The sequence below is a fragment of the Salmo salar genome, chromosome ssa07, assembly GCF_905237065.1.
Source record: "Salmo salar chromosome ssa07, Ssal_v3.1, whole genome shotgun sequence".
Taxonomy (NCBI): Eukaryota; Metazoa; Chordata; class Actinopteri; order Salmoniformes; family Salmonidae; genus Salmo; species Salmo salar.
Window position 1 is genome coordinate 15,443,833 of NC_059448.1, and position 72,089 is coordinate 15,515,921.

The 72,089-nt window shown below is 42.7% G+C and overlaps 2 protein-coding genes and 1 long non-coding RNA gene across 7 annotated transcripts; 2 read left to right on the top strand and 1 right to left on the bottom strand.

The window, feature by feature from the left end:
- Positions 1-451: 451 nt before the first annotated feature.
- On the top strand, positions 452-20,418 carry LOC106608666 (phospholipid scramblase 2). 2 transcript variants are annotated; one of them, XM_014206757.2, is made up of 8 exons: positions 452-608; positions 10,955-11,034; positions 14,984-15,342; positions 15,506-15,548; positions 15,675-15,895; positions 16,742-16,903; positions 17,130-17,291; positions 17,448-20,418. In XM_014206757.2, the coding sequence occupies exons 2-8, from the start codon at positions 11,022-11,024 to the stop codon at positions 17,505-17,507; spliced, it is 1,020 nt and encodes a 339-aa protein (XP_014062232.1). In that variant the 5' UTR covers positions 452-608; positions 10,955-11,021; the 3' UTR covers positions 17,508-20,418. The 2 variants fall into 2 exon arrangements, with proteins under 2 accessions (XP_014062232.1, XP_014062233.1); XM_014206758.2 differs by lacking the exon at positions 10,955-11,034 and having other exon boundaries at positions 469-608.
- A 1,560-nt stretch (positions 20,419-21,978) lies between these two features.
- Positions 21,979-38,063, bottom strand: LOC106608664 (activated CDC42 kinase 1-like). Its single transcript, XM_014206755.2, is given in 16 exon segments — positions 21,979-24,682; positions 24,882-24,977; positions 25,072-25,407; positions 25,410-25,576; positions 25,770-25,843; positions 27,116-27,337; positions 27,734-27,828; positions 28,045-28,191; positions 28,421-28,547; positions 28,725-28,871; positions 29,612-29,742; positions 30,030-30,182; positions 30,470-30,655; positions 30,784-30,854; positions 31,247-31,431; positions 37,779-38,063. Coding segments are annotated over 16 exon segments (2,349 nt in total). The 5' UTR covers positions 37,787-38,063; the 3' UTR covers positions 21,979-24,478.
- A 4,018-nt stretch (positions 38,064-42,081) lies between these two features.
- On the top strand, positions 42,082-58,778 carry LOC106608663 (uncharacterized). Of its 4 annotated transcripts, none has more exons than XR_001329560.2 (6): positions 42,082-42,465; positions 42,590-42,709; positions 47,018-47,089; positions 53,819-54,131; positions 54,412-56,879; positions 57,920-58,778. It is a non-coding gene; the product is annotated as an uncharacterized lncRNA (long non-coding RNA). The 4 variants fall into 4 exon arrangements; XR_001329559.2 differs by having other exon boundaries at positions 56,768-56,978; positions 57,920-58,750; XR_001329557.2 differs by having other exon boundaries at positions 56,768-56,879; positions 57,920-58,743.
- The last annotated feature ends 13,311 nt before the right edge of the window (positions 58,779-72,089 follow it).

Sequence of the window (72,089 nt, forward strand, 5' to 3'; positions counted from 1 at the left end):
CCAGTTGAGGGACATTGAAGTGGATTTTCCCAGTCGTACGTGGTAAATAGCTTAACACCTTCCCACTTGGCTATGAACGCAGCATTAGCCTATGTTTTCCTCCCCTTTTCCCGCAAACCAGGGCTATGTTAAATTATACTTAAATAATTACTTTACCACATTGAATACTATGCTCTGTAAGAATAAGAAGGTATTGAAATCAATTGATACTCTTAAGCTTTTCAAATTTCTTTGAACGTAAAAATCCTGTGTGTGTTTATCTGTTTATGTTTTGTTAAAAAAAAAATTAAGAAGGATGTATGGATTTTTATAAAACATTAGAATCACGTCATATGGAATTGCAATAATAGTAATAATACAAATGTTTAGTACGAAAATGTTCTCGAACGTTGCAGAAAGAAATACCACAAAACGTTGCCTCCTTTACACAATTAGGTCAATTATGGGTCTTGTGACAGCCCCTAAAGGGGCGGGGTATGGAAAAGAAGACGAACGTAGCCGATAGCAAACAAGACTGGCAAGCAAGTAGGAATTTTCTTACTATTCTAATTGTCCTCAGTTTTTCGGGTGAAGAACCACCAAACAGCGCCTTTTTGGTCATCTGAAAGGTAAGACATTCCTGCCATCTCCCTCCCTTTCACTAATGTAAAGACAACGGACCACAAAGGTTAGAAAAGTTGTTTGGGTGTTCAACATGATTGAAAACATTAGGTTACAACCTTTTCTTCATCGTGTTTCTGGAGGTATTGAACAATGGAAAATATAGCCATTTATATGTACAGTGTTTATATAAACAACACTAACGATCAACATTTGCAGCAACAATAGCACAAAGTTACAGAACGTAGTGCTGAGCGATTAATCAAAATGTCGGTTATAATTCGGTTTTAAAAACAACTTATTGACCAACGTCTGTTCAACTACTTGAATCCCATTTCATACTTTTTTTCTTTGAGGTCAATACGCACATTACGCAGTTTCTCTAGCGAAAAATCAGGGGTGCATTCAGTACAATTTTACATTGTGGAACGTTCAAGGAAACGGTGCTGTACTGAACAACAGGGAGAGATTGGGGGAACGCTTTTAAAAAACATTTTAAGTCATTTTTTTAAATAAACACATCTAAAAACAGGAATAGTCACATGCAAACAAGCATACAAACACACTATTTACATTGCCAGGAATCCTAAACAAACAAATCATATTAATAATACACGTTTTAATTGCGTTTTTGTTTTTTATTTTAGTTAGTGGTGCCATATTGTTTAAACTCATTTATAAAGTGAAAAGTTAGGTTTTGAATTAGACCATTTGTGAATATGAAATTTACCTAGTATTATTAGCAGTTGAATTAAATATACTACATCTTAAATGTCAATTTCTGAAATAAATCATATCAAAACTATTAAAGTACAACCGGTCCTATTTTTTTGTAATAGAGTTCTGTAGGTCAATCCAAAACATTCTACTATAAATACAGGCAAAAAACAAATGCAAAATGGTCTCCTCCATTCCACAGAAATCAGTTATATTCAGCTTGAATCTTTCCAAAACATGCTTCACAGGATAAATTCTATGTAACGTTTTAAATGAAACTTTGTTACTGATACAATATTTGTTAGCAATTTTCCATGCTTTCCCCCATTGTATATCACCATAGATATTTGACCAAAGTAATCTTGCTGAGGGAATTGTAGTATCACAAACAATATTCCTAATCTGTTTATTACTACATTTATCTTTGACGTTAATATTGCCAATGAATATATTTTCATGTAAATCTGTTACTTACATCAACCACAGAGGAATTTAAGAGGCCACTCCGCTTTTATACACGTCACACATTGCTTCAATCCACACCTTGCCACTCCCACCGAACGGGAGCAAATGTACCTCCAAAGTCTGTTCAAGAACCGTTTTGGGGAAACGTGTCGGTCAGTACAAACTTTTCCGCAACGTAGCAAACGTTCTAGTGAACTGAACACACCTCAGATCAAGCCGGAACTGTGCAATCTAGTAGCGAGTTGTAGTTTCCAACAGGCCAATATTCGTATCTATATAGTTAAGCACAGCAAACGTGGTAATTAAAACCTCTTAAATGTCAAGTCCCCATATTTATTTTATTTGTGTTCATTCAATTCAGTCTGGGCTGAGAACGGTAGCCTCCATCTGCAAAAGCAGGGTTGGCTATTGATTTGTGCCTTCAAGTCTTTGGTATGACTTACTACCATATATGGGCATACAACTTTATAAGGCCAAGCCGATGACCTAATTTCAAGATTACTGCTACCTACATTCTGGTTACCGTTGTGACGCACAAACGAAATAAACACGGAATATGTTGATATACACTGAAAGCCAGGACTCCACAGATCATGAGGATATCTTATTTGTCTGCCTGTGACCTACCATTATTGATCATCAGCCCCGGGAGTCAAAATGTTTATTTTACACAACGTTTTCAACAAACAGCAAACATCTTACAAGGTAAGCTTAGATTTGGTCTGTCTTTGAGCTATAGCTACATTGGGGGGGGGGGCTACATATGAACAAATCTAGCCTATTGCCAATTATATCTGATGTATGACTTAATGGCAACATAGATTGTCTTTGCGCATCAAAAATATGATGTTGCCTGCTTACGCTTTAGATCCCCTGTATGCCCATCTGGACAAGAGGAATAGCTATGTAATAGAGGTCGACCGTCTAATTGGAATGGCCGACTAATTAGGGACGATTTCAAGTTTTCATAACGATCGGTAATCAGCATTTTTGGAAACCGATTATGGCCGATTACATTGCACTCCACGAGGAGACTGCGTGGCAGGCTGACTACCTGTTATGCGAGTGCAGCAAGGAGCCAAGTTAAGGTGCTAGCTAGCATTAAACGTATCTTATAAAAACAATCAATCTTAACATAATCACTAGTTAACTACATGGTTGATGATATTACTAGTTTATCTAGCTTGTCCTGCGTTGCATATCATTGATGCGGTGCCTGTTAATTTATCATTGAATCACAGCCTACTTCGCCAAACGGGTGATTTAACAAGAGTAGTTCGCGAAAAAAGCACTGTCGTTGCACGAATGTACCTAACATAAACATCAATGCCTTTCTTAAAATCACTACACAAGTATATATTTTTAAACCTGCATATTTAGTTAATATTGCCTGCTAACATGAATTTCTTTTAACTAGGGAAATTGTGTCACTTCTCTTGCGTTCAGTGTAAGCAGAGTCAGGGTATATGCAGCAGTTTGGGCCGCCTGGCTCGTTGCGAACTGTGAAGACTATTTCTTCCTAACAAAGACAGCCAACTTCGCCAAACGGGGGATGATTTAACAAAGTGCCTTTGCGAAAAAGCACAATTGTTGCACGAATGTACCTAACCATAAACATCAATGCCTTTCTTAAAATCAATACACAGAAGTATATTTTTTTTAAACCTGCATATTTAGTTAAAATAAATTCATGTTAGCAGGCAATATTAACTAGGTAAATTGTGTCACTTCTCTTGCGTTCTGTGCAACAGAGTCAGGGTATATGCAACAGTTTGGGCCGCCTGGCTCGTTGCAAACTAATTTGCCAGAATTATGACAACATTGAAGGTTGTGCAATGTAACAGGAATATTTAGACTTATGGATGCTACCCGTTAGATAAAATATGGAACGGTTCCGTATTTCACTGAAAGAATAAACGTTCTGTTTTCGAAATGATAGTTTCCGGATTTGACCATATTAATGACCTAAGGCTCGTATTTATGTGTGTTATTATAATTAAGTCTGATTTGATAGAGTAGTCTGACTGAGCGGTGGTAGGCAGCAGCAGACTCGTAAGCATTCATTCAAGCAGCACTTTCCTGCATTTGCCAGCAGCTCTTCGCTGTGCGTCAAGCATTGCACTGTTTATGACTTCAAGCCTATCAACTCCCGAGATTAGGCTGGCAATACTAAAGTACCTATTAGAACATCCAATAGTCAAGGTATATGAAATACAAATGGTATAGAGAGAAATAGTCCTATAATAACTACAACCTAAAACTTCTTACCTGGGAATATTGAAGACTCATGTTAAAAGGAACCACCAGCTTTCATATGTTCTGAGCAAGGAACTTAAACGTTAGCTTTTTTACATGGCACATATTGCAATTTTACTTTCTTCTCCAACACTTTGTTTTTGCATTATTTAAACGAAATTGAACATGTTTCATTATTTATTTGAGGCTAAATTGATTTTATTGATGTATTATACTGTTAAAATAAGTGTTCATTCAGTATTGTTGTAATTGTCATATATATCGTCCGATTAATCAGTATCGGCTTTTTTTGGTCCTCCAATAATCGGCATCAGCTTTGAAAAATCATAATCGGTCGACCTCTACTATGTCAGAATGCTGTTCATTGACTACAGCTCAGCGTTCAATGCCATAGTACCCTCCAAGCTCATCATTAAGCTTAAGGCCCTGGCTTTCAACCCTGCCCTGTGCAATTGGGTCCTGGACTTTCTGACGGGCCGCCCCCAGGTGGTGAAGGTAGGAAACAAATCTCCACTTCGCTGATCCTCAACACTGGGGCCCCACAAAGGTGCATGCTCAACAACCTCCTGTACTCCCTGTTCACCCATGACTGCGTGGCCATGCACGCCTCTAACTCAATCATCAAGTTTGCAGACGACACAACAGTAGTGGGCTTGATTACCAACAACTACAAGAGCCTACAGGGAGGAGGTGAGGTCACTCGGAGCGTGGTGTCAGGAAAACAACCTCTCACTCAATGTCAACAAAACAAAGGAGATGATCGTGGACTTCAGGAAACAGCAGAGGGAGCACCCCGCTATCCACATCGACGGGACAGAAGTGGGGAAGGTGGAAAGTTTAAAACATTTTATTTTTTATTCCTCTGCGTACACACCACAAACAAACTGATATGGTCCACCCACACAGACTGCGTGGTGAAGAAGCGCAACAGCGCCTCTTCAACCTCAGGAGGCTGAAGAAATTAGGCTTGTCACCTGTACAGATGCACAATCGAGAGCATCCTGTTGGGCTGTATCACCGCCTGGTATGGCAACTGCACCGCCCTCAACCCCAAGGCTCTTCAGATGGTAGTGTGGTCTGCACAACGCATCACCGGGGGCAAACTACCTGCCCTCCAGGACACCTACAGCACCGGATGTCACAGGAGCCACTGCCTGTTTACCCCGCTATCATCCAGAAGGCAAGGTCACTACAGGTACATCAAAGCTGGGACCGAGAGACTGAAAAACAGCTTCTATCTCAAGGCCATCAGACTGTTAAACAGCCATCACTAACATAGAGACTGCTGCCAACATACAGACCCAAATCACTGGCCACTTTAATAAATGGATTTAATAAAGGTATCACTCACTTTAAATAATGCAACTTTAACAATGTTTACATATCCTACATTACCCATTTCATATGTACACTGGGGGGGGAAAAAGAATTTGATCCCCTGCTGATTTTGTACGTTTGCCCACTTACAAAGAAATGATCAGTCTCTAATTTTAATAGTAGGTTTATTTGAACAGTGAGAGACAGAATAACAACAAAAAAATCCTGAAAAACGCATGTAAAAAAATGTCCTAAAATGATTTGCATTTTAATGAGGGAAATAAGTATTTGACCCCTCTGCAAAACATGACTTAGTACTTGGTGGCAAAACCCTTGTTGGCAATCAGAGGTCAGACATTTCTTGTAGTTGGCCACCAGGTTTGCACACATCTCAGGAGGGATTTTGTCCCACTCCTCTTTGCAGATCTTCTCCAAGTCATTAAGGTTTCGAGGCTGACGTTTGGCAACTCAAACCTTCAGCTCCCTCCACAGATTTTCTATGAGATTAAGGTCTGGAGACTGGCTAGGCCACTCCAGGACCTTAATGTGCTTCTTCTTGAGCCACTCCTTTGTTGCCTTGGCCGTGTGTTTTGGGTCATTGTCATGCTGGAATACCCATCCACGACCCATTTTCAATGCCCTGGCTGAGGGAAGGAGGTTCTCACCCAAGACTTGACGATACATGGCCCAGTCCATCGTCCCTTTGATGCGGTGAAGTTGTCCTGTCCCCTTAGCAGAAAAACACCCCCAAAGCCTAATGTTTCCACCTCCATGTTTGACGGTGGAGATGGTGTTCTTGGGGTCATAGGTAGCATTCCTCCTCCTCCAAATAAGGCGAGTTGAGTTGCTGTCAAAGCGCTCCATTTTGGTCTCATCTGACCACAACACTTTCACCAGCTGTCCTCTGAGTCATTCAGATGTTCATTGGCAGACTTCAGACGGGCATGTATATGTATTCTTGAGCAGGGGGAACTTGCGGGCGCTGCAGGATTTCAGTCCTTCACGGCGTAGTGTGTTACCAACTGTTTTCTTGGTGACTATGGTCCCAGCTGCCTTGAGATCATTGACAAGATCCTCCCGTGTAGTTCTGGGCTGACTCCTCACCGTTCTCATGATCATTGCAACTCCACGAGGTGAGATCTTGCATGGAGCCCCAGGCCGAGGGATATTGACAGTTCTTTTGTTTCTTCCATTTGCGAATAATCGCACCAAATGTTGTCACCTCACCAAGCTGCTTGGCGATGGTCTTGTAACCCATTCCAGCCTTGTGTAGGTTTACAATCTTGTCCCTGACATCCTTGGAGAGCTCTTTGGTCTTGGCCATGGTGGAGAGTTTGGAATCTGATTGATTGCTTCTGTGGATAGGTGTCTTTTATACAGGTAACAGACTGAGATTAGGAGCACTCCCTTTAACCTGTCTGGGAACGTGCCACCCTAGTCAACAGCCAGTGGAATCCGTCGCACGAAATACAAAACCTCATAAATGCTATAACTTCAATTTCTCAAACATATGACTATTTTACACCATTTTATAGATGCACCTCTCCTGAATCGAACCACGTTGTCTGATTTTTCAAAAAGGCTTTACAGCAAAAGCAAAACATTAGATTATGTTAGGAGAGTACCCTGCCAAAAAAAATCACACTGCCATTTTCAAAGCAACTAGATGCATCACAAATACCCAAAACACAGCTAAATGCAACACTAACCTTTGACAATCTTCATCAGATGACACTCCTAGGACATCATGTTACACAATACATGCATTTTTTTTGTTCGATAAAGTTCATATTTATATATAAAAACAGCATTTTACATCGGCGCGTGACGTTCAGGAAATATTTTCCCTCAAATGCTTCCAGTGAATCAGCGCTACAATTTACAAAATTACTATTCGAAAACATTGTTAAAATGTAATATTGTCAGTCAAAGAATTATAGATTAACATCTCGTGAATGCAACCGCATTGCCAGATTAAAAATAACTTTACTGGGAAATCACACTTTGCAATAAACGACGTGGTATGCCCAGAAAAATAGACTAGGCGATACATGTTAGCGCCATCTTGGAACCATCTAAAATCAAATATACTATTGTAAATATTCCCTTACCTTTGATTATCTTCATCAGAAGGCACTTCCAGGAATCCCAGGTCCACAACAAATGTAGTTTTGTTCTAAAAAGTTAATAATTTATGTCCCAATAGCTCCTTCTTGTTAGTGCGTTCCGAAGGCTACTCATAATGTACTGAAGCGCGCGGGACTCTTCGTCACGAATATGCCCAAAAAATATATTTACGTTCGTTCAAACATGTCAAACGTTGTATAACATACATCTTTAGGGCCTTTTTCAACCAGAGCTTCAATAATATTCAAGGCGGACGATTGCATTGTCTTACTAAACTTTTCGGAACAAAAGGGTTCCCATGGCCGCCCACGTCATAGTAGAAATGGCCCTCCCCCTGTGACCAACTTCCCAAGCCTCTCTTTGGGTCAGTTTCTACCATAGAAGACTCAAACCACTTTGTAAAGACTGTTGACATCTAGTGGAAGCCTTAGGAAGTGCTAAATGATTAATAAGTCCCTGTGTGTTTCAATGGCAAAGGCTTGAAGTGATTCCACACATCAGATTTCCACTTCCTGTTAGGATTTGTCTCAGGGTTTTGACTGCCATTTGAGTTCTGTTATACTCACAGACACCATTCAAACAGTTTTAGAAACTTTGGAGTGTTTTCTATCCAAATCTACTAATTATATGCATATTCTATCCGGCCGTGCAAATACTGCCCCCTATCCCCAACAGGTTAAGAGTGTGCTCCTAATCTCAGCTCGTTACCTGTATAAAAGACACCTGGGAGCCAGAAATCTTTCTGATTTGAAAGGGGGTCAAATACTTATTTCCCTCATTAAAATGCAAATCAATTTATAACATTTCTGACATGCGTTTTTCTGGATATTTTTGTTGTTATTCTGTCTCTTCCCTTCCATTAAAATTATAGGCTGATCCTTTCTTTGTCAGTGGGCAAACGTACAAAATCAGCAGGGGATCAAATACTTTTTCCCCCCACTGTATATACTGTATTTCATACCAACTATTGCGTCATGCCTATGCCGCACAGCCATCGCTCGTCCATATATTTATATGTACATATTCTTTTTCCATCCATTTACACGTGTAAGGTAGTGGTGAATTTGTTAGATATTGCTGCACTGTTGGAACTAGAAGCACAAGCATTTCGCTACCCTCACATTAACATCTGCTAACCGTGTGTATGTGACAAATACAATTTGATTTGAACAATGTTTGAGAATTGTTTTAGTTTTTATAGTAAACAATTCACTTTTAGGCACACCCAGTGTGCAAAAACATTGCAATTACCACATTTGGACACTTTGGAGAGGTTAAAAGGACACTTGAATGTACCCTGTATACCCCATAACACCATCACAATGTTTGAGTGAGGTTGATATGATAGAAATGTTGTTTTAATACCATTTGGGGATTGCAAATATGTAATAGCACTGGGATTGTCTAATTTACAGACATATGCCACTTTGGAGAGGTTTTGGGACACTTGGTAACGTCCCGTGACCTCACCTGACACCACTTACTAAAACATCTGCCCATTTCTAGTTGTTAGGTCTATCAATCCCTTTTTTTCTGATATCGTTCACATGTTGTGGAATCCATCTGATGTGTTTCCAGCTCTGGGAATCAATAAATCACTTATAGCTTGTCAATGAAAGATGACTTTCAAAATAAAAAATACATGTTATTGTGTGTTTGGTCTTGTGTATTCTGAATTGTATATCCTATCTTCTGATGACTTCAATGACCATAATCCATTGCCCGCCTGCCATGTTAGATTAGAGTGAGGGCAGAGAAATAAAGAGACAGAATAATACGCGATCGAGTATAGATTGCAGTTGTTTCAAGAGGTACAATATCTCTACCTGAAAGTGCATTAACTAAGTTATTGGTAGTTCAGCAGTCATACAAGTATGCCTTATTTACTTTGACAAACTACTAAAATAGTGATTTTTGTCAGACGGCATAGACAGCAGCTCTATAGAGATGAGAGGAGGACTTCGAATGAAATAATAGTAATAAAACAAATGTAATACAGTGCATTCAGAAAGTATCCAGACCCCTTTGCTTTTTCCACATTTTATGTTAAAGCCTTACTCTAAAATTGAGGGGGAAAATGTAATTTAATCAATCTACAAACAATACCCCATAATGAGAAAGTGAAAACAGTATTCAGACCCTTTGCTATGAGACTCAATTGAGTTCCAGTGTGTCCTGTTTCCATTGATCATCCTTGATTTGGAAAGGTACACACCTGTCTATATAAGGTCCCACAGTTGACAGTGCATGTCAGAGCAAAAACCAAGCCATGAGGTCGACGGAATTGTCCGTAGAGCTCTGAGACAGGATTGTGTCGAGGCACAGGGGAAGGGTACCCAAGAACACGGTGGCCTCCATAATTCTTAAATGGAAGAAGTTTGGAACCACCAAGACTCTTCCTAGAGCTGGCCACCCGGCCAAACTGAGCAATCGGGGGAGAAGGGCCTTTGTCAGGGAGGTGACCAAGAACCTGATGGGCACTCTGCCAGAGCTCTAGAGTTTCTCTGGGGAGATGTGAGAACCTTCCAGAAGGACAACCATCTCTGCAGCACTCCACCAATCAGGCCTTTATGGTAGTGGCCCACGGGAGCCACTCCTCAGTAAAATATACATGACAGCCTGCTTGGAGTTTGTCAAATAGCACCTAAAGGACTCTGACCTGAGAAACAAGATTCTTTGGTCTGATGAAACCAAGATTGAACTCTGGCCTGAATGCCAAGCGTCACATCTGGAGGAAACAACCTGTCACCATCCCTACGGTGAAACATGGTGGTAGCAGCATCATGCTGTGGGGATGTTTTTTCAGCGGCAGGGACTGGGAGACTAGTCAGGATCGAGGGGCAAGATGAATGGAGCGAAGTACAGAGGGATCCTTAATGAAAACCTGCTCCAGGACAACGACCTTAAGCACACAGCCAAGAGAACGCAGGAGTGGCTTTGGGACAAAGCTCTGACTTGAACCCGATCGAAAATGCACAGTAGAAAATGGTTGACCTCTGACTCATCACACCAATCCTCCAGTGGAGGTGGGTGGGAGGAGCAATAGGAGGACAGGCTCATTCCAATGGCTGGAATGGAATAAATGGAACATAGTCAAACGTGTTTTCCATGTTTGATACCATTCCAGCCATTACAATGAGTCCGTCCTCCTATTGCTCCTCCCACCAGCCTCTGCTGATATCCCCCATACACCTTGAAGCCTCAGAAAGACTTAGTGTGTGTGTACTGTGTATCATCAACCATGTTGCCTATCCACATGCTTTTAGAACATTGAGTGGCAAATTCACTTATGCATGTTTAGGATTTTATGTTTGAGAATATTAGAGGAGAAAGTTCCCTTTTTTTAATAGCGGCCTTGTTGTGAATAGATTGTCTAGACTGGTGGACATGTTTAGTGTCATTAACCCCCCCCCCCCCCCTGCTTTTCCTAGCACACGCCCACCGACCCTCTCATTTTCTCTTTGTCTCATAGCTATCCCGGTAGTGAACAACAGAGGAAGTCTGCCTGTTTCCCCTTTGCGTCCAGTAACTAAGTCATCATGTCAGCCCCAGGTAATGTTTTCTTCTCTACGTCTCTGTTGCTTTAGATATTATACTGGGTTGTTGCGATGTCCTCAAATTGCGTCTTTACATGTGTTCATATTGTTAATGTGATTCTGTTTGCCACCACTAACTCGTGAGTGTGAATTTTGTTTGGTTGAGTCTCCTGAATAAATGGATAACTTCACCTACTCCACATTCCTTCGAGGCCGGCCACTGAAACCTTACCCTCCCCAAAAGTGTTCAAATAGAGAGGATGTTTGAAATGGGTCACACTTTCGAAGAATCCCCCCCACACATGTCTTTAATAAATTCAAATGTTGATACATTTTAAATACGTAATGACAAATGTTCTTTGCGTGCCCAATTTTTGTTGTTGTATTTTTCCATTCAGTTGTTTACAAAAGGAAAACGTGCTAACGTCTATGCTATGGACCTTTCCATTCTTGTAGGTGTGTCTGTAATCTGGGGGAAATTTCTCAGTAAAAAGCTAGTTAACTTGGTCTGTTTTCCTTCCTTGGAGGTAGTGATGGGTCTACTATTCAGTGGGTTGCTCTGCGCACATCTTTTAATTTTTCAGATGCTGGTTAAAAAAAAAACAATCCAATGTAAAATGACACCTGCACTGTGATTCATACAACCCCAAAATGATGTCTTCCTACAAAGGGAGATATTTGTCACTGGCACTAGTTTTTAAGAGGGCTTCTCCTACCAGGTTGCAGTCAGGAAACAACGCTCCATTACTGTCTGACTGGATGCGTTCTTCCATTTACAAGTCAAATGACTAGCAAAATACATTAGGGACTTATGTTAGGAGCCTTTGTTTGTCTCTACCCTGACCGTCCCTCAATAAGTTGTTTAACCACTGTTGGGTCAGGGTACTGTCCTGGGAACTGAGGTTAACTTAAGTGTTGTGAGTTTGATCGTAAATGAGGAAATGCGCTTGTCTGTAATAGTCGGCTTTTAACATGCCCAGTCAGATTTCAATATTTGGTACACTAATGCTCTAATTGACAGTATAGTGTATATGAACCTTGAGGTAATACAAAAGTCGTTTTGAGTGTTGAGAGAGGAATATAAAAACAAGTACACATATTTCCACTGTGTGTCTGGGTGGGTGTGGGCAGCAGTTCACACCAACCCATAGACACATGGATGTTGGTTCACTGAGGTGTCAACACAGACGTGGTGTGTATTTATGAAACCACTGATGGGCAGGAAGTGTTCTAGTAACTGTCAAACGTCTTCTAGATATTATAAACAAACTACTTTAGTACACTAGTTATACTAGTGGAGACTCATATCTCCCTCACTAGCTTTAAGCACCAGCTGTCAGAGCAGCTCACAGATCACTGCACCTGTACATAGCCCATCTGTAAACAGCCCATCTATCTACCTACCTCCTCCCCATACTTTTATTTATTTATTTATCTTGCTCCTTTGCACCCCAGTATCCCTACTTGCACATTCATCTTCTGCACATCTACCATTCCAGTGTTTAATTGCTATATTGTAATTACTTCACCACCATGGCATATTTATTGCCTTAACTCCCTTATCTTACCTCATTTGCACTCTCTGTATATACACTTTTTGTTTTCTTTTGTTCTACTGTATTATTGACTGTTTTGTTTATTCCATGTGTAACTCTTGTGTTGTTGTATGTGTCGAATTGCTATGCTTTATCTTGGCCTGGTCACAGTTGCAAATGAGAACTTGTTCTCAACTAGCCTACCTGGTTAAATAAAGCTGAAATAAAAAATAAAATACACCTTAACTTCTTTGGGATCTGGGGGCAGTATTGAGTAGCTTGGATGAATAAGGTGCCCAGAGTAAACTGCCTGCTACTCTGGCCCAGAAGCTAGGATATGCATAGTATTAGTATATTTGGATAGAAAACACTCTGAAGTTTCTAAAAATGTTTGAATGATGTCTGTGAGTATAACAGAACTCATATAGCAGGCAAAAACCTGAGAAAAATCCAACCAGGAAGTGGGAAATCTGAGGTTTGTAATTTTTCAAGTGATTGCCTATCCAATGTACAGTATCTGTGGGGTCATTTTGCACTTCCTAAGGCTTCCACTAGATGTCAACAGTCTTTAGAACGTTGTTTCAGGCTTCTACTGTGAATGGGGAGAGAATAAGAGCTATTGGAATCGGGTGTCTGGAAAATTGGCATGAGCTCAGTCATGTGCGCAGCCGTGAGCGAGCTGAGTTCCTTTTCATTTCTGAAGACAAAGAAATTGTCCGGTTGGAATATTATTGAAGATTTATGATAAAAACATCCTAAAGATTGATTCTATACATCATTTGACATGTTTCTACAAACTGTAATGCAACTTTTTTGATTTTTCATCTGGACTTCGTCTGGCATGCGCCTTCCGCATTTGGAATAGTGAACTGAACGCGCGAACAAAAAGGAGGTATTTGGACATAAATATGGACTATCGAAACAAAACAAACATTTATTGTGGAACTGGAATTCCTGGGAGTGCATTCCGATGAAGATCATCAAAGGTAAGTGAATATTTTATAATGCTATTTATGACTTTTGTTGACTCCAACATGGCGGGTATCTGTATGGCTTGTTTTGGTGTCTGAGCACTGTACTCAGATTATTGCATTGTGTGCTTTTGCCGTAAAGCTTTTTTGAAATCTGACACAGCAGTTGCATTAAGGAGAAGTGTATCTTTATTTCTATGTAAAACACTTGTATCTTATATCAATTTTTATGATGAGTATTTCTGTAAATTGATGTGGCTCCCTGCAAAATCACTGGATGTTTTAGAGGCAAAAATTACTGAACAACGCGCCAATGTAAACTGAGATTTTTGATATAAATATGAACTTTATCGAACAAAACATGCATGTATTGTGTAACATGAAGTCCTATGAGTGCCATCTGATGAAGATCATCAAAGGTTAGTGATTAATTTGATCTCTTTCTGCTTTTTGTGACTCCTCTCTTTGGCTGGAAAATTGCAGTTTTTTTGTGACTAGGCGCTGACCTAACAATCATATGGTATGCTTTCGCCGTAGTCTTTTTGAAATCAGACACTGTGGCTGAATTAACAAGAAGTTAAGTTTTAAAATGGTGTATAATACTTGTATGTTTGAGGAATTTGAATTGAGTTTTGTTGTTTTGAATTTGGCGCCCTGCAATTTCACTGGCTGTTGAGGCGTCCTACATATCCCAGAGAGGTTAACAAGCAACTGTTTTTCTTAACTTTACAAACAAGAAACCGGTTTTATCTGACTGAAATGGTGGCTTAAAGCTTGCTCCAAGAGGACTGTTTTTGTTTTGAGTATGCTGTATGCTGTGTTTTGAACACTATCTTTTTGCATGGGTTATATTTATGATTAGAGTTTACTTCCCACCATTGCAGTCAGACAGATTTGAATGCGTTATTTTCCTGTAGCCATACTGAATGTCTGTCTATAGCAGTCCATCCACTGCCTGATGAGAATAGTAAGCAGTGGTAGAGATGCTTTTACTGGAATTAGATTCTGAGCAGGAGGAGAGCAGGCCTACAGCTGATTCTTGGCAACAAATCCCACCATAGTGCAATGCCCCCTGGGTACACCCCCCCCCCCCCCAGGATTTGTATAATGTTATTTCGATAAGAATTTGAAACCAGAGCTTGGCGTATAAAAGGCTGACTATGTTGATGTGAACTGTGTGTGATGATTATTGGGATAATCACGTAGCGACTGAGTTTGCTGGATACAATACTTTTGTTCCTTGCAGTTTCCTTTGAAACGGGTGTGGTGTTGGGAATCCATTTTATGTCTAACAATACGGCCCATTTTTGTTAAGCAAAAGAGTAATTTATTTTATGTAGAATCTCCAATACACTTCATGAGCCACCAGTTCACACCCCCCACATACTTGCATCTATAACTCCACATTAATGTTTAGCTTTCTATTTATATGAATATATTTATGTATTTCCTCCTATAGGTTACCCATCCCCTCACCAAGGTCCTGGAAGTTACTCCATGGCCCCATACCCTGTTCCTCAGGGGGGGTATGGTGACCCTAACCAAGCTCCACCACCGGTTGGCTTCCATATGGGTTACAACCACCAACAACCCCAGCCAGGCCACCCAGTTATGTACCAACCTGGACCAGTAGGCCAGGGCCCAGGTCCTATGCCCATGCCTGAATATGGTGCACCTCAGATGGGTCCTAGCCCAGGCTATGGTGGTCCCGGGCCCGAATATGGTGCGCCTAACTCAGGGCCTCATGCAGCCATCTCCCCAGCCCCTGCAGGAGTTGTGCCAGTTGGAGTTCCACCTGGTCTGGAGTACCTAACACAGGTAGGTTAGGCTGGGGAGGAGTGACATAACAGGTTGTCAAATCCACTGATTTCACCAACATCATCTGTTGTCACAGTGTAAATGCTGGGGTTTGTTTTCTTCCATTCTCTCTATCCATATCTATCGCGCTCTCTCTCTCTCTCCTGTGTTTTCCATGTTTCAGATTGACCAGATCCTTATACACCAAAAAGTGGAGTTGCTGGAAGGTGAGCTTGCTCGTCTTCTCTTAGTATAGAGATCAGGACGAAAGCTGGTAAAATGACCACCGTTTTTTAACTCGCCTCTCACCATCCCCTCCCCTCTTTCTTCTCCCTCTGTTTTCCTCTCCTCAGCGTTCATCGGCTTTGAGACCAACAACCAGTACGAGATCAAGAACAGCCTTGGTCAGAAGATCTACAAGGCCAAAGAGAAGAACGACTGCTGCACGCGCAACTGCTGCGGCGCCCTGCGCAGCTTCGACATGAAGATCAAGGACAACATGGACCGTGAGGTCATCCGCCTCATACGACCCTTCCGCTGTGCCTCTTGCTGGTGCCCCTGCTGCCTGCAGGAGGTATGATGGCATGCTGAACGCTGACAAATATTTCATTACTTTGACTATATAAACAGGACCCCAACCATGAGGGGGGAAAAAAATATATAAGAACGATGATATATACTAACATATTAAGACTCAACATGATGGCTTTTTTGTGTTATATATATTACACGCGCACACAAAATCATCATGTTGAGTCTTAACGTTAGTAGTAAAGGGACAGGGTACCTAAAATGCAATTGGTTTATTTACCCTCAGGTTAGCATTGTACATACAATTTTGCTAAAAAGTGGTAATAAAAGCATGCAAACTATTGGACTGGAAGCCATTTTGGATTGTCCTAACGTCTCCCCAGTCCCTCTGCTTTGTAAAGACTCATGAATGACACTGAATGGTCCTTTGTCAGTTCAAACCCTCTCTGACTGTCCTGATCTGGTGCCATCACTTCACCTTTTAAGCTCTCTATTGAATCACATTGCTGGCAGGCTAACTACAGTACATTCCCATGAGATGTCAACGTCCCTTCTGACTGCACTTTCACACATTTAATTCAGCATCTATGGAGACATAGCCCCACTGTTACCATGTGAAGCATGGTACCTTTTGTCTTTGCAATGGTTGCTAAGCCAATAGAATACACCAATGCACTTCTCAAATCAGTGCCATATTTCATGTCGATGCGAGTTTTGCAGTAACCAAAGCACCTGCTATTTCAAGCCACAATGTAAGGACCGAAGCCTGATTTAAAAAATAAAAATAAATAAAATGAGACATTTTAAATCTAGATTTTTTTGTTTTTTATTAATTTATTTTTAAGCGCGGTCAAATACCTTTCTAATTTGCGATGCGTGTGTCCCCCAGCTTGAGGTCCAAGCCCCGCCTGGCACCACCATAGGCTATGTGTCCCAGGACTGGAACCCCTGTGTGCCCAAGTTCTCCATCAAGGGGGCCAACAAGGAGACCGTGATGAAGCTGGAGGGACCCTGCTTCGCATGCAACTGCTGCGGGGACGTCAACTTTGAGGTGAGGGGTCATAAACCCGGGGGTGAAACCACTTCATGTCATCCAATGGAGGCACTTGGGAGTTCAGCTTCCATCGAGTTGACTATTTTTCTCTACCAAATATAAATCCACCTTGACCTCTACCAAATATAAATCCACCTTGTAGACCAGAAAAGATTGTTGCTTATCAGGCAAGGTGGAAAAATTAGCATTGTAGTAAAGTCTACACACCCATCCAATCCTTTAGCTGACGGGGAAAGATGGAGGCAAGCCCATCGGCCGCATCAGTAAGCAGTGGAGTGGCCTGCTAAAGGAGGTCTTCACCGACACAGATAACTTTGGCATCCAGTTCCCCCTGGACATGGACGTCAAGATGAAGGCCGTGCTCATGGGCGCCTGCTTCCTCATTGTGAGTCCGTCTGTTTAAATAAAGATATATTCAATTCAAATGTAGATTTTTGTAATCACAGAACTTGATGGGTAAGGCCTATCACTGAGCTAATAAGATGTGCATTTGTTGGAGGAAATTTCGTTGACATTTTCTTTCCTCTATTTCGCTTCATAGGATTTCATGTTCTTCGAGAAGGTCGGCGACATGAACCAGCGCAACACAGTCTTCTCGTAACAAAGGAAAAAGGAGGGAAAGACCGAGCGCTTGATTCAATGCACTCTGTTTTTCGGTTCCTGTTCGGAACCCGCTTTTTTTTCAGATTCCGGATGAAACTCCTTCCTTATTCCAAAGCTTAGAGGAAGCTGCCATTCCATGCCAGTCCCAGAACTCTTTTTGTGAAACACCGCATGAGACCTTATCTGACGATGAGCTTTCCTTTGCGCCAAAATTGCCTTTCTGGACTGTTTCTGTCTATCCGTCACAATGTAAGAATCAGCAAGGTTTTCTTTTCTTTTTTTTTTCTTCTTCATATGTTTTCTTTTAAAATTGATTTATTTTATCTGTAGTGTGGGTTTCAGTACAGTATAGATGGAAAAGTACCAGTTTTATATCAACCTAAATTTACATTCTTAAATCTACATTCCAGATTTTTTGGGTGGCAACCACTTGAATAACATGCAGTTTAAGAAGAAATATTAGGCACTACATTTTGTGATTTCTGTTTTGCATTGATATTTAGCATCATGTCATTCATAAGCCAAATGTATATGTTAATACATGTCCATCTTTCTAAACCTGAACCAGCCAGTATTACTGTAGTGATCTTGGTAATTTCATGATTTAGTCTAGTACTTATAAAGAGATTGTAGAATTTGCATGTACAATACTATAGTAACTATACCAGCTAACTATACCACCGTATCATATTTTGTAAGACGATCATGCCCATAACCATACTTATGAGCTATGGTGAAAACTAGTCGTTTGAAAGACTGTGACACTACCAGTAATGGGAGAAGGCTCATTCTGACTAGGAATGCTTGTGCTAAATGTGTAGGAAAATCGGATAGTTGTAGATATGTTTATGTATTCTAAAGTGCTCTTTCTCTAGCCTTGTCTCATACAGTATGTGTAACTATGTTGTCATGCCACACAGAAGAGTTGGCTACAGCACATGCAGTAGAGGTCAACGAGGCTGCTCTTTCCCTGCCTCTTTTCTCTTGGCTTGTCTCCCTGACTTTGTGCATTGTTTGCGGTGTGCATGGTCTGTTCGGTTGCTATGGAGACTGTCACTCCTTTTTCTTCTCTAGAGATGAAATCTGCCAGTAGAAACCGAAAGGAAGAGGGGGAAACCGGAAAAAGAGATGTGGGTAGATAGAGGGAAATAGTGGGTGGGAGAGAACATTACTGAACATTGAGGTCAGGCGGTTAGCCTCTAACCGCCTGGAAAATAAGAGTCAGGAAAACACTTTACTTTCCTGTGTAACCATGCTATTATATTAGTGAAAGGATGCCTTACCAATTGTGTTGGGAAGTATACTGTACTTACCCGGCATAAATCCTTAATGGCTGTTTAAACAGATTTGAATGTCTGTTTCAATGTCCACTTGCATACTACTTAGAATGTATGGCCAATACATTAATACATTCTAAGTAGTATGCTAGTATGGACATTGGAATGTTACCATGTGATTGGGAGGAGTAAATTAACAGTTCAGTGGAACTGTGGCGCAAATGTTGCGAAGAGTAGTCGTCCTTGGAACAAAGCGTTAAGTCTTTAACCTTTATGTCACTTATTGGTGTGTCTCAAGTTACCATAGAGATGGATAGAGGACTCTTGTGCCCAAAAGCCTGTTTTAGCATGGGCAGTGCCATTGAGGACTTTCACCAGTTGAAGTAGTTAACTGGGTGGGACTTCCTATGGGTTAAAGAAGGATCACATAATTCCATCTGGGTCATCAGGAGGGATCAGCCAGTTAATTATACTCGTAAGCAATCATTCCACAGCTGCAGGTGACAGTAAATTGCAAATATTGGCTTTATACCTGTTTAAACACATTCCAGGTTGCAGTACCCTTTCAATTTGTTTACTCATAGAAGGAGTAGACAAAGAAAATGGACTGCTTTAAAGAGTGACTGTCTTTAAAAAGCAAGGAAGAGCTTTGAAAACAGCTTCCATATGAGTAAGTTATTCTAGTGTCAAACTTGACTACATAGTGTATATAGGATCATTTTGGTCATAAAGTCAGTCTCGTCTAAAACTGAGTTTGGAACAACGGGTAAATTAATGTTGGGATTTGATGATGTCCATTTGCCCACTAACATGGGGTGAACAGCTTCATTGATTGCTCTCTATCCAATAGCATAGACAGTGAGACAGACCTGTCCAGCAGCTCCGACTTTAAGACGACACGTCGCATATTTAACTTGCGAAATACTGCACCAAACACCTTTAGTTAGATGTAAAATTGAAAAAATAAAACATCCTCTTCAAAAACGTCAATTAATTAGATCTCTTGAGTTGAATCTTTGATTCATTCTTGGGATTTTGAGGAAGTTATATGGACTTCTGCGTCTGCAGTGTCTCATGGGGGGACAAACATCATTAACCAAACACCAAATCGGTCAGGAAACACACCTCCAAGACTAAAATCACATTTTTCTAATGAGCAACAGCAAAACACACGTGCAAATCAACGTGTTCAGTAGCTCTTTAATGGAGATGCCCATGCGCTCACAGATGCCATATCACAGATGCCATAATGGGACAGATACAAAGAAGAGTCCTCTATCAGTCTCTCTGGTCTAAATGGATAACGTGTCCCTGGGGGGGGGGGGGGGGGGGGTTCACAAAAGTGCCTTTTTACATCCCAACTAACTTCACTGTCAAAATGTCCAAATTGTTTCCCTATTGTAATGTACTACTTTGGGCGAGCCATTTTGGACTCACAAAGTATCTGTCGATGACTTCTCCAAAGCCACTATCATGAAGCATTGAAATAGTGTCATATTGCTGTTTCAATTTAATATAGGCTATACTTTATACAAGGTGAGATTGTATTATTGCCATTACTGTACTCTGTATGTGATAGCTTAATGTTCCGTTTGTGTGTAAGCATGACCCCTATAAAGGAAATGGCCAATGGATGTGTTTCTAGTGCATTTTGTTTCTAGTGCATTTTGTACGTTTTCATGGGGTACGGTGTTCACTCTTTTTACGCAGTGTTTTTAGTTTTGAGAACCTGACCATAGGCAACAGCAGTGACTGATGCAAACTAGCCACTTGTAAAATGCAATCATTAAAAATAACCTCTGTGATCTCCATCTTGCTAGCTATTATTTTGTATTTTATTCAAGTGGATAGGGTAGTGAAATATGAAGTGATGTAGTTCTTCTATGCCAAACTGGCGTTCGTTCACGTACAGATGTGTTGAGGTGAACATTTGAAAATTCTGGGAGGCCACCCGGATGTGTAGAGGCTGCATTGTTTGTGGATAGTGCTTGGTGTGTGCATTAGGCAAATATGTCAAACATTTAAATGCTTTGGTGCAAGTGGAGATGTTTTGTACCATTTTTGTTAACATTTTCCTGGGAACCTTTTCCAAATGTTATGTTTTTTTTTTTTTACATACAAAAAAAAAACCTCACTCCAAATTGTTTGTCAAAATCAATGGCAGATCGATTTAAGAAAACCAATCTTGTTCTGAGGCAGAAACTGTGATTGCTTGCTTTATACAAGTAACCAATCTCCACCCGGAGGATTTACAGTATAACGCAACTAATTAAACCTACACCTCAGCCTTTCCTTGTTTTTTTTGTTCTGTCCTCGACTTCTGGAACCATCAGCAGGAAATATTTTGCTTTCCTTGAAACCTCTGCTTCTTTTTTTTTTTTTTGAACAGGAGGAAAGGACATGCAATATTTGTCCAATCTCAGTTCATGTCCAACCTCAGCTAATTTCAAAGTTGGGGTGGGATTCAATCTGAACCGAGTAGTAGCTCGCTTGACATGTAGAGGTAGTTTCCAGAGTCGACATCTGCAGCATTAAACCTTGAATGCCATCTCAGAATTGCTGACAGCGCTTAGACAGTATTTGTCAACTTGTTAATAAAAGCCTGGCTCTGGTGTTTGACTTTTCATCTATGAAGTTGTGGGTTCTGCTTCTGACCAGGAAGAAATGTGTGAAGGAATAAGTGGCACAGGTGTAAGGAGCTTGCCTCTGAATCCTGATGTGGGTTAGATCCCAGCCTTGGCACTTGAGTGTGGTTGTGTTGACTTTGCGGTGGTTGGAAGACTAATCGGGGTTGATACTTGGAAAGCAGCAGTTATGGGGGAAATTTCCTGAAAAAGGTGGCTACTTCCATTTTTGAATCAAGCATACCTGTATTTAAGAATCCACCTTTTTCTGGGAATTTTCCCCCATAACCACTGCTCATTACTGTTTTGGAATTGCATGGGGGAACCCCAGGATTTAACCCCCCCTACATGTTGCACCCTTCAGCCATCTTTGTAGCCATGGCTCACTGACCAGGAGTCCATGTTGTCTACATAACCATGCTCCAGTGCCAGGTTCGAACCTACAACCCCGTGCTTATGGGTCGAGATCTTTACACCAGAGCAACAGACTCCTTCACCCTTCTTACACTTTTCTTTGTACATTTGACAATTGCAGTAGTCTATAAAGGACAAGGATCAAACCCATAACCTCTTGGATGGGAGCTACAGACTCCTTAACATTTTTTATTTGACATTTCTATGTTTGACATCAACAGTTGCAGAAGAGATGAGATTGAACCAAAAACCTTTGGGTTACAAGGGAGGGACCAAACCCCAGAGCTACTGCCTCCACATAAATTGTACTTATTTTCATGTGTGAGACATCGACAGAACCCAAAACCTCTTGGTTTTGCAAGGCAGGGATCCAAGCCATGAGCCAGCCAGTGCCTTCATACAAGTTGCACATCTGTTTGTAGCTTTAAAATTGACACAGAACTAAATGGACTACTTTTAAGAGTGACTGCCTTTAAGAAGCAAGGAATACCTTTGAAAACAGCATCCATATGAATCAGTTATTCTAGTGCCAAAATTGACTACAAAGTGTAAATAGGATTATTTTGGTCATAAAGTCAGTCTCGTCTAAAATTGAGTTGGGAACATCCGTACATCACAACGGCTAAATGGGTTGGAATTTGATTTGATGATGTCCATTTGCCCACTAACATGGGGTGAACAGCTGTGGTGATTGCCCTCTATCCAATAGCATAGACAGTGAGACAGACCTGCCCAGCAGCTCCGACTTTAAGACAACACTTTGCATATTTTACTTCCGAAATACTGCACCAAACACCTTAGATGTAAAAGTGTGCAATAACATCAAACATAATTACAGATAGCAACGTAGGAGCTAGGGAAGAAGACTAGGGGAAATAATGGAATTGGGCCCATGACTTTAAAAAATGTTGGGCGGAGACTGGTGAAAGAGAGAAGAAAAGCCTGTAAGGCAGGATACATTTTTCCACTTAGTAACACATGTCATTTATTTAACATGGCTTCATAAACACTGCTCTCCACCCCACCCTCAGTGGCCTAGCTGTCTCTGGCACTCACAAAACCTAGGCCAGGATTCAATCCAATCGCAGGTTTTGACATTGCCTTTTTGAAAGGCAAATCCTATTCCCGGTAAACACTGCATATGTTGGCTCAGTCAGCAATTGCCTTTAAAGCTAGATGTTTTTTGTTGTTGCATGGGCTGCATCTCAATCCACCACAAAAGCTGCAGTGCCTAGAACTTCTGACATACTGAATCTCGGCGCTAGTGTAAAACTACAGATCCAAAACTGCTCTATTTACCACAAAGAATAATTGTTTGACCTAATACAAAACACTTTCCCCAAATAATGCATAATGCAGGGTAGGAAACCTTGTTCCTGGAGTGCTGCAGGTACAGCAGGATTGTCATAATTACATGTACAGTAGGCACCACACTGAACTAATTAATTGATCAGTTCAGTGATTGCCTAAATTCAACACACCTGGTCTTCCATGTCAGTTATAACAAATAGATGAACTGCTGCAGCACTCCAGGACCAGGGTTGCCTAACCCTGGCATAGAGAGTCAACTTCATACTCACCCCATGAACAAATAAATTACACTAGGAATACAGGAGAGAGCGAGAGACAGATGCCCCGATCCCAAACAGACCTGGGTTCAAACACTTTGTGTCGGCATTCATCTGTGAACGTGACACCCCAAGTTCTAATATGAAATACAATGGTTGATACATGTGCAGTGGTCTATATTTTAGGCTGAGAGTCAATCCGATAGGTTATAGGCTTTAAAAAAAAGGGTATTTTATCTATTTTCCTGCATTCACGGTTACATATTTCGGCTCAATGGGAAATTGTCTTGTGGTTTCAAAGCATAATCAATTCATTTATTGTGATGTCAATCTCAATTACACAGATTCGTGCTTGATTTTAAAGAGGTCCTGGTCACTAGGTTGACGGTTCAAACCTCAAACACAAAATAGTAGTGGCAAAGTGCCAGGGGGGCCTGAAAGGAGTAAGGCAGATTCACAACATAAGGGAGGTGTTCTCATTACTCCCCCTTGCTGGAAGCATGCTGAAGTACAGGTTAACATAAGGCCATCTCCCTCCATAGTAGTGCTGGATTCTCCAGCCCCATGTAACCAGCTCCTGCTGTCGTTTTATAGACAGCATAATGAGAAGCTCACAACCAGAGGTCAATTAGGAAGTCAAGGTGAGAAATGCCAAACACTTCCTGTGAAAGGAAATGACATCACACTGTGTATCCTCTTGATTCTACGACATCCCAGCTCTAATGACTTGGTGTAAAATTGAGGGGCATGAGCCACATGTACACCACTAGCTCATGCACATTTTGTATCAACAATTTACTCAACAAATATAAAATCAATGCTAACACAATATATACAAATTCATCATGATACAACTATTTTTGAGAACAGAGAGGATGTGGCAGTTTGTCACAAAAAAATAGTTTACAGAACTGTAAAAAAGGATAAAAATAGAATTGAAAGACTAACATCTTTATGGTTCACTCCATATATATTCAATTCCTTTTTTATCCTCCTCCCATCTATTTAATTCCTAAAATTCCTTGTCAGTTCCTCTTAAATGTTGTAAAGCTTTATTGTCCGTTGTTTCCAGCATCCCTCCAGCTCTCATACTCCTCCCCGTCTCTCCATGGCAGCAGGGGGTGTCCCTCTCTCTCCATCCTTCCTCTTCCTCTCTCCTCCTCCAGTCCTGTCCTCCCGTACCATTCTGATCAGGTAGCGACTGGCCTGCTGTAGATTCCACTGGTAGCGGGACAGGATCATGACGCAGTCATCACGAGAACACAGGCTCAGAGAGTACAGCTGCTCCATCTGAGGAGAGGAGAGAGTTAAGTGAGGTTGGGGCATCATATTTAGTATTAATTACATAAACACCGATCCAAATACTTCATTTTAGTATTCTTAGTTAACTACGTTGGGTCAATGGAGAATACATTTGAAGTATATTTAAATAAAATATGCATTATTTCAGAATTATTACATAAGAATTATAAGAGAAATTCTGTCTTACCTTGAGTTGTTGCTGGGCCCTTACAGGGTTCCACTCATTGCGGCGAAGTGCGTTACGAACCTCCTCATTGGTTACTCCATGCACCGCCTCCATGACCTGACCAATCAGAATACCTTAGTAAATTAGACCAATTAAAGAGCCTGAACGGTCTAACACCTCAAGAACTAAAGACCCTACATCCATTCCATACCTGTGCTATGACGGCTTCCCTAGTGCGTTGCACTTGAGGCGGGTACCTCTCCCTCTCTCGTTCCCTCGCCACCCTCTCCTTTTCTTGATCCCTCTCCTTGTCCCCAATGTTATCCAGTGCTGGTGTTGACCGTGCCATGTGGGCCATCTTGCCCAGATTGCTTCCTCCCATGGTCTGCGGTGGTTGGGGCTGAGGCTGGGCTGGCTGTAGCATCTGCTGCTGTGGATGTGCTGGAGGCTGTGGAGGCCATGAGGTGCCTGGGGCTGGATTTGCAGTAGGCCTCTGATCTCGGCTCACCACCTGGTGGATCTTGAAGTTTTTGGGGTTGGGTGGGGGGCGGGCGAGCCGGGGGGGGTGATGCTGGCGTCGCTGAACCTACGGATGTCCTGCTGCATCCCCACCATGGCGGGGATGGGTCCACGACGGGGGTCCACCCTGACCCCTACTACCGTCTGAGTCCAGCTCTGGGGATCGCTCAGGACAGACTCCAGACTCCTGGTCATACCTGGGGACAGAGGGATAGTTCTATTAAACATATTTATTGTGCACAAAATATGTACAGTATACAGCATGTTGGGGGGTGGTTATCCCTAGTTGGTATCGAACTTCAGACCCGTTGCTCTCAATGCTAGTAGAACATGGATAACATGTTCGTATCAGCCATATGTTGATCAAAGAGCTCTGCTTGACGTCGTTACCTGACATTTTCTGTAAGTTGGAGCCCTCTTCCTCTCGACCTCTGTTTGCTGGGCTGCTCCTCCAGTTTACGCTCCTGAAAAAGGTCAGATAACAAAACACAGGTAAACACACACTGGTCACAGCCTCTAAGCTGAGTGCGCGCAGAAGAAATATCAGCGTGCACAGAGAAGCACAAGATTCAACTTTCTAGAGTTTTCCCCGTCAGTTAACACTATCAACATTTCCCTTTACTGTGGCAATTGTGATCGAATCAATGCAATATTAGCCACTTTCAATGCAACATACCAAAACAAACTACGCAATAGTTAGTATGCAAAACTATCTATGCAAGAGATGTTGTTGTAGGCAGAACGCATCTGAGTAGAATTCTACTGCATTGACATGCACGACTCAGGCCCGCACTCTACAGACCGGCGCTCCATAACGAATCAGAGCTGCAGTAGGCCTATATGCAAATAGACAATTGCCATATATGGATCTGTGCCATTCACTTTGAACTGGACTGTGTTTACAGCATGAGCGGTCGTGAGTAGATGCGCTTGTTTTGAGATCAAAGCGTGAACTGCATGAAGTCATGTGTGTACATTTTGTTAATATCCTTTGCTAGTTAGTCAGTTATTAGCCCAGTTATAGATGATGTGTAGTCAGCAATAGGGGAGTGATTGCTTCCTACAAGAGCACAAAACTTTTAAAAGTGAGTCAAGTAAAGAGCTTTTTTTTTGTCTTAAAGGGGCAGTGTTGTATTTTGAGACAGGCTTTAATAAGAAGCCAATAGGCAGAGGGTAGCATAAGTAGCCAATAGGCAGAGGGTAGCATAATTTGTCTGATTCTCTGTCATAATTGTATGGGAATAATGATTTATTTTTAAAATGGATTCTTGCATCAAACAACATTTTCAGTCACAGGACAAGTGGATTAACAGGTTATTGTCAAGCCCTGAATGTTTCTTTTCAAAAGTCTCTGTAGGCCTACAGTTTGCGCTCAGCAGACCTGAAATTTCCTCAGTGATAAACATTTAAAGGGAACATTGGTCATGGGATGTATACTCAAAGGTTCAAAGTCCTACTACATTTATAATATAGCCATGGGTTGAGTAGGTTGTTACATTACCTCATGGTGGAATGTTTACAAAAGAAAAGTGCTGAATACTAAGTGGAAGGTGGTTAATTCACCAGCTATGACCCTCCTGCAGGTGGTTTCTGCCTTAACCAACTCATCATTGTCAAACATTGCAAGAAAACAGCGCTGTTGAATGCAGGAACCAAGATTAGCATACAGCATGATTAAGCCCCAGCAGCAAAACATTATCCAAGCCTTATCGAAACCTAATTAAAACTTGACTGACTCATCGAGGCGCTCCGGGGTGCCCCAGCTACGGTCGGGGTGGGTGTCTCCATGCCCTGTGTGCTGCAGACTGCCCTTCAGAGGGGGAGAGATGAGGCTGGAGGCAGGAGGACCAGGGGCAGCGGGAGGAGTAGGAGTGCTGCTGGGGGCAGCCAGGCTCGGGGGGAACCAGCCCACCATCAGGGTCCTCTGGTTCTGACCCTTCCACTCACACAGCTCCAGACTACAGGGGAAGAATCACATTAAGAAACCAGTGACCATCGTACAATTTCAACTGTTTATACTGACTTATAGACTTAACTAAAAATAAACTGCTTATAAATCCTTAACAACCCTCTTGACACTTTTACACAAGACTCTGCATAATGTAGTGTTAGCCAAGTTAAGAAAAGCAGAGAGAGCATCGGGTAATTGTAAGATTTTCATGATAAAGAATTTGATAATACCCCCCTCTCAAGAATTACCACAAGGGGGCAAGAATGTGAGGATTAGGGTTAACCATCCAATCAGGGTTGGAATGCGGTTCATGAGTGGAGCTCTTTGAAGGAGCAGGTTTAACAAATTAACCCATTCTTCTTTGTGTCCATAAATGTTCCCTTTCTTCCTATCCCTCACTCACCCATGGTCTATGACGGTCACTAGGTCGTTGGATAGCAGAGTGAGTTTCCTAGGTTCCGCAAAGTCCCTCACAGCACGCACCTCTATAGGCTGAGCCTGGATAGAGGGAGGAGGGGAAAACTATTTAAGCACGTCTCAAAGTGAAAATGGCCTGTATTTTTGTCACTGCCGTCATGCTTAAAAAGTAAACATGTTTAGGAACAACTGGATTAGAGCAGAGTACACCAAACTCTGTCCTGGGGCCCCCCGGGTGCACGTTTTGCTGAGTATACAGTGCATAACAAATGTACATTGAAATGTGTAGTCTGTTACCTCTGCCACCAGAGTGGTGAGCTGGGAGAAAGTGGGTCGGTCGGATGGGGTGCAGGCCCAACACTTCCTCATGACAGAGTAGAGTTCCTGAGGACAGTCAGGGGGTCTCTCCATACGCTCTCCCTCCCGCTCCACCCTCCACAGGATCTGAGGAGAGAAAAGAAGAGAGGAACGTTTAACGACAAAGACATTGCAATGTAGAGATATTGAATATTTTTGTGGTCACACGAAATACTGAAGTTTTTGGGTACAAAGGGCTCAAATATTTCAGTAGTCGTACAGATGCTTGGAGCCTTGAGTCGTTCTGAGTCATGGTTTACCTTAAAGGTGTACAAAACTGTCTCCACACTCAATTTCAAAACTTTTCTACACATACCTGTCTGCCAGATAGCCCCAGCCAAGGCTCCTCACAATAGGTGAACATCTCCCAGAGGAGGACCCCAAACATCCACACGTCAGAGGAATGGGTGAAGGAGCCCAAACGCAGACTCTCTGGGGCACACCTGGAGGGCGCAAGAGAGAGATGGAATTAATACAAACTGACAATAATTCAGCAAAGAAAATCCCACAGTAGTGATATCTCCACATCGGCTTCCATTAGGTTACACTGCTAAACAATCAATGACTTGCAAATAACATTTCCCCCCCACACACTCCTTGATGTTTCCTCCTCAGCTCACCAGGCAAAGGGGATGCGTCTGTGGGCTGTCATAATGTAGTGGTCCTTCTCCTGACTCAGGCCCCTCATCAGCCCAAAGTCCCCGATCTTCACCATCTCCCTGGATGCCAGCAGAACGTTCCGGGCAGCCAGATCCCTGTGAATGAACCTGGAGGAGATATAACACAGGCACGCTTTACCAGCCAAAACCACAAATGATACTGGGTTTTCATTGGTTAGAAGTGTCTTCATCCGCCTCTGGTCAAATTTGATTGGCTTTCAGGAAATGTATTACGTTGGTCAGAGGAATTGTTTACATTTAGGGTTACGGTGAGGGTTACAGTAAAGTTAGTGGTTAAACTGGCATATGTGGTTGTAGCAAAGAGTTTTTATAACTAAACCAAGATAGACCACAGCCCGTTGTTTCAAATGGGAACAAACAAGTCATAGTGGGCAGAACAAGCAAGGAGTTGGGCAGAGCCAAGCGCAAGCTAGCGAGATCCTATTGCAGAATTCTAGCAGACATTTGCATATTTCCATTAGGGAATGCCTACTCTGAAGTGTGCGTGTGCAATAACTCAAGTCGCCTTTGCACTCCTTCTAAACAACACTATTTTTTACAACTTTGGCAAAGGGTTAAGTCTACAAAACTTAGTCCACACTGTTTGTAACCAATTCTAGTTTTGGGAACAGAAAACGGTATCGAGATCAAATGTATTAGCAGAATGTCGGCCAAAATCCATCTCGTTCCATCTTCTCCCACTGCCGGCCACTAGGCTTCCTCTCACCACCATATGTGGTAGTAAGTGGACCAAGCGCATGCTTCACATTTATACATCCAGTGAAATATCGGTCTCATTGTTCTATCTGTGGTTGTAGTCTGTAGAGTGGGACTGTTTCGTGTCTCACCTGCGACTCTCCAGGTACTCCATGCCCATTGCTATCTGGGTGGCGAAGAGCCAGAGGCGCGCCAGGGGGTACTCGTACTGACGAGAGCGCAGCGTGTCATACAGGGATCCCAGACATGCCACCTCTGTCACCTGGGGGAAAGATAAAACGGTTTTAAAGGGACTTCTTTGCTCTGAGGATTTTACTTTCCCCCCTCAAATTCCCTAAGTGAATTCTGTGATAAACATAACATCTGAATGACCACTGAATGTTTCTTTGAATAACATTTTTATTTTATTTTTTTAATCTTCCGATTAGAATATTAGCCTATTGGGCCCTGGAATGAAATGAGACAGGATTTCAATGTAGAAATATGAGAAATACTAAATATGTTTTATACTCCATCTTTCAGAGGATGGAAAGAATATGGCAGTCTCACCATCTTAAGGGGCTGTGTGAGCACCACTCCGTAGAGGCGGATGATGTTTGGGTGGTCTAGAGACTGCATGGTGGTCACCTCCTGGAGGAAGTCTGTCAGCGTGTCCGTCTGTCTGGACAGGCTACTCCTCAGAGTCTTCACCGCCACTGGCAGCTGTCACGGCAACAGAAAGGAGAAGGATGGATGAGTCAGGTGTACTGATTAATAGCATTTGGGATAGAAATTGCATTATAATCTATTGATCGGGAACATACTGTAATGCAATTTCTATTGATCTTTAAGATATCTTGCCCTGTGTGTCTTCTAAACAGGAAACCTAGCTCTGGCTTTTCACTAGTACTGCTGCATATCTACATTAATAACATTGGACTTGGTGAGTACATTTTTTTTTAATAATAATTTAAAAAAAAAGGAAATAGTGTCCCACTAGAAACACTCACCACTCTCCCAGTGGGGGTCTGCCACTCTCCCCTCTTCACCACACCGAAGGAGCCCATGCCCAGCTTCTCCCCTAGAGATAGTTCACTGTCCTGGATCAGACAGGTGAGTGCCCGCCCTCCTGTTTCCTGGCCCTGCCCCATACTGCCCCATTGGTCACCGCCCTCCGGACCACGGCCACTGAAGACCTGGGAGAATAAAATTATATATATATATATATATATATATATATATATATATATATATATATATTCTCAAATAAAAAAATAACAATCTTCAAAGAAATACATTGTGGGAGGTGGTGTTCATGTCTTACCTTGGTGATCCATGACTTTGGTCTCATGGTGATCTTGTACCGTTTCACAGCATCCCATAATCTTCTCTGTCCTACATGTCAACAAATACACTTAGAATCAGAACAAATGACCATAGATCATAAATCAAAATAGATCAACAGCACTTACAACTCACTTCTACCGTAACCCACTAATCTACTGGTAGTGCCAACATGGAGAATAGTTTGCTTGTGGCTAGATGGTATACCGCTATGGTAACAAAATAAATAATCAAGTTTGTGTCACTTAGAATTTTTGTATTTTAGCTAATACTAACCGTTTTCCTAACCTTAACCCAATTCCCCTAACCTGCTGCGTTAATTATCCTAACCTTCTGCCTAAATTACTACGAAAAGTCACTTTAATCCGTAACTGTATACCATCCGGTCAAAACAGCAAAACGCTGATACGAATAATTTGGAGGCAACTGTGTCGAGCACTGACCTGGTTTGCTGATGCCGATCTGCTCGAGGTCAGACTCCTTGACATAGTCGAAGTGCTCTATGCGTGTGATGTTGAGTCCGTCCCGGACACGCAGGTAGAACCTCTCCAACTGGACCTCGGCCAGGAGGTGGTACAGCCACTGAGTGTCCTGGTCCATCAGCATGACCCTACAGGACACCACAGCACTAGTGGGGTGAAAGAAGATGGAGGGGAAGAGTCATGTAAAGGTGCCGTTTCCAATCGGCCTTGTCAGTGGTGCTGGCTGGAATTTTGTGGAGTACCGGAATTAGCCTGTTGCTACCATCATGCCACCCAAAGATAAAGGTTGGAGTAATGGAGAGGACAGTATTTCGCGATCACAGGTGCGAGACCTTTCAAAATCAACAAAAATATATCTACAAGCAATTGTTACAGCAACAAGAAAATAGCTTTAAGAACTTTTTACAAATACTGGTGAACTCAACTAACAAAAGAATGGACGATCTGACCAGAGATCCAGGACCTTCAGAACCGTTTGCAGTTCTCCCAGGGAGAGGTGGGTGTCCTGAAAGAGACTTGCGGCAAGATGGAAAAAAACTAAGTCCTCTCGAGATGACATCAGCACTGTCTGTGAATCATGAGACATGGATGGATTCTGAGGAGAATGTGAGAAGGCTGAGCCACTGTCTGTGAATCATGAGGCATGGATGGATTCTGAGGAGAATGTGAGAAGGCTGAGCCACTGTCTGTGAATCATGAAGCATGGATGGATTCTGAGGAGAATGTGAGAAGGCTGAGCCACTGTCTGTGAATCATGAGACATGGATGGATTCTGAGGAGAATGTGAGAAGGCTGAGCCACTGTCTGTGAATCATGAAGCATGGATGGATTCTGAGGAGAATGTGAGAAGAATTATCACGAAAAGCTGCAGATGGATCATAGGAAGATTGAGGTGGAGCCACACCCACAGGTCTGGAACACCTGTAACCAGCCCAGGTGACAGACTCAGACTGATAGTCGTCAAGTTCCTAAGGTTCAAGAACAAGACGGCTGTTCTGGAGAGAGCTAAGAAATTGAGAGGAACCAACATCTTCCTCAACGAGGACTTCTCTAAAGCTGTGCGCCAGAGGTGGAAATAACTCATCCTAGCTATGAAAGCTGCCAGAGAGCGTGGGGACACAAGCTCATTGTCCAGCCTCCCTCCCTAAAGGCTGGGAGGAATGAGAGAGCCAAGCTTCAGGGTCAGTAGCTTCAGCCTAACATCCCACAGACCTGATAAACAATGTATTTATTCATTTTACCATATTAGAGTGCCTTCAGAAAGTATTCATACCCCTTGACTTATTCCACATTAAATTCATTTTAGATTCTCACCCATCTACACACAATACCGCATAATGACGAAGTGAAAACATGTCTTCAGAATTTTAGCTAATTTACTGATGAAATATCTCATGTACATACACTATCAAAGGTTTTAGAACACCTACTCATCCAAGGGTTTTTCTTTATTTTTTCCTACATTGTAGAATAATAGTGAAGACATCAAAACTAGAAAATAACACGTATGGAATCATGTAGTAACCAAAAAAAGTGTTAAATCAACATTTTTTATTTGAGATTCTTCAAATAGCCACCTTTTGCCTTGACAGCTTTGCACACTCTTGGAATTCTCTCACCAGCTTTACCTGGAATGCTTTTCCTACAGTCTTGAAGGAGTTCCCGCATATGCTGAGTACTTGTTGGCTGCTTTTTCTTCACTTCGCGGTCCGACTGATCCCAAACCACCTCAATTTGGTTGAGGTCAGGGTATTATGGAGGCCAGGTTATCTGATGCAGCACTACATCACTCTTCTTCTTGGTCAAATAGTCCTTAAACAGCCTGGAGGTGTGTTGGGTCATTGTCCTGTTGACAGTGTCACCAGCAAAGCACCCCCACACCATAACACCACCTCTATGCTTTACAGTGGGAAATAAACATACGGAGATCCGTTCACCCACACCGTGTCCCAAAGACAGTGATTTGGACTCCAGACCAAATTACAAATTTCCCCTGGTCTAATGTCCATTGCTCGTGTTTCTTGGCCCAAGCAAGTCACTTCTTCGTATTGGTGTCCTTTAGTAGTGGTTTCTTTGCAGCAATCCGACCATTAAGGCCTGATTCACACAGTCTCCTCTGAACAGTTGATGTTGAGATGTGTCTGTTACTTGAACTCTGTGAAGCATTTATTTGGGCTGCAATCTGAGGTGCAGTTAACTCTAATGAACTTATCCTCTGCAGCAGAGGTAACTCTGGGTTTTCCATTCATGTGGCGGTCCTCATGAGAGCCAGTTTCATCAAAGCTCCATGGTTTTTGGTCACCTGAAGAAACTTTCAAAGTTCTTGAAATGTTCTCGTACTGACTGACCTTCGTGTGTTAAAGTAATGATGGACTGTCATTTCTCTTTGCTTATTTGAGCTGTTCTTGTCATAATATGGACTTGTTCTTTTACCAAATAGGGCCCTACTGTGTCACAACAAAACTGATTGGCTCAAAAGCATTAAGGAAAGAAATTCCACAAATTAACTTTTAACAAGACACACCTGTTAATTGAAATGCATTCCAGATAACTACTGTACCTCATGAAGCTTGATGACAGAATGTCAAAAGTGTGCAAAGCTGTCATCAAGGCAAAGGGTGGCTAAATATATTTTGATTTGTTGAACACTTTTTTGGTCACTACATGATTCCATGTGTGTTATTTCATTGTGTTGATGTCTTCACTATTATTCTACAATGTAGAAAAGAGTAAAAATAAAGAAAAACCCTTGAATGAGTAGGTGTTCGAAAACGGTAGTGTAAGTACTCACACCCCTTTGCTATGACACTCCAAATTGAGCTCAGGTGCATCCAATTTCCTTTGATCATCCTTTAGATGTTACCAAAAAGAAATAGGAAGAGGGAGGCCCAACTCAGCAGAAAATCTTTCTCCCAGCATGTGGTGTTTTTTTCGTCGTTTCGTGAGTGTCTCGTTTTTGGTAAACGTAAAATATTGGTTCATTTGCTATGCTGGGTTTATTTGCTTGAATAGAAGTTTGAATAGAAGTCATAATGCTTAAGTTGTTACAAGTGTAATGATGATATACACTACATATACACTACATATACACAAAAGTACAGTTGAAGTTGGAAGTTTACATACACCTTAGCCAAATACATTTAAACTAAATTTTTCACAATTCCTGACATTTAATCCTAATAAAAATTCCGTTTTAGGTCAGTTAGGATCACCACTTTATTTTAAGAATGTGAAATGTCAGAATAATAGTAGAGAGAATGATTTATTATAGCTTTTATTTCTTTCATCATATTCCCAGTGGGTCAGAAGTTTACATACACTCAATTAGTATTTGGTAGCATTGCCTTTAAATTGTTTAACTTGGGTCAAACGTTTTGGGTAGCCATCCACAAACTTCCCACAATAAGTTGGGTGAATTTTGGCCCATTCCTCCTGACAGAGTTGGTGTAACTTAGTCAGGTTTGTAGGCCTCCTTGCTCGCACACGCTTTTTCAGTTCTGCCCACATGTTTTCTATAGGATTGAGGTCAGGGCTTTGTGATGGCCACTCCAATACCTTGACTTTGTTAAGCGATTTTGCCACAACTTTGGAAGTATGCTTGGGGTCATTGTCCATTTGGAAGACCCATTTGCGACCAAGCTTTAACTTCCTGACTGATGTCTTGAGATGTTGCTTCAATATATCCACATAATTTTCCAGCCTCATGATGCCATCTATTTTGTGAAGTGCACCAGTCCCTCCTGCAGCAAAGCACCCCCACAACATGATGCTGCCACCCCCGTGCTTCACAGTTGTGATGGTGTTCTTCGGCTTGCAAGCATCCCCCTTTTCCTCCAAACATAACGATGGTGATTATGGCTAAACAGTTCCATTTTTGTTTCATCAGACCAGAGGACATTTCTCCAAAAAGTATGATCTTTGTCCCCATGTGCAGTTGCAAACCATAGTCTGGCTTTTTTATGGCGGTTTTGGAGCAGTAGCTTCTTCCTTGCTGAGCAGCCTTTCAGGTTATGTCGATATAGGACTCGTTTTACTGTGGATATAGATACTTTTGTGCCTGTTTCCTCCAGCATCTTCACAAGGTCCTTTGCTGTTGTTCTGGGATTGATTTGCATTTTTCGCACCAAAGTACGTTCATCTCTAGGAGACAGAATACATCTCCTTCCTGAGCGGCATGACGGCTGCGTGGTCCCATGGTGTTTATACTTGCGTACTATTGTTTGTACAGATGAACATGGTGGCTTCAGGCATTTGGAAATTGCTCCCAAGGAAACATTTACAGAAAAGACAGAAATTCCAATGCGGGAGTTGTTGCTGTATATGTTCAGAGCCATATTACACTTAAGCTTAGAGAGGATCTCATGTCCAATGTTGTTGAAGTGTTGTTCTTGTAAGTTCACCTGCCTCATCTAAAGCCTATTATTTTGGAGTGTTGCTATAGGCCACCAAGTGCTATCAGTCAGTATTTGAATAATGTGTGTGCAATGCTTGATCATGTGTGTGTGATGTTAACAGAGAGGTCTATTTTCTGGGTGACCTGAACATTGACTGGTTAGCAACTAGCTGTCCTCTCAAGATGAAGCTTCTAATTGGGACTAATGCCTGTAATATGACCCAGGTTATCACTCAACCAACTGGAGTGCATACAAATAGTGTTGGATAGGTGACATCCACTTGTATTGATCATTTCTTTACTAATACTGCAGAGCTCTGCTCCAAAGCAATATCAGTTCTCATTGGCTGCAGTGACCATAACATTCAGGCAATAACAAGAAAAGCCAAATTGACAAAGTTTGCACCTAAAGTAATGTATAAGAGATCATACAAAATGTTCTCAGGACTGTTGGTCTGATGTGCATGAGAAAATGAATCCAGATACAGCACTGGAAGTATTTGTAAAATGATTCATGCCCATTGTTGACAAGCACACACCTGTTAAGAAATTAACTGCGAGAATTTTTAGAGCCCCTTGTATTTATGAAGAATTGAAAAATTGTATTGTTCAAAGAAATTATGCAAAATAGGGGGGAAACAAGTCAGGCTGCTCAGCTGATTGGTTGACATACTGTAAACAGACATTTTGTGACTAAACTTAACAAAAAAGAAATTATATTACCAAACCAAGATAAAAGACAAAAAACACAATGGAAAAATTATTTGGGTTTCCTGCCCATAATTTAAGGTACTCCAATCAATCTCCATCGTTCATTGAATTTGATGGATAATTTATAACAAAACCTTTTGATATTGCCAATCCTTTCAATGAATATTTCACTAGTGAAGTTGGAAAACTCAGAAGTGAAACGACAACATTGAACCATCATATTTTTGAACAAAAGCTTTAATAATGAAAGAAAAGAATTGCTGTTTTGAATTTAGTTCAGTTAGCGTGGGAGAGGTGGAAAACTATTGTTATCCATTAATAATGTTAAGCCACCAGGTATAGACAACCTTGAGGAGAAACTATTGAGAATGGGAGCAGACGGTGTTTCCACCCCTATTTTCTAAATCTTTAAGGGTGCATCAGTGTTTTGTTAATTGTGTTTTGTGCAGACCCCAGGAAGAGTAGCTGCTGCTTCTGAAAAAGCTAATGGAGATCCAAATAATGTAGCAGGATGGTCCGGTTCCATTAGTAGAACAATATGTCCTTCCTTTGTCAAAGTTGTTTCTGATCTAACTAGAATGGGTAGGTAAGTACACAAGGGTATAGCTTTCCCCAGTCCAGGAAGTGATCACCTTAAGGGAGTTACGGGAGGATGCATTTCAAGCCAATTCCAAAATACAGCGTAAGCACTGCCTTGTTGCTAATTCCCAGCAGCTTCACCATTTGAATATTATGCATAATTGAATTGAGAATTCACAGATTTTGTTCAGTGGAAGAACATCAGAGAAAGTCCAAGAGCTGTAACCAAATGAGACAGTACCTTTTTTGAGCCTCAATTCAATAACGAGCCAGCCCGGTTTGCCGTAATTATGTTCTAAGTTCACATACCGGCCTCTTCTGGTCGCTATGGACACCCATAACAAGAACTCATCAATAAAAGTCCTGAGTTGACGCGCTGTCTAACACAAGAGGGAGCCGAGTGTGACAGCTTTCAGTACCAGCCAAACACTTAACAGACCTTTGTTTTGTATCAAATCAACACCATAAAACAACCCTAATGAGCAAAATAAATTTAACCTGGCACCAAAGTCACAGTGTCAGCTGAATCAAGTTTGTTATATCACATTTGTTGGGGGAAATCCTATCACCCCTGTCCACATAGACAAAGAACCAGTTACAGAAACAGAGTGTAGATGAGAAGATAGCAGACGAGGGGAAAGGCGATGATTGAGGAGAATAATTAACCAATGGAGGATGGGAAGAGCGGGTGGGGCAGGAAACAAAGATGAAAGTGTGTTAGAATAAGAATAAGCCAGTGGGTGTTAATCACTTAGTTTCAAAATACATTTGCTCACTGTTTACTGCTACCCCATATAAAGCTAATCATACCTCAACATTGGTGCCCATCCTTCGGTTCTTAAATCAAGTAACGTATTTTTGTCCAGCTCCTACATCAGCTTTGAAATAGTCTTCTTTTTTGCAATCTCAAAGCAAGCAAGCCCACACATCTGTTGCTCAGAGACTACTGGAAGCGCAAGTTCTTCTCTCTGTCTTCATCTCAAATTTTGCAATTCACGAAGAGGCGCGCAACCTGTGACGCCAAGCTGTAATTTCCAACAACTACTCAACGTCTATCTAACTACACACGTCATTTCATGTCCTTGTCTGCGTGTGGACTTCCGCGTCAGGGAATTGCCGCTATAAAACAACCACAGAGAAGGGTGGGAATCAGAGGCCTACATTCTTGTGTCAACTACTCTGGGAAACCCAAACCAGTTATCTCAAATTAACTGTCTGACATATGAGATATAGAATGTGTGTATGTCTATGTCATTGCTGATAATGGGTACCTGATGTGGATGCAGACTGTAGCTTGGTTAACAAATGAAGGCCATATCCATTTTGTATTTCCACAGAAAGACCGACAGAAACACATTGATGCAGACAGATGCAAGAAGGGGCTAGTCCGGACAAGCACTATTCCTGTCAAAAGAGATTCCCAAGGACAACTCCCAAACCCACACCCAACGATCTCATGAAAGTCACAATCCTGTGCCAAGTCTGCAGTAAAAACATGCGAGCAACCTATCACGGGTCATTTCTCACGCATGCCATTGCTTTGAGGTTATTCAGCTTTATGTACACAGGAATGCATCTTTAACCCACTCAGTTACTGGATAATGAGTGTTAGAAGAGAGAGGTGGCTATAGGGTTGTTTGGGCCTATTTGCTCTGTCCATTAAGCATTTGGGAGGCTTTGTTTACAACTGAGGCTACATCTTTTGGTGCTGGTTGGGTGGGTGCACTCGATCAATTAAAGACCAACTAATGGGGTAACTAGTAACATAAGCATTTTGCTGCACCTGCCATAAAACCTGCAAATCTGTGTACGCTACCAATAAACTTTGATTTGATAACTGGAGTCTGAAAAAACCTACTGGACACATGATCCCTGATAAGCTGGGATTCTAACAAAAAGAGAGTTTGACAAAGCTTCACGATAACATCTCCTCATAGAGAAGGGCTCTTTTAACAGAATGCATGGCCTGACTGACTCAGTCTGAATCATAACAACCAGAACTGTCACCAATCTACATCAGTCAACAAAGGGAGTGCCTTCAAGCAATCTCTGGGAGTGTCTTCAAGCAATCACAATGAAGTAGTCTGGAAGTTGAGTAGTTATTTCAGAAAGAAAGAGATATATATATATATATACACACACACACACAATCCTGGATACACACTAACCTCTCTTAGCAGTGACATAACTATTTGCCTATGACCCTTGTTAAATAAGTATTTCCCAAACTTGGTCCTGGGGACCCCAAGGGGTGCATGTTTTGGTTTTTGCCCTAGCATTATACAGCGGATTCTATTAATCAAATCTTAATGCTGAGTTGACTATTTCAATCAGCTCTGTAGGTCTAGGGCAAAAACCAAAACACGCACCCTTTGGTTTGGGAAACACTGCCATTGTCAAACTGTGTTTATCCTCAGTTGAGCTTGCTGGTGTATGGTCAGCATTAAAATGATCATCCATGATGACGTTCGAACAAAAATTGTTTAGAACAAAAATGTGAAAATATGCTTTGATTTATCTGGTTCATAAGGCACGCATTGTAGCTTACAGAAAAATGCGTTTCTCCAAATCAAATGCTTGATTCATTCTTGCCTATCAAAATGTCATTGCCATTTTTCTCAACAGAGTTAAAAGTAACTCTGCAACATTTGTTACACTGGATTTGATAGTAAATCAAGGTGTAGGCCTATGAATTACTGAACGCCACTAACTGTAACGGTAGTTGTGGGACGCCATTGTTTTGTCTTTCAGAATAAATACTGTCAATATACTGTATTGACTGGTGGGGTAAATTGATGCCAAAGGCTAGTTCAACAAAGATGAGTTGTAAATACTTACCGTCAATAAAATGACCGAAAGTCTACTGGGGCCACGATCTTGCTTATTTATGAAACCAGCTTTCGGTTATGCGCGACAACAAATTAAATGATTCCCAATAGGATCGATAGATCTAGAGATAATCCACATCACATGCCATACTGTATTTCTTCATTTCGTCAACAAATGATCATTATTGTTTTCTTAGTGTTGTCGGTTGTTTTATTTCATCGCAAAATATCTGAGAATCCCCACTTCAACTGGTGTGTTTCACGCTACCTGTCCACAGTGCTCTCTCTTCCTCATATTTCACTCCACCCCTTTTCAATGTCCACCTGTGCTACACTAACCCAGCCACCCGCCTACACGTCACACTTTTTTACAATAATGTATGACGTAAGTTATTTAACAATAATATATTACACATAATAATGTTGCGCAATCACACCACAACTACCACAATTATATAGGCATTTGCCTAATTATCATACATTCGCATGGCTCTTTTGAACAACTTGAATGCGCATTATGCATCAATTATAAATGAAAATAATTATGTTATATCATGTAAGTTGTATCCTGTGTTCTCCTTTGCCTAAAACGTTAGTGATTGAACCTCCCTTTTATTTATGTTTTCATGTGTGGACAAAGGGCCCTGAATGTGGACATTGTAAATTCTAAATATATAGTTGAATAGCAGGTGACCATTGCATAAAGTGAACCATATTGCTGTTATATTCCATCAATAACAGCCTCAGAGTACTTCTCTCCATTGATCTTTTGCTTGTTTTGTTTGAATGATGCCGAAACTTGCCAGCAGCAATAACTCAAGTACTGTAGAGAAACTAGACTCTTTCTCTCTCCCTCCCTCTTTACTGTGCATGTCTGCTCCTGCCTAGCCAGTCTGACTAGATTTTTGCCTCTCACATGGCCTCCGATTTGAATGGGCAACCAGGCTGCATCAAAGTCGGGTGCCCCCTGCATGCACTTCCTTGTACTTGTGGTATGGTACACACAACACAATAGAAAGGGAATGAAGCTCAATTTAAAGGACAATCAAGAGTGTACTCATTTAAAAAACAGTGGAAACTGGTTCTCTTTCATGACATTATCACATGGATATAAAATGACCGAAAGGGCTTCCGAGTGGCGCAGCGGTCTAAGGTATTGCATCACAGTGCTAGAGGTGTTACTACAGACCCTGGTTCGATCCTGGGCTGTATCATAATCGGCCGTGATCAGGAGTGCCATAGGCCGCACAATTGGCCCAGCGTCGTCCTGGTTAGGGTTTGGCCGGTGTCGGCCCATCATTGTAAATAAGAATTTGTTCTTAACTGACTTACCTAGTTAAATAAATAATATATATATACATACTGTAGATGCTAATGTATGATTATGTATCAATAACGACTCATGTAAAAATCATTGTTATTGTGAAAAGAGATCATTGCTATATCAGATATTTTGTATTGGTTTTGTAGGAGTGACGCATTGCCCAATTACCATTAATTTACCAAGTGGATTGAGAAATATAATGACCTAATGATACCAAGTTGCGATGTGATATTCCGTTTCTAGAGAGGATGAGTATGTGGGAATAGTGGTAACCATCATTTTGTCTTTAAACGTATCTGTCACAGGGTTCAGAATGCAAATTCTTGACCAAAAGGTTCTTAGTGTCAGCTTACAGCATGGAAAGCTCGTACTTCATGAAGTGTGTGTGACCTGGAGGCTTGTGACATTTTTCTGTAGCCTTTTCTCACCTGACAATTGGGACCAGGATCCACCTCAGATGCTCCACAGATGAAAGGGGAAACCTTTTAGGGGTAAATTATCATAATCTTTAGATGCTCTTTGTTTCACAGGAAGCATGTTCATGGTGCTGTAACAGTCATGTGAGGGAAGTTGTCAGAATTTGCATCAGACCTTCTACCCCTGAAGTGTTTATCAAAACATTAAGCAGGTGATCAGTGAGCAGAGTGTTGGAAATCAGCATAAAAGGCAAAAGAGTGAAGGGTAAAAACCCAGATTAGTCATTGGTGTGAGGTCAAACTTGTGATAAAAAAAATGTGCATCCTGATTTCATATTTTCTGCATATAAAATAATGTAAAATTGAATGGTACTAGACAGCAGCACCAGTACAGGATCGTTGAAGATGTTGAGATAAAAAATACAACAGCACTCTCTGCTGTTGGTTTTTCAAATGGCGCTCTTTTCTTCTGCGGTGCGCTTTCACGGCGTCATCGACGTGCGACAAAATCCCATTGAAAATAAAAGTCCCCGGAAGTGTTTTTTTTTTTGTTAGTACGTTTGCAATGTATAATGATTCAGTGCTATGCAATTTGCTATTATATCTAAACCATGTTGAAACTCTTTGAGATTAAGTTTACAGACAAATGTAATACTCTTCCGGGAGGATTTTGGTCTGGCGTTGATGTTTAGATAAATAAACCACACGTTGTGAACAAACGTCTTTGTGGAGTCAAAAGAGGTTTTGAAGAACTTGCAAACATCCTCCTAATTCATGGATGTGTTACGTCAGAGTCCAAGGATGTTCTTTCTTTAGTGAATAGTGATATTGAACTTGAATATGACAAGCAGAGACGGGTATTTTTCTGTGAGGACATTCATTCCTAAAGTAAACTTATGGCACAACAGTACATAAAGACATACTCAAAAGTAAGAACATGCTAATGACAATAAGCTGCTTATCGTTGAATTCTGGCTGACTTTACAGCATGTGCACAACAACAGTCGGATGTGTGAAATGTTGTGTTCCTTTTTAAAATCTTTACATTTTCAGACTTTGAATCTCAAAGGGTAAAGTAAGCTTCGTACCAGTTGAAGAGAGTTCGGAAGGTACTGCGTCTGGAAGGAAGAACATCTATCAGATACACCTTCTGCCTGAGAACAATGATGAATGGTGAGTCTTTCCATGTTAAGATGTTTCATTTCAATGTCAGCTTCTTCACCTAGCCTTCCATCAATCCAGTCATGCATGGACACATTGGACAGTGTCTACATTGATTTCCTCTGTAACACCTCCTGCGGCCTGATGAGTGGTTCAGTGACAGGGGGGGGGGGGCCTACCCCTAACTTCCCTGGCTAGTTGAGGAGCTCCTGCCCAAACTGGTAAGCTGGGCCACAGAGAGTAAGACCAGTGAGCTCAGGAGCACCCTGTCCCTGCTGCCTGTAGAGAAGTACAACATCATGTACTAACAGCTGAAGGACAAGTACAAGGAGATGGTCAAGGTCTGGTCTTTCATAGTGTAGCCTCACAGATCAGATTCTTTGTAGCAGTGGTTTGTTGTTGTTGAAGTTGTTTTCATGTTAATGTCCCAACATACTGTAATATTTGTCTTTGTTTAGGTTTGGCCTGAAGTAACAGACCCTGAGAAGTTTGTCTTTGAAGATATTGCCTTCGCTACATATCTTCTGATAGGCCTCCTCAGTATATGGACAGAATGCTAATATGTGTGAAATGACAGCTCTTATGACAATAACGCCATTGTTCTATCAATGAACAGGTCCTATGGGGCGAGGAGCTAGCAGAGAAGGGTCTTACGGTCAAACAGTCCTTTGTGGATCTTGGTTATGGAAATGGTCTATGTATGATAAACACTACACTAGGTTGCCAGAACACAGTTACATAAAACAACCTGATATGCCCTGGTGCTGAATAATAACACCTGGACACCTGTGGAAAACTGACCTTTGTTGCCGATCTCTTTTAGTTCACAAATGTCCACTGGACGCTTAATCAATGACACGGTGTAGCTAGTGTGTCGTAAGAAGCTTTAGGTTGCATCCCATATGGCACTGTATTCCCTTTATAGTGCACTACATTTGACGGGCCAGTAAATGAACGGCAAACAAAAAACATTGATTTCAACGTTTTCTTACATAAACATTTGTTTTACTCCCTCTTTCTCCCCAATTTTGATGTTGTCTCATTGCTGTAACTCACCAACGGGCTTGAGAGAGAGGCAAAGATCGAGTTATGCGTCCTCCAAAACATGACCCGACAAACCGCGCTTCTTAACCAGCTGCACCCGGTCCGCCACAAGGAGTCGCTAGAGCCCGATGAGCCAAGTAAAGCCCCCCCCCCCCGGGCACACCCTCCCCTAACCCGGATGACGCTGGTCCAATTGTGCGCTGCCCTATAGGACTCCCGGTCATGACACAGCCTGGGATCGGACCCAGGTCTGTAGTGACTCCTCAAGCACTGCAATGCAGTGCAGTAGACCGCTGGGCCACTCGGGAGTACAACAGTAACTTTTCTTGTCATTTATCAGACGCTCTTATCCAGATGGACTTACAGTAGTGAGTGCATACATTTTCATATTTGTACTGGTTCCCCAGGGAATCGAACCCATTATCCTGGCATTGCAATTGCAATGTCTGCAGAAAGAATGGGGTGTCAACTATGACATAAAATCAAATTTTATTGGTCGCATACACAGCAGATGTTAATGCGAGTGTAGCGAAATGCTTGTGCTTCTAGTTCCGAACATGCAGTAATATCTAACAAGTAATCTAACAATTTCACAACAACTACCTTATACACACAAGTGTAAAGGAATGAATAAGAATATGTACATATAAATATATGGATGAGCGATGGCCGAACGGCATAGGCAAAATGCAGTAGATGGTATAGAGTACAGTATATACATATGAGATGAGTAATGTAGGGTATGTAAACATATAAAGTGGCATTGTTTAAAGTGACTAGTGATACATTTATTACATCCAATTTTTAATTATTAAGTGGCTGGAGATTTGAGTCAGTATGTTGGCAGCAGCCACTCAATGTTCGTTATGGCTGTTTAACAGTCTGATGGCTTTGAGATGGAAGCTGTTTTTCAGTCTCTCGGTCCCAGCTATGATAGCGGGGTGAACAGGCAGTGGCTCGGGTGGTTGTTGTCCTTGATGATCTTTTTGGCCTTCCTGTGACATCGGGTGGTGTACCTTCACTTTGAAAAAAATCTATTTTGGTTATTGAACCACTGTAAGTGAAGTGGATTTACACCTGGTAACGGAATTTCATCATGCGTCCCTGATCTTTAATACACAGAAATTGATAATTATGGATGTGAGTCATTCTCTTCATGGTGATGTATCCTAAATAGGTACACAAAGGTAGAAATATGCTATATTTTCCTTTGCATAATTGCATATTATTCTACACACTATTTTAACGAGCTCCCCTACCAAACAAGACCACATTTGGTTGGTCCGCACCGGACTAAATCTGAACCAATGATAGACGCCTATGTTTCACAAGTTCTGACATCAAGGCACAGTAGAGTACAGTACAGTATAGTATAGTATAGTCGAGTAGAGTACAGTACATTAGTGTACTCAACTCTAGTGTACTCTAGTGTGTACTGTACACTACTCTACTTTACAGTACAGGACTGTATTGTACTAAATTATATTCTACTTTTACTGAACTATACTCTAATTTTCTTTACTGTACTGTACTGTACTAGAGCTGGGATGATAAAGCGAAAATGATCGACACCAACCGATCACTTATCGCAGCCATTTTGCTGATACCGTTCATTACGATAAGTAGCCTATACTAAAGAAATGTGAAGTTTGAAATGAAATACAATTAACAATTGATGGCTACAACCATCAAACCAGTAGTAGTACTTTAAAGGTTAATAAAAAAAGGGCAATTTGTCACAAAATTTATTTTTGTCCATATCACCCAGCTCTATACTGTACTGAACTATACTTTACGGTACTGAGCTCTACTGTACTATACTGTGCTGACCAAACTTGTGAAACAGATGTATGTCTATGATTGGTTCAGACCAAATCTGAACCAATCATGGAAGTCTATATTTGGGCCAAATGAAGACCGGTCCAGACATCTGTGCATGTTGACATCAGGGCTGGTCCGGACCAGACCAAATTTCAACTACTTTTTAACATCCTGGGATGTCAGTTGTCGATTGGTGCTCAGTGGGTGTGGATGTTGGTTACAGTAAATGGAAAGAGAGGGGGCTCATGGGTAGGTGACCTGTAAGAACTGAGATATGTGATATTAATTGGAGAGAAGAGTGAGAGGGAGGTGTAGTCCAGACCTTTCGCACTCTTGCTTTGACCACCACAAAGAGGGAGACCCAACTGTGGTTTGTAACTACTTTGATTTCCCATTGCAACCAATTCAGTTGCAGAAATTCTGTTACCGATTCTTCTGAAATTCTGTTGACGATTTGGTAACAGGATTTCAAATTTGTCACGTCCATTCCCGCTCAAGCGCTCGACGTCGCCGATTTACTAACTTCCGGGCCTTGCGACCATTACGCACACCCGGCAACCATTATTACACACACCTGCGCCCCATCATCAGTCACACCTGGAATTCATTACCACCTTGATTACTTATCATTTATCTATCAGTCGTCAGGTAGTATTGTTTATATTTCCTTGTTTTTTTTGTCTCTTGTTTTATAATGTTCGTTATTATTAAGCTCACTGCACTTGTTTCCTGACTCCCTGCGTCTACATTCATTTCAATAATTCATAAACAAAATTGATATCAGTAAAAACACTAACTAATTGGTAGGTCTACCTTTACTTGTTACTTCTGTGAACTTTCATTATCCTCCCTCATGAAGGAGAGAAATGACAATATCTTAAAGATAAGTGGATTTTTGATAATGGAATTTCAAAGCACAAGGCAATGTTTCGTAAAGGCAAAAAAATTCTGCTAAACTAAATGTTTTAGTTGGCAGGGGTCTTTACTTCATTATGTTTTGGTGTATTTTTAATACCTTTTAAGACTTTCTGGTAGATGTTGTGAAAGACCCCTTTTCCATCTGTTTGACAAGAAATCAGTCTTAGCTTATTCAGAATTTGTTGTTGAAAAATGTATATATACCTTAATAAATAATGTTTTACTCTTAGCTTTCATTTGACATGCTCCTATGAACTTCACATGTTGGTGCTCATGGCTTGGAATTGACCATAGTGCACTGTATAGGGAATAGGGTGCCATTTGGGATGCGGCCTTAATCCGCGCCAATTTCATGCTAGTGTTCTATTCAATCAGTGATGTGATTTAACGTCTAATCAAAACGCTGGATAGCCGTGATTGAAATGACACACTGGGGGTAGGTGGATATTGTCTTTGTGTACCCAATGTTCAGTTCTGCCCGCTGATGAAGTGATTAGGGACTGACTGACCTGACCGTCTTACCTGCTTGTGTTTCAGCACCCTGGAAAGGGCATCGATGTGAGGAAACGGAAGATCTGGAATATGTACGGCCCATGAACCTATCTAGAGGTGAGGAAGGGCTAAATGAAACACTGTTTTATTCAGCTTTGATCAGTTAGCGCTTGTTACTTTAGAGGGTGTATATCCTGCATGAGCCTCATAATACCCTTTAATACACCCCAAGATCAACTTCATTTTGAGGGCTTTGTGGATATTGGAATTCCCATTTTTTTTCTTCTAAGAAACCAAAACTATTGCACTATTTTAAATATTTGTGATGATGTGTACAGTAGGTATTATAGCGGTAATATATTAACTATTTCGTTCACCTTTTCAAATGAAGTAATATGACAGTCATATGTAGTCTAAGTCTAAACCCCCATAGATACACATGGAATTGCACGTGGGGTTGCAGGGAACCAGTGCTCTGCTGTGCTTGACTTTTCCCCTGCCGCACCCCTTCAATGTTTAATCTGAAGACATGCTGCTCTCTTTCCCTTTACTGTAACCAACATCCTCACCCACTGAGCAACAACCGTCACCGGACGTTGAAAAGTAGTTGAAATTTAGTCAGTCTGCCGTAGCCTTGATTTCAACATCTACAGATCCAATTTTTTGGTCCGGTCTGGACCAGCCTGGACCAAGACCAAAGAGCTCTCCAAGGATGTCAGGGACAAGATTGTTGACCTACAAAAGGCTGGAATGGGCTACAAGACCATCGCCAAGCAGCTTGGTGAGAAGGTGACAACAGTTGGTGCGAGTATTCGCAAATGGAAGAAACACAAAAGAACTGTCAATCTCCCTCGGCCTGGGGCTCCATGCAAGATCTCACCTCGTGGAGTTGCAATGATCATGAGAATGGTGAGGAATCAGCCCAGAACTACACGGAGGATCTTGTCAATGATCTCAAGGCAGCTGGGACCGTAGTCACCAAGAAAACAGTTGGTAACACACTACGCCGTGAAGGACTGAAATCCTGCAGCGCCCGCAAGGTCCCCCTGCTCAAGAAAGCACATATACATGCCCGTCTGAAGTTTGCCAATGAACATCTGAATGATTCAGAGGACAACTGGGTGAAAGTGTTGTGGTCAGATGAGACCAAAATGGAGCTCTTTGGCATCAACTCAACTCGCTGTGTTTGGAGGAGGAGGAATGCTGCCTATGACCCCAAGAACATCATCCCCACTGTCAAACATGGAGGTGGAAACATTATGCTTTGGGGGTGTTTTTCTGCTAAGGGGACAGGACAACTTCACCGCATCAAAGGGACGATGGACGGGGCCATGTACCGTCAAATCTTGGGTTAGAACTTCCTTCCCTCAGCCAGGGCATTGAAAATGGGTCGTGAATGGGTATTCCAGCATGACAATGACCCAAAACACACGGCCAAGGCAACAAAGGAGTGGCTCAAGAAGAAGCACATTAAGGTCCTGGAGTGGCCTAGCCAGTCTACAGACCTTAATCCCATAGAAAATCTGTGGAGGGAGCTGAAGGTTTGAGTTGCCAAACGTCAGCCTCAAAACTTTAATGACTTGGAGAAGATCTGCAAAGAGGAGTGGGACAAAATCCCTCCTGAGATGTGTGCAAACCTGGTGGCCAACTACAAGAAACATCTGACCTCTGTGATTGCCAACAAGGGTTTTGCCACCAAGTACTAAGTCATGTTTTGCAAAGGGGTCAAATTGCCTCATTAAAATGCAAATCATTTTATAACATTTTTGACATGCGTTTTTCTGGATTTTTTTGTTGTTATTCTGTCTCTCACTGTTCAAATAAACCTACCATTAAAATTATAGACTGATCATTTCTTTGTCAGTGGGCAAACGTACAAAATCAGCAGGGGATCAAATACTTTTTTCCCTGCACTACTTTTGATCAGACCCCTATGGGCCCTATGGGGCCCTGGTCAAAAGTAGTGCACTACAAAGGGAATACCGGGCCATTTGGGACATTGCTTGAGAGAAAAGGGAGTTGTGCTAAATTAGGGCCTCAAAAAAGAACTTGTTCTCTCAGACAGTTCATCTCAGGTGTCAGACAGTCAGAGCTGTGAAGTCAATTAAACTCAGTCCAACATGCTGTCATGAGAGAATTTTGCCACCTCAGTTCCCCAGCGTCGTATAAATGACAATCTCATCTTCTCTCTTTGGCATACGGGAATGCAGCTCCACCTTAGGTTCCCCCATGTTGTTGTTTTTTACATCATTATAGTTATATAGACTACAGTCGCGAGGATAGCCCATGTGTTTATTATATCAGACCCAGAAGTCTGGACAGTGGGCACCCCATTGTGATTTCCCTGCTGTGGCAAAGCTATTACCCTCTTACCAACAAATGACAGCACAATACCTGTCAATCAATCACCAAGGGCCCTCCACTCTAGATGATCAACTTCAAAACTGTTCTGTTGATTTTGTATAAAAGTGTTTAACATGCTGCCTCCCGGGTGGCGCAGTGGTCTAAGGCACTGCATCGCAGGGCTGGCTGTGCCACCAGAGACTCTGGGTTCGAGCCCAGGCTCTGTCGCAGCCGGCCGCGACCGGGAGGTCCATGGGGCGGCGCACAATTGGTTTAGTGTCGTCCGGGTTAGGGAGGGTTTGGCCGGGAGGGATATCCTTGTCTCATCGCGCACTAGCGACTCCTGTGGCGGGCCGGGCGCAGTGCACGCTGACCAGGTCGCTAGGTGTATGGTGTTACCTCCGACACATTGGTGCGGCTGGCTTCCGGGTTGGATGCGCACTGAAGCAGTGCGGCTAGGTTGGGTTGTGTTTCGGAGGACGCATGGCTCTCGACCTTCGCCTCTCCTGAGTCCGTGCGGGAGTTGTAGCGATGAGACAAGACAGTAACTACCAGTAATTGGATACCACGAAATTGGGGAGAAAAAGGGGGTCAAATATATTTTTTAAAGTGTTTAACATGGCCTACAATAGAGATTATTGTTACAGTACTGCACCACATACTGCAACATATTCAAGACATTCAACCTTTGTTTTGTTTGCAGCTAGTTTGCGATAGTATGCCAAGGTACGTGTGAACAGTGGGCAGCTGACAGCAGGTTGGCATTTATTGTCAGGAATCTTGCCCTAGAGGCAGCTCTCCAAAGTGGTCACTAGCTGGCACAGGCACAAATTCATAAAATCTGATTTTAAACCTAACCTTAACCACATTGCCAACCCTAACCTTTATTATATAGACAATTTTGACTTTGCAGCTGACCCATCTAGCGGAAATGTCTCAGTTCTGCCTCCAGGGCAAGATTCAGGACAAACGTCATCCTGCGGGGTCCCAGGGCCTTAATATCAAATCACATTTTATTTGTCACATGTGCCGAAAAGAACAGGGAAATGCTTACTTATAAGCCCTTAACCAACAATGCAGTTCAAGAAATAGTTAAGAAAATATTTACAGAATAAACTAAAGTAAAACATTAAATGTAACACAATAAAATAACAATAACGAGGCTATATACAGGGGATACCGAGTCAATGTGCGGGGGTACAGGTTAGTCGAGGTAATTTGTACATGTAGGTAGGGGTAAAGTGACTACATAGATAATAAACAGCAAGTAGCAGCAGTGAAACAAAAAGGGGGGGTCCAATGTAAATAGTCTGGGTTGCCATTTGATTAATTGTTCAGCAGTCTTATGGCTTGGGGATAGAAGATGTTAAGGAGCCTTTTGGACCTAGACTTGGCGCTCCGGTACCACTTGCCGTGCGGTAGCAGAGAGAACAGTCTATGACTTGGGTGACTGGAGTCTTTTACCATTTTTTGGACCTTCCTCTGACACCACCTAGTATATAGGTCCTGGATGGCAGGAAGCTTGGCCCCAGTGATGTAATATAATATAATATCACTACAACGTTTACAGCTGCCCTTTAGAGATGAATGCGATAACTGGGGCTATTGACAATGTGGAATTAGTCTGGACCTGGGCTGGCCTCCTAGACTGTTATTAATGGGTTGTCCATAGATACTGTGTTTGTGTACTGCTGTGAGCACAAGGTTGATTGCACGTTAACATTTATTTAGTGACTACGAGGAAACAGAGATACTGTATTTGTTTGTTGCCTCTGTTTTAGCCCATATACTAAAATAGTGAATCCTAAGGAGAACTGAAATCTAAAAATACAATGCAAAAATGTCACAATACCGGTAAAAATGTAGGCACAAAACCTTTCATCCGACCATACAGTGTTTGCATGCAATTAGTAGGCTAGTCGACTAGAAGAATGAATTATACGGAATGAGATTGTGGAAATTATTGCCTCTTATGGCTCTTGTGTTCCTTTCAAACTTACATGAGGCAATCGTTTAGCTTGTTTAGCTAGGGACTCGCTGTCCCTTTAACTAAAGGCTTGGGGTTCTGTCAGGATCTGTCCTTTCTGGTGTCCTTGTCCTCCATGATATAATATGATGGGTGTCTGGACTAGAACATGGTGATGGGATATGATGTGTCTAGACTAGAACATGGTGATGGGATATGATGTGTCTAGGCTAGAACATGGTGATGGGATATGATGTGTCTAGACTAGAACATGGTGATGGGATATGATGTGTCTAGACTAGAACATGGTGATGGGATATGATGTGTCTAGACTAGAACATGGTGATGGGATATGATGTGTCTAGACTAGAACATGGTGATGGGATATGATGTGTCTAGACTAGAACATGGGGATGGGATATGATGTGTCTAGACTAGAACATGGTGATGGGATATGATGTGTCTAGACTAGAACATGGTGATGGGATATGATGTGTCTAGACTAGAACATGGTGATGGGATATGATGTGTCTAGACTAGAACATGGTGATGGGATATGATGTGTCCAGGCTAGAACATGGTGATGGGATATGATGTGTCTAGACTAGAACATGGTGATGGGATATGATGGTGTCTAGACTAGAACATGGTGATGGGATATGATGTGTCTAGACTAGAACATGGTGATGGGATATGATGTGTCTAGACTAGAACATGGTGATGGGATATGATGTGTCTAGACTAGAACATGGTGATGGGATATGATGTGTCTAGACTAGAACATGGTGATGGGATATGATGTGTCTAGACTAGAACATGGTGATGGGATATGATGTGTCTAGACTAGAACATGGTGATGGGATTTGATGGTGTCTAGACTAGAACATGGTGATGGGATATGATGTGTCTAGACTAGAACATGGAAGTGGTCTCCAACTCCTGAAAGGGCTTTCCTTGTTGTCATTTTATCTAGTTTCCCTAGTTCACAGGTTTAGGCTAAAATCATTTATTTACTTGTTTACTTTTGTTGTGTTGTATAAGACCAGTCATTTAATTAGGCCCTACATGGCAATAGGCACGAAATGTTGGTTTAAATTAAATACAAATAAATTTAATTTGTAACCTCATCTGACTCATTATTTCAGATCACCCTTCCTTATACCCACCCTGACACTAAATGAGCTGGGATAACAATATCAAGATGTTATCCTCCTTCAATATTAAAAGTTGGCAACAGAGTTCTTTCGCGACAGAGAGCGGCTGGGTGTGTCACAAGTCATTTGTCATTTAAAAAATGAATGATTCAAAAATCTAATTACGGTCGTCGGTGGTGCGTCTCTCTGATCTAAAGAAGCTTCTATTCCAGGAAATGGCAATCACTCCCAGTGATGGCTTCTTATTCCTGGACACAGACTGGCTGATTGGAAACCACTCGGAGGAGCTCTCACCGTGGATCCCCGTTATAGCGGCCAGGCAAGTCATCAGCAGACCCAATTTGGCTTAGCCGCCTCAAGTGGCAGCTGATCTATTGAATTTGAAATCATGTTACTTTCATGAGTTGTGTTGGTTTGGGGAGAGGGGGAATGGAGGTGTGTTGATGTGTGAAGGGACTTGTTTGATGCGCAGGCCATCTGATGGCGATGTTGAGCTTGGCTCTTGAAGTTAGTCTCTTGCTCCGGTTTGAACGCTCCAACGGTCCTTAACGATGCCTCATAGCTCCATAGGCTTTAAATTGTCCTCATTTTTCTTCCACCCAACTTTGAGTAAGTTGTGCCTAATTCAGTTGTTCCTACAGTATGTTCTCACCTCTATGATGTCTGCTACCTCTGCTTGACCAGGGTTCTCTAAGACTAAACCAGGGAAATAAAGGATGGTTTTGATGTGTCATTTCTGTCACTTTCCTCACAGTTTAGGTCATCCTTCTCCTGCCGGTACTTTGCTCTGCTGTTTCTTTTGACTTCTATGGGAAGTACCAGTGGAGACAGTTTCAGAAGTCCCAGTATAAAGAATACATTGACTTCATCTCTGAGATCAGCACAGCCTGTGGGTTCAACACAGAGGAGGACGGCCTGAGAATCCCCTCCACAAAGCGGATATGCTAATGTGGCGGCAGGTAGCCTAGTGGTTAGAGCGTTGGGCTAGTAAACGAAAGGTTGCTGGATCGAATCCCAGAGCCGACAAGGTACAAATCTGTCGTTCTGCCCCTGAACAAGGCAGTTAACCCACTGTTCCCTGGTAGGCTGTCATTGTGAATAAGAATGTGTTCTTAACTGACTTGCCTAGTTAAATAAAAAAAAATAACACCCACACTTGAACACATGGTCCCGTGTGACTCAGTTGGTAGAGCATGATGCTTGCAACGTCAGGGTTGTGGGTTCGATTCCCATGGGGAAAAAGTACGAAAATGTATGCACAGTCAATGTATTCCAAATCGCTCTGGATACTAAAAGACTAAAAATACAAATAAATCAAAAAACATACAGTATATGTTAACATAAGCCAGTCACACTGTTTTAATCTAACCCCTTACTCTGCAGGTGTGTCTGGTAGGAAAGTCAAGGAGCTACCAGCTGTCGGACGAGCGGAGAGCCAAGTATATACAGGGTCGTCAGACCTGCTCCGGGGTCACAGTACAAGGGTCAAACGTTGAGGGGGAAGCTGAGACTGACAGGTCCCATGGGAACAACTGGGGAGCTGGGTTCCAGCCCCGAGAGAGGATCGAGACTGTGTGGAATTGCGCCGCCCTCCCCCGGGATTTTGTAGATGGTATAGTCTTACATGTGGCCAACACTCTGCTTGGGTCGACCAAGGACAAAGGCGGGGATGTCCCTGATGCCTGGAACACTGGAGGTAAGAGAATGGGACTTAATAACTAAAGTGTCAATCAAATCACAAGGTAATCTCTCCTTCAAAACATTGAGCTGTCATTGAGGTCATATTAGGTTTAGGAATAAAGAACAAAAAGTACATATCTGCTCTGTGGTTCATTACTATAATGGAGTATGATGGGTTTATGTACACTACATGGTGTATAGCTGACTCTGTGGAATTCAGGAACGTTAAGGTCATGCTAGGTCCCTTGTGTCCTTAACGCCCCCCGCCTACCTCTCCCTGTCTCTCTCTCTCTCAGCACCAATAGGAAGGCCCCTGGAGGTGCAGTGCAACCCTGCTTTGAACCCTGGAAGTGTTTCATCCTTTGCCAGCTACATCCTGTACTACACACACCGCCCCATCTCTCCTTTATCAACCCCCTCCAGATTATCCCCTCATCCTACACACACACACACACACACACACACACACCTGCACCCAAGGTACGACAGATGAGATAAGGGGATGAAGTGTACTCTGATTAAAACAGGAGAATCTCTTTCAGGACTGGAATTAGAGAGAGGGACAGAAAGGTAGAGTAGGGAGGGGGTGAAAAAGAGGATGGAGAGACAGAGCACCTGTAACCCGGGATGGAGATGAATGGATGAATAATGCATTCTGATCCATCTTTTATGGATGACTCTGTATTTGTTTCCTCCTATGGTGCTGCTCTGAAAAGAGGGGGGGGGTGCTGGGACACTGACAGTGGCTAGCCCGCGAATTTCACTGTCTCTCTCTCTCTCAATAGATGTGACAAGCTAAACAATTGCCTCATGCAAGTTTGAAAGGAACACAAGAACTATAAGATGCAATATTTTCCACAATCATACTGTGTAATTCATTCTTATAGTCGACTAGCCTACTAATTGTGTGCAAACACTGTATGGTCGGATGAAAGGTTTTGTGCCTACATTTTTACCGGTATTGTGACATTTTTGCATTGTATTTTTAGATTTCAGTTCTCCTTAGGATTCATTATTTTAGTATATGGGCTAAAACAGAGGCAACAAACAAATACAGTATCTCTGTTTCCTCGTAGTCACTAAATAAATGTTAACGTGCAATCAACCTTGTGCTCACAGCAGTACACAAACACAGTATCTATGGACAACCCATTAATAACAGTCTAGGAGGCCAGCCCAGGTCCAGACTAATTCCACATTGTCAATAGCCCCAGTTATCCCACTCATCTCAATTAGCAGTGTAGGCTATGGTCTCTAAAGGGCAGCTGTAAACGTTGTAGTGATGTTATAGTAGGGTCCTGGGCCCCCGCAGGTTGAAGTTTGTCCAGAATCTTGCCCTGGAGGCAGAACTGAGACATTTCCACTAGATGGGCCAGCTGCAAAGTCAAAATTGTCTATATCATAAAGGTTAGGGTTGGCAATGTGGTTAAGGTTAGGTTTAAAATCAGATTTTATGAATTTGTGCCTGTGCCAGCTAGTGACCACTTTGGAGAGCTGCCTCCAGGGCAAGATTCCTGACAATAAATGCCAACCTGCTGTCAGCTGCTCACTGTTCACACGTCCCTTGGCATACTATCCCTAGCTGCAAACAAAACAAAGGTTGAGTGTCTTGAATATGTTGCATAATGTGGTGCAGTACTGTAACAATAATCTCTATGTAAGCTAAGTAGGCCATGTTTAACACTATACAAAATCAACAGAACAGTTTTGAAGTTGATCATCTAGAGTGGAGGGCCCTTGGTGATTGATTGACAGGTATTGTGCTGTCATTTGTTGGTAAGAGGGTAATAGCTTTGCCACAGCAGGGAAATCACAATGGGGTGCCCACTGTCCAGACTTCTGGGTCTGATATAATAAACACATGGGCTATCCTCGCGACTGTAGTCTATATAACTATAATGATGTAAAAAACAACAACATGGGGGAACCTAAGGTGGAGCTGCATTCCCGTATGCCAAAGAGAGAAGATGAGATTGTCATATATACGAACCAAAGGTCAAAACAGATTGAATTCTCCATGTAGAAGGGAAAGGAAAGCCAGAAATACCTTAATCTCCATGAAATGGAACTTAAAGGTTGGCTAGCTGCTCTGCTGCGAACTCCACTGGGAATTCATATCTTGGCTTACAAATATTGTGGAAACACAAAAATAGTTTTTGGCCATGCATACACATTATCTAAGGCAGCCTGGGGAATGGGTTAATTTTAATACCTCCCTCTCTCGTAACTCGTTGGTATCTGAAATGACGCTGGGGAACTAAGGTGGTGACATGTTCTCTTATGACAGCATGTTGGACTGAGTTTAATTGACTTCACAGCTCTGACTGTCTGACACCTGAGATGAACTTTCTGAGAGAACAAGTTCTTTTTTGAGGCTCTAATTTAGCACAACTCCCTTATCTCTCAGGCTATGTCCCAAATGGCACTGTTTTCCCTTTGTAGTGCACTCCTTTTGACAAGGGCTCCATTTTGGCTTTGGTCAAAAGTAGTGCACTATGTAGGAAATAGGTTGCCATTTGGGACGCAGCCTGTGCCATCCCAAAGGTCTCTCCAGTCACTCTTACATTTCATCCTTCTCCATTCTTGAACCCTGAACCACCACCTTCTCCTTTTTCATTCCAAATGCACTCTTTCTCACTCTCTCCTCTTCAGGCAGTCTGTCAGGGAGAGAGGTAGCTGAGCTGTTGGAGTAGGAGACTGGTCCTAAAGAAGGAGTGTGGAGGTCTGTACACCCTGCTCAAGAACAACCACCAGGTCTTCAGAGGTACGTGCAGTACAAACCTAGCATCCAGACTAGTGTTGAAAATGATGACAACTTTCCCAGGATTTTCAGTAGTCCCGGTTGGAAGACCATTGGAATCAGGTAGGAATACGCAGGAAATCCAGAATCCTCCCACCAAAATGTCAGGAAAACCTGAGAGTTTTGGGAATGTTACTAGAATGTTTTTACCCTAATCCAGACATTATCTCAACAAAGCTCTGAGCTCCATATTTGGCTCTAACCAGATATGATATAGATCCAGCTTTAACCAGAGATGATATAGATCCAGTTCTAACCAGAGATGATATTGATCCAGTTCTAACCAGAGATGATATAGATCCAGTTCTAACCAGAGATGATATAGATCCAGTTCTAACCAGAGTTGATATAGATCCAGTTCTAACCAGAGATGGATATAGATCCAGTTCTAACCAGAGATGATATAGATCCAGTTCTAACCAGAGATGATATAGAGCCAGTTCTAACCAGAGATGGATATAGATCCAGTTCTAACCAGAGATGATATAGATCCAGTTCTAACCAGAGATGATATAGATCCAGTTCTAACCAGAGATGATATAGATCCAGTTCTAACCAGAGATGATATAGATCCAGTTCTAACCAGAGATGGATATGGATCCAGTTCCATGTAGTGATCTGCTAAGTGTCCCATTTTGGCACCAAACATCATGTGAAAATAACATTCTTATTTGCATTCTCACATGAAGGTTCATTATCTTGGAACGTTTGGTGTGAACATGAGGACTATTTAGTTTGCTGCACTCTATATCAATGGTTCTGGCACTGGGTCTACCTACATTAATCATACTGAAGCAATTCAGGGATTATTGGAATGTCACATATTCAGATAAGAATGCTTGAAAAAGTAGATGGAATCTTCCCCACTCTCAGCTTGAAGGAATTTTCATTTGGCAGTCTCTCTTAAAGCTTGCCTAAACTCTTGAAACTGGTCTAGACCTATTAGTAATATAAAAATGTTTGTATTAAACCCCCCTCCTCTCTCCCTCCTCTCTCTCTTCCAGTAAAGGCGGTATGGTCCATATCCGGAACTGGCGGGTACAGACCCAGAGACCCAGAAGGCTGCAAGGTACCAGGGCTGATGCGAGGCGGAAGCCCCTACTCTCTGGTGTCCTGAAGATCCGGGCCTGCTGGGTCCATGCCCACCACCCCCAGGGATGCCCCCTGCCGGCCGAGGAGTGTGCCTTTGCCCATTGAGCTGATGACCTCCAACCTTCCACCAGACTACTCAAGAAAATGAATAACTCAAATTAAACGCTCGATTCAGTTTAGACCGTTGCTTTATTTTTACTTGACTTGTTTTTATGCTGTGAAACGATGGTACACAAACACCTGTGACTACAAAGTCATTTGTACATACTTGGTTGTAATTTATTCTAACCATTTATTGGACTTTTCAGACCTAAATCTGGTTAGATACGGTACTTTTGAGTTTTTAAATCGGGGAGCAAGCTTTGCTATTTGTTTTGCACATCGCAAATATAACATCTAAAATATAAACATCCTATTGTATTTATTACCTCACAAAAACAGGTCAGAAAGGAAGGACGTATGGGCTTAAAACTGTAAATGTCAGGGCCATGAATTATTTATTGGGTAGTGTTCAGGGGGTGTCCTGTGTGTTGCTCTCTGTGTTCCTGCCTGTGTTCTTCTAACCCCTGGGCTCGTAACCCTGTGGCTCAAAGGTCATATGGAGGCAGTAGAGGGCCGACCCAGGGACCACCATGGGGTCAAGAGATGTGTCTACTGCCATCCAGGACCTCTACACCAGGCGGTGTCAGAGGAAGGCCCTAAAAATTGTCGAAGACCCCAGCCACCCCAGTCATAGACTGTTCTCTCTACTATCGCATGGCAAGCTGTACCGGAGTACCAAGTCTAGGACAAAAAGGCTTCTCAACAGTTTTTACCCCCAAGCCGTAAGACTCCTGAACAGGTAATCAAATGGCTACCCAGACTATTTTCATTGTGTGCCCCCCCCCAACCCCTCTTGGGATATATACGATTCTGCTTATAAGGGAAGAATAGGATGAAGTTGTCCCTAGAGGGCCTATAGACACTGATGTAATGTCAGTTTTGTAGGCGCCGTAGGGGACAAGATGGGACCAAACAACACTGAAAGCCAATGGTGTCTGTTGATAAAGATGCCCTCTAGCTGAGCATGAAGAAACAACGGTGGACAAAACCTAATGATTGTGACCCAGTGAGCTGTAGGTGAAGGAGCCCTCAGGGGAATGACCTTCCTGGAAGGACCGGGGGAGAGAATCATGCTGAATTACACTACTATAGACATGGACATTGAATTGGCCCTGGGGCGGATGTGTGAAAGCTTGTAGTACTCATGAATGATGATTGTTTCCAGTTGTACGCTGACGGGTGGGCTTTAATGACCTGAGCAAGCTACGACACCACAGCATCTCCACCTCCATCCCTTCTTCTTTTCCGCACTTCCTCCATACACCTGGGAGAAATCGATTCATTAAGAGCCCTGCCTGCATTGCAGGTCTGCCAAGATCCAAACAGCCCATCAACCCTCTGCCTCACCCTGTACCCTGGCGAGGAGCGTGACGTGTCCAGGAAGTGGCACACAGACCCCCACCCTCCCGTTTTTGCTCTCTCAGTGACCCATTGACCCTATGGCCCTTGGCCCTCCCAACCTTCTGACCGGCACAACTAAGATTGATTGGCGCTCCCTCGACCGAGTTGATTCCCCGGCGATGTGTAAACAAACAAAGCATACAAGCCTGGCTTAAAAGAATGCATCACCACGCCAACCACAACAATAGCAACAAATAGCAGCAAATGAGCCATTGCCAAGCCTCCTTGGGTGTGTATGTGTGTGACATGTCTGGCCACTCAGTTTTGAGGAAGCCCAGAGACAAAAAAAAAAAAAAGAACAGAGACAAAAAAATTGGCGCTGAGGCCTGAATGTCGGTCAGGGAGAAGTGCCCATCTTCTCTCAAAGAAAGATCACAAATGACTTTCACCTTCATGTGTTATTCATTGTGTCGCACACACAAATGTCACTTGTTCATAGGGGCATAAACTGTCAAACCGCATCAACATCTATACTTTTTCTATGATTGCTATTTGGAGGGTAGCAAGCAACCAGTTAGTTTCAGTTCATGTTGTTTTCTCAAAATGGAAGAAAGTGGTCTTGTCTGCAGTGTATATACACTGCTCAAAAAAATAAAGGGAACACTTAAACAACACAATGTAACTCCAAGTCAATCACACTTCTGTGAAATCAAACTGTCCACTTAGGAAGCAACACTGATTGACAAAGTTCACATGCTGTTGTGCAAATGGAATAGACAACAGGTGGAAATTATAGGCAATTAGCAAGACACCCCCAATAAAGGAGTGGTTCTGCAGGTGGGGACCACAGACCACTTCTCAGTTCCTATGCTTCCTGGCTGATGTTTTGGTCACTTTTGAATGCTGGCGGTGCTTTCACTCTAGTGGTAGCATGAGACGGAGTCTACAACCCACACAAGTGGCTCAGGTAGTGCAGCTCATCCAGGATGGCACATCAATGCGAGCTGTGGCAAGAAGGTTTGCTGTGTCTGTCAGCGTAGTGTCCAGAGCATGGAGGCGCTACCAGGAGACAGGCCAGTACATCAGGAGACGTGGAGGAGGCCATAGGAGGACAACAACCCAGCAGCAGGACCGCTACCTCCGCCTTTGTGCAAGGAGGAGCAGGAGGAGCACTGCCAGAACCCTGCAAAATGACCTCCAGCAGGCCACAAATGTGCATGTGTCTGCTCAAACGATCAGAAACAGACTCCATGAGGGTGGTATGAGGGCCCGACGTCCACAGGTGGGGGTTGTGCTTACAGCCCAACACCGTGCAGGACGTTTGGCATTTGCCAGAGAACACCAAGATTGGCAAATTCGCCACTGTCGCCCTGTGCTCTTCACAGATGAAAGCAGGTTCACACTGAGCACGTGACAGACGTGACAGAGTCTGGAGACGCCGTGGAGAACGTTCTGCTGCCTGCAACATCCTCCAGCATGACCGGTTTGGCGGTGGGTCAGTCATGGTGTGGGGTAGCATTTCTTTGGGGGGCCGCACAGCCCTCCATGTGCTCGCCAGAGGTAGCCTGACTGCCATTAGGTACCGAGATGAGATCCTCAGACCCCTTGTGAGACCATATGCTGGTGCGGTTGGCCCTGGGTTCCTCCTAATGCAAGACAATGCTAGACCTCATGTGGCTGGAGTGTGTCAGCAGTTCCTGCAAGAGGAAGGCATTGATGCTATGGACTGGCCCGCCCGTTCCCCAGACCTGAATCCAATTGAGTACATCTGGGACATCATGTCTCGCTCCATCCACCAACGCCACGTTGCACCACAGACTGTCCAGGAGTTGGCGGATGCTTTTCGGTGGGGGAACCCCGGAGACCATCCGCCCCTCATCAGGAGCATCCCAGGCGTTGTAGGGAGGTCATACAGGCACGTGGAGGCCACACACACACACACACACACACACACACACACACTACTGAGCCTCATTTTGACTTGTTTTAAGGACATTACATCAGGGTTGGATCAGCCTGTAGTGTGGTTTTCCACTTTAATTTTGAGTGTGACTCCAAATCCAGACCTCCATGGGTTGATAAATTGGATTTCCATTGATTATTTTTGTGTGATTTTGTTGTCAGCACATTCAACTATGTAAAGAAAAAAGTATTTAATAAGATTATTTCTTTCATTCAGATCTAGGATGTGTTGTTTAAGTGTTCCCTTTATTTTTTTGAGCAGTATATATTTTTTTAAGACAAGTTCCCCTCAATGCAGCTGAAAGTTCAACATTTACCTAACTCCCTACATCGATTCACTGTTCATCCCAACACGTGTACTTGTAGCCTACAGTATCGTGTGTGTGCTGTGGAGGAGGGAGTCTTAAGTTTCTCCAGCTGGAGAAGGTCTCACTCTCTGGCTGGGCTGCTCAGACGGTTGGAACGCACAGCGATCCCATGTGGTCAGACTGAGGGTCATTGGCATCGAGCGGTTCACTAAACGGTGAACATCACACTCCAAAAAGACCCCAAGATTTACGGCTGGGTTGTTGTGGGGAATGTTTTTATGACTGAGGGGTTTGGCTCGTGAGTGAAATGAATGTCGTTCACACAAATAAACCTTCCTCAAAAAGTAACAGAAAATCCATAAATCCCAACTGTAAAAAGATCACTAAAATATTTAGTCTACTGTTGCTTGACAGGCCTTAAATTGGCCTGTCATCAGCATAAAAATAGCCACTTTTCCTAAAACAGCTAATTCTAATTCATACATTTATTTCTTTAGAAAGAGTTTGTAGAATTCATATTTTTTTCCCTTCCTAATGAGACTAGCCACAGTTTATGCAACAGCAGTAATACACCTAGTAAATATTGAATGTGAAACATGAGTCTAATGGCTTACTGTATGGGCTAACTCCACACTGGATATCCAGGGTCAGATCCAAACCAACAAGATAACAATACAAAATGTCAATTAGTCATTATTTAATGAGGAAGTGGAGCACTAGAAACATGATTATCCATTTTGTGTGGTACAGATGCACAAGAGATAGAGGTCGAGGTCGAGAAAAGTTCAGACAACTCAGACGCTCTTACACAATGACCGTTTGCATTGCAGCTTGACTGGTAATGTTTACACCCTTGTAGGTCCCAGTGAAGGGCTGGACTAGGCCCTGTTCCAAAACCTCAAGGAAGGGAGGAAGGAAGGAAGGATGCAGTGCCTTCGGGAAGTATTCAGACCCTTTACTTTTCCCACATTTTGTTACATTACAGCCTTATTCTAAAATGTATTAAATAAAACATATTCCTCAGCTATCTACACACAATACCCGATAATGACAAAGCAAAAATGGTTTAGAAGTTTTAGCAAATGTATTAAAAATAAAGTATTCAGGACCTTTGCTATGAGACTCGAAATTGAGCTCAGGTTCATCCTGTTTCCATTGATCATCCTTGAGATATTTCTACAACTTGGAGTCCACCTGTGGTAAATTCAATTGATTAGACAAGCTTTGGAAAGGCACACACCTGATTATATAAAGGTCCCACAGTTGACAGTGCATGTCAGAGCAAAAACCAAGCCATGAGGTCGAAGGAATTGTCTGTAGAGCTCTGAGACAGGATTGTGTTGAGGCACAGATCTGGGGAAGGGTACCAAAAAATGGCTTCAGCATTGAAGGTCCCCAAGAACAGAGTGTCCTCCATCCTTCTTAAATGGAAGAAGTTTGGAAGCACCGAGACTCTTCCTAGAGCTGGCCGCCCAGCCAAACTGAGCAATCGGTGGAGAACGGCCTTGGTCAGGAAGGTGACCAAAAACCCGATGGTCATTCTGACAAAGCTCTAAAGTTCCTCTGTGGAGATGGAAGAAACTTCCAGAAGGACAACCATCTCTGCAGCACTCCACCAATCAGGCCTTTGTGGTAGATTGGCCAGATGGAAGCCACTCTTCAGTAAAAGGCACATGACAGCCCTCTTGGAGTTTGCCAAAAGGCACCTTAAGCCTCTTAGACCATGAGAAACAAGTTTCTCTGGTCTGATGAAACCAAGATTGAACTCTGGCCTGAATGCCAAGCGTCATGTCTGGAGGAAACCTGGCACCATCCCTACGGTGAAGCATGTTGGTAGCAGAATCATGTTGTGGGGGGGGATGTTTTTCAGGGACTGGGAGACAAGTCAGGATCGAGACAAAGATGAACGGAGCAAAGTACAAAGAGATCCTTGATAAAAACCCACTCCAGAGGGCTCAGGACCTCAGACTGGGGTGAAGGTTCACCTTCCAATAGGACAACGACCCTAAGCACACAGCCAAGACAACGCAGGAGTGGCTTCGGGACAAGTTTCTGAAAGTCCTTGAGTGGGCCAGCAAGAGCACGGACTTGAATCCGATTGAACATCTCTGGAGTGACCTGAAAATATGTAGCTGTGTAGCAACACTCCCCATCCAACCTGACAGAGCTTAAGAGGATCTGCAGAGAAGAATGGGAGAAATTCCCCAAATACAGGTGTGCCAAGCTTGTAGCGTCATACCCAAGAAGACTCGATGCTGTATTCGCTGCCAAAGGTGCTTCAACAAAGTACTGAGTAAAGGGTCTGAATACTTATGTAAATGTGATATTTCAGTTTTTTTTTGTAACAAATGTTTTTGTTTTGTCATTATGGGGTATTGTGTGTAGATTGAGGGGAAAAAAAACAATTTTATACATTTTAGAATAAGGCTGTAACGTAACAAAATGTGGAAAAAGTCAAGGGGTCTGAAAACTTTCTGAAAGCACTGTATGTGCACAAATTGGTTTACATACCTGTTAGTGAGCATTTCTCGATTGCCAAGATAGTCCATCCACCTGCAGGTGTGGCATATCAACAAGCTGATTAAACTACATGATCATTACACAGGTGCACCTTGTGCTGTAGAAAATAAAAGGTCACTCTAAAATGTGCAGTTTTGTCACAACACAATGCCACAGATGTCTCAAGTTTTGAGGGAGCGTGCAATTGGCATGCTGACTGCATGAATATCCAACAGAGCTGTTGCTAGATCCTTTAATGTTAATTTCTCTACCATAAGCCACCTACAATGTCGTTTTAGAGAATTCGTCAGTACGTCCAACCAGCCTCACAACCGCAGACCACATGTAACTTCGCCAGCCCAGGACCTCCACATCTGGCTTCTTCACCTGCGGGATCGTCTGAGACCAACCTGGACAGCTGATGAAAGTGGGGAGTATTTCTGTCTGTAATAAAATCCCTTTTGTGGAGAAAAAATAATTCTGATTTGCTGGGCCTGGCTCCCCAGTAGGCCTATTCCCTCCCAGGCTCACTGTTAAAACAGCCAGCTTCAGTCAGCTGATTCTAGCCATTCTTTATGGTTAGTTCTAGTCTCCTATTCAGAGGACCCCCACTTTTGTTAGTGTCTTATTGGCCAATACTTATCACCACACCTCGTTCAGCCTATCAGCAGCCTTGATTCCAGCGACTTCAGTTTCAGTTGATCTATGACCCAAGCACGCAGTGTTCAAAAATATGCTTTCCCAATCCTGATGAGCACTTCCACAGTTTTCCCTCCTGCTGAACTTTTCCTCCTGTGGGCTGAATCCCTGTATGTCTATTGTTTAATTGTGCTTGCATCTAAACGTAAGTGAGAGATCTGTGTCATGTTATGTGGAGCTCAGTTTTGTGATTTATTGTGTACAATTGCCATGTGTTGAGCTTGTTAGCTAGCTCGTGCTCCCGCTAGCGTAGCACTATGGTTAGCATTTTGCATTGGAATGCATGAGCATTTTAGCATGACTGTTAGCGATTAGGGTTTGTTAGCATTGCTCATTTATGGTACTAGGCTATTTCCTATTCTGTACAGTTGATGTCGGAAGTTTACATACACGTAGGTTGGAGTCAATTAAACACGTTTTTCAACCACTCCACAAATTTCTTGTTAACAAACTGTAGGTTTGGCAAGTCGGTTAGGACATCTACTTTGTGCATGACTCAAGTAATTTTTCCAACAATTAATTACAGACAGATTATTTCACTTATAGTTCACTGTATCACAATTCCAGTGGGTCAGAAGTTTACATACACTAAGTTGACTGTGCCTTTTAACAGCTTAGAAAATTCCAGAAAATGATGTCATGGCTTTAGAAGCTTCTGTTAGGCTAATTGACATCATTTGAGTCAATTGGAGGTGTACCTGTGGATGTATTTCAAGGCCTACCTTCAAACTCAGTGCCTCTTTGCTTGACATCATGAGAAAATCAAAAGAGATCAGCGAAGACCTCAGAAAGAAAATTGTAGACCTCCACAAGTCTGGTTCATCCTTGGGAGCAATTTCCAAACGCCTGAAGGTACCACCTTCATCTGTACAAACAATAGTATGCAAGTATAAACACCATGGACCACGCAGCCGTCATACTGCTCAGGAAGGAGACGCGTTCTGTCTCCTAGAGATGAACGTACTTTGGTGCGAAAAGTGCAAATCAATCCCAGAACAACAGCTAAGGACCTTGTGAAGATGCTGGAGGAAACAGGTACAAAATATCTATATCCACAGTAAAACGAGTTCTATATCGACATAACCTGAAATGCCGCTCAGCAAGGAAGAAGCCACTGCTCCAAAACCGCCATAAAAAAGGCAGACTACGGGTTGCAACTGCACATGGGGACAAAGATTGTACTTTTTGGAGAAATGTCCTTTGGTCTGATGAAACAAAAATAGAACTGTTTGGCCATAATGACCATCATTATGTTTGGAGGAAAAAGGGGGAGGCTTGCAAGCCGAAGAACACCATCCCAACTGTGAAGCACGGGGGTGGCAGCATCATGTTGTGGGGGTGCTTTGCTGCAGGAGGGACTGGTGCACTTCACAAAATAGATGGCATCATGAGGAGGGAAAATTATGTGGATATATTGAAGCAACATCTCAAGACATCAGTCAGGAAGTTAAAGCTTGGTCGCAAATGGGTCTTCCAAATGGACAATGAATGCCAAGCATGCCTCCAAAGTTGTGGCAAAATGGCTTAAGGACAACAAAGTCAAGGTGTTGGAGTGGCCATCACAAAGCCCTTTTTAATTTTTTTTATTTCACCTTTATTTAATCAGGTAGGCTAGTTGAGAAGTTCTCATTTACAACTGCAACCTGGCCAAGATAAAGCAAAGCAGTGCGATACAAACAACAACACAGAGTTACACATGGAATAAACAAACATGAAGTCAATAATACAATAGAAAAGGTCTATATACAGTGTGTGCAAATGAGGTAGGATAAGGGAGGTAAGGCAATAAATAGGCCATAATAATTACAATATAGCAATTAAACACTGGTGTGATAGATGTGCAGAAGATGAGTGTGCAAGTTGAGATACTGGGGTGCAAAGGAGCAAATAAATAACAGTATGGGGGATGAGGTAGTTGGATTGGCTATTTACAGATGGGCTATGTGCAGTGATCTGTGAGCTGCTCTGACAGCTGGTGCTTAAAGTTAGTGAGGGAGATATGAGTCTCCAGCTTCAGTGATTTTTGCAGTTCGTTCCAGTCATTGGCAGCAGAGAACTGGAAGGAAAGGCAGCCAAAGGAGGAATTGGCTTTGGGGGTGACCAGTGAGTTATACCTGCTGGAGCGTGTGCTATGGGTGGGTGAGGCTATGGTGACTAGTGAGCTGAGATAAGGTGGGGCTTTACCTAGCAGCGACTTGTAGATGACCTGGAGCCAGTGGGTTTGGCGACGAATATGAAGCGAGGGCCAGCCAACGAGAGCATACAGGTCGCAGTGGTGGGTAGTATATGGGGCTTTGGTGACAAAACGGATGGCACTGTGATAGACTGCTTCCAATTTGCTGAGTAGAGTGTTGGAGGCTATTTTGTAAATGACATCGCCAAAGTCAAGGATCGGCAGGATAGTCAGTTTTACAAGGGTATGTTTGGCAGGATGAGTGAAGGATGCTTTGTTGCGAAATAGGAAGACGATTCTAGATTTAATTTTGGATTGGAGATGCTTAATGTGAGTCTGGAAGGAGAGTTTACAGTCTAACCAGACACTTTGGTAGTTGTCCACATATTCTAAGTCAGAACCGTCCAGAGTACTAATGCTGGACGGGCGGGCAGATGTGATCGGTTGAAGAGCATGCATTTAGTTTTACTTGCATTTAAGAGATGTTGGAGGCCACGGAAGGAGAGTTGTATGGCATTGAAGCTCGTCTGGAGGTTCGTTAACACAGTGTCCAAAGAAGGGCCAGAAGTATACAGAATGGTGCCGTCTGCGTAGAGGTGGATCAGAGAATCACCAGCAGCAAGAGCGACATCATTGATGTATACAGAGAAAAGAGTTGGCCCGAGAATTGAACCCTGTGGCACCCCCATAAAGACTGCCAGAGGTACGGACTACTGGCCCTCCGATTTGACACACTGAACTCAGTCTGAGAAGTAGTTGGCGAGGCAGTCATTTGAGAAACCAAGGCTGTTGAGTCTGCTGATAAGAATATGGTTATTGACAGAGTCAAAAGCCTTGGCCAGGTCGATGAATACGGCTGCACAGTATTGTCTCTTATCGATGATGGCGGTTATGATATCGTTTAGGACTTTGAGCGTGGATGCGGTGCACCCATGACGAGTTCGGAAACCAGATTGCATAGCAGAGAAGGTACGGTGAGATTCAAAATGGTCGGTGATCTGTTTGTTAACTTGGCTTTTGAAGACCTTAGAAAGGCAGGGTAGGATAGATATAGGTCTGTAGCAGTTTGGGTCTAGAGTGTCTCCCCCTTTCAAGAGGGGGATGACCGCGGCAGCTTTCCAATCTTTGGGGATCTCAGACGATACAAAAGAGAGGTTGAAAAGGCTAGTAATAGTGGTTGCAGCAATTTCGGCTTATAAGTTTAGAAAGAGAGGGTCCAGATTGTCTAGCCCTGCTGATTTGTAGGGGTCCAGATGTTGCAGCTCTTTCAGAACATCAGCTGACTGGATTTGGGTGAAGAAATGGGGAAGGCTTGGGCAAGTTGCTGTGGGGGGTGCAGGGACAGTGTTTCCTAGCCTCAGTGCAGTGGGCAGCTGGGAGGAGGTGCTCTTATTCTCCATGGACTTAGTGTCCCAGAACCTTTTGGAGTTTGTGCTGCAGGATGCAAATTTCTGTTTCAAAAAGCTAGCCTTTGCTTTCCAAACTGCCTGTGTATATTGGTTCCTAATTTCCCTGAAAAGTTGCATATCACGAGGGCTATTCGATGCTAATGTCGTACGCCACAGGATGTTTTTGTGCTGGTCAAGGGCAGTCAGGTCTGGCGTGAACCACGGGCTACATCTGTTCCTGGTTCTACATTTTTTGAATGGGGCATGCTTATTTAAGATTGTGAGGAAAGCACTTTTAAAGAATAACCAGGCATCCTCTACTGACGGAATGAGGTCAATATCCTTCCAGGATACCCGGGCCAGGTCGATTAGAAAGGCCTGCTCGCTGAAGTGTTTTAGGGAGTGTTTGACAGTGATGAGGGGTGGTCGTTTGACCGCAGACCCATTACGGACGCATGCAATGAGTCAGTGATCGCTGACATCCTGGTTGAAGACAGCAGAGGTGTATTTGGAGGGCAGGTTGGTTAGGATGATATCTATGAGGGTGCCTGTGTTTACGGATTTGGGGTTGTACCTGGTAGGTTCATTGATAATTTGTGTGAGATTGAGGGCATCAAATTTAGATTGTAGGATGGCCGGGGTGTTTTAAGCATGTCCCAGTTTAGGTTACTTAACAGCACGAGCTCTGAAGATAGATGGGGGGGCAATCAATTCACATATGGTGCCCTGACCTATAGAAAATTTGTGGGCAGAAATGAAAAAGCGTAAGCGAGCAAGGAGGCCTACAAACCTGACTCAGTTACACCAGCTCTATCAGGAGGAATGAGCCAAAATTCACCCAACTTATTGTGTAAGCTTGTGGAAGGCTACCCGAAACGTTTGACCCAAGTTAAACAATTTAAAGGCAATGCTACCAAATACTAAATGAGTGTATGTAAACTTCTGACCCACTGGGAATGTGATGAAAGAAATAAAGCTGAAAGAAATCATTCTAGTGGGCCTGCCGAGTGGTGCAGTGGTCTAAGGCACTGCATCGCAGTGCTAGCTGTGCCACTAGAGATTCTGGGTTCGAGTCCAGGCTCTGTTGCAGCCGGCCGCGACTGGGAGACCCATGGGGCGGTGCACAATTGGCCCAGCGTCGTCTGGGTTAGGGGAGGGCTTGGCCGGCAGGGATTGTCTCATCGCGCACAAGTGACTCCTGTGGCGGCCCGGGCGCAGTGCACGCTGACACGGTCGCCAGCTGTACGGTGTTTCCTCCGACACATTGTGTCGGCTGGCTTCCGGGTTGAATGGGCATTGTGTCAAGAAGCAGTGCAGCTTGGTTGGGTTGTGTTTCGGAGGACGCATGGCTCTCGACCTTTGCCTCTCTCAAGTCCGTACGCTAGTTGTAGCAATGAGACAAGACTCTAACTACTACCAATTGGATACTATGAAATTGGGAAGAAATAGGGGGGTAAAAAAAATACCAAAACATCTGACAAAAGTCCATCTACTTCTATTCGGGGTGAAAATGATGACTCAGACACCTTATCGATAGCAACAGCTCATGGTCCTCCTGGAATTAGATGTTTTTTTGACTCAAAGAAGAAATGTAGTGAGAGATATTCTGATGAATGTCTTGCTCGAGCTGTGTATGGAACTGGTTCACCTCTGATGCTCACAGGCAATATGTATTGGAAGAGATTTCTGAATGTTCTTTGCCCAGCATACACCCCTCCAACCAGACATGCTTTTTCTACTAATTTGCTGGATGCAGAGTTCAACAGAGTTCAAGTGAAGTTCAAGCAAATCATAGAGAAAGCAGACTGTATTGCAATCATCTCTGATTGGTGGTTGAATGTTCGTGGGCAAGGAATACTTACCTACATCATCTCCACTCCTCAACCTGTATTCTACAAGAGCACAGACACAAGGGACAACAGACACCCCCGTCTCTATTGTTAATGTTGCGACAGTTCTTTTCTGGTAACAGAACAAAATAGTCAGCTCATGGTAACTTCTGATTTAGCGGTACTTTAATCAATGCAAACACGTGCGTGGTATATGTGTGGTTCGTATATATAGGGTCTCGCTGTTTTGCCTCGCAGGGTAAAACAGAGAAGAGAGCGACACATCCTATTGTTCTCGCTTTTATACTCTGACAGAGATAGTTCCTGCTCAATGCTGGCCTGTCAGAAGGAGGAGGAGCGTGGTTTAAACTTGCTCCTCCTATCGTTGGCGTGCAGGCTGGTCTCAGCCTATTGACGCACTTCCTGTCGCCGGTTGTAGTTCTTCTTGTCTTCAACAGTTGATTTATCCGTAGTTCATATACTTAATATTGTAGCATAGCGTCCCCAGTATATTATATAAGTTATGCATACAAATAGCCAGTTCAACCCTAACACTATACTGCAGATGAGCTGAAGGCAGTCATCAATGACCTTGGACCACAGAAGGTATTTGCACTGGTGACAGACAATGCTGTGAACATGAAGGCTGCTTGGTCTAAAGTGGAGGAGTCCTACCCTCACATCACACCCATTGGCTGTGCTGCTCATGCATTGAATCTGCTCCTCAAGGACATCATGGCACTGAAAACAATGGATACACTCTACAAGAGAGCCAAGGAAATGGTTAGGTATGTGAAGGGTCATCAAGTTATAGCAACAATCTACCTCACCAAGCAAAGTGAGAAGAATAAGAGCACCACATTGAAGCTACCCAGCAACACCTGTTGGGGTGGTGTTGTCATCATGATTGACAGTCTCCTGGCAGGGAAGGAGTCTCTCCAAGAAATGCCCATATCACAGTCTGGCGATATGCACAGCCCCATCAAGAGGATCCTCCTGGATGATGTATTTTGGGAGAAAGTGATAAGCAGCCTGAAACTCCTGAAACCTATAGCGGTAGCCATTCCCCCTGCCACTGGTGAGCTAGGGATTAACGCCTCAACAGAGAGGGAGAGAGACTCCTCCTTTCAATCCCGTCCTTTATGTTAATTGATGTCATCAAAACATTGTGCCTCTGGCTCTGTGCTATGTTTAGAATAGAAACCGTCAAGTGGGACTGCATCATGTCATTAGTACAGTATGCTACAGACACACTTTTTCTTCTCCATCTGTTCATGTTTGTGAGAATAACACCTCAAGATTAGCCTGGTTGACAGTCTTTTAGTGCTATCATGCCAACTCCTTTTCACTCATGATGCCAAACATGTTTGGCTTGACAATGGGCAATGGAGTTGGCAAGAGCACAAGCAGATCTGGCGCCCAAGCTACCTCAAGATGGTTTGCTTCTCAAATGAGAACCAGCACTGGTAAGGAACACTGCTCAGATAGAGGAAGTAGTGTTATCTACGGAATACCTACATGCATATATGTTGCATTATGAGGAAACACTGGACTGAAAAACACAACTAGCCCTAAAGGGTAAAGAGAAAGCTATATAGTTTCATCAAGTTCCTCCACCACATCATCATTTCTAACTTTGTCCTCCCACGCTAAATCAAACAAACAATTATTGTGAGCCAGACAACCACAAAACACAGACACAATCGCAACAGTTGCACACAACACGAACCTGGGTTGTTTGGTGTTCTGACAAGGGTTGTGTCCCAAATTGCATCATATTT

Bases quoted from the DNA above. Each gene is read 5' to 3' on its own strand.
- LOC106608666 (XM_014206757.2), top strand. The intron at 15,343-15,505 runs GTAGGTTAGGCT...TCCATGTTTCAG, and splicing joins GTCTGGAGTACCTAACACAG to ATTGACCAGATCCTTATACA. The intron at 15,896-16,741 runs GTATGATGGCAT...TGTGTCCCCCAG, and splicing joins GCCCCTGCTGCCTGCAGGAG to CTTGAGGTCCAAGCCCCGCC.